The sequence below is a fragment of the Mytilus californianus genome, unplaced genomic scaffold (genome assembly GCF_021869535.1).
Source record: "Mytilus californianus isolate M0D057914Y unplaced genomic scaffold, xbMytCali1.0.p SCAF_2, whole genome shotgun sequence".
Lineage (NCBI taxonomy): Eukaryota > Metazoa > Mollusca > Bivalvia > Mytilida > Mytilidae > Mytilus > Mytilus californianus.
This window is the reverse complement of record NW_026262668.1, coordinates 124061505-124133593: the sequence shown is the minus strand read 5'-3', so window position 1 is coordinate 124133593 and position 72089 is coordinate 124061505. Positions and strand designations below refer to the sequence as shown.

Genomic DNA, 72089 nt, shown 5'->3' with positions numbered 1-72089 from the left:
GCCAAGGCTCCGTGTTGAAGGCCGTACTTTCACCTATAATTGTTTACTTTTTACACATTGTGACTTGGATGGAGAGTTGTCTAATTTGCACTCAAACCACATCTTCTTATTTCTATTGTTCAATATTTCATACTATATTGGTTTATTTTCTTCTTTTTTCCCCGCTTTATATTTAGTTTTTTTTTTTGTATTTCACGCATTCCTATTATATGTTCGTCATTTTCAAATGTAATTGGTGTTTATATCTATATAGGGAGAGGAGAATGTTATAAATGTTGTTATGCTAATTATACTGCCAAAATTGACCCAAAGGAACTTAGTTTAAATAAATAAAATTTTAACAGCAATAACTGTCCTTTCCTAGATTTAGATATTTCAGTTTTTCACAAAAAAATTCACAACAAAAGAGATGATTTTTCTTTCCCTATTGTTAATTTTCCTGTTTTGGACGGTGATGTTTCTTTGGTATCGTCTTATGGTGTTTATATATCCAAACTCGCTATGCCTGTGTCAGTAGTGACATTTTGGATTTCAATGAGCGTACTAATTTTTACGCTGATGTTGTTTACCGAGCCTGATAATTTTGATACGACCCGGGTAAGCTTATCGATCCTTTAAATAAACTTACTAAAGTATTATAAAAGGTTACCAAATCAACACTGTAATTAGATCTTTGAATATTGTTTTTATTGTTATAAATATTGATTTTGTTATCAGTAAAGTAAAGCCATGCTAGATATTATTGTTATATACATATTTTTTTCTGACTGTTAATGACGTCTTTATACTAAATCCATTGGCTGTTGGATGTGTACTGATTGATATTTTAGTCTTAGACACATGATTTCTTTTATAAGTGGTTATTGGCTTTGAACTAGCTGTCAGTAACTGCGAGTACTCTCAGATCTGTACTTTGTGTCTTTTTTGTTGTGGGGGGATGTATAAATTCCCTGCCACGTTCGGTCTGCGTTTTGTTTGTTGTTTTTCTTTTTTGTATTGATCTGATTAGATAGCCATATTAACTGATTTTTATAGTTTGTTCTTATTTTGTGCTGTTACACCACTATTTTGTATGTGCTTTTTCTAAGTCAGGGGCTTGTGGTTCAATGGTTGTCGTTAGCTCATGTCTTTCATGTTTGTTTTTCGTACATAGTTTTGTTATAAATTAAGCCGTTAGTTTTCTCAATTGAATTGTTTCATATTTTTTATGTCGAGGCCTTTTATAGCCGACTATACATTATGGGTTTTTCACTATAATTGCTTACACCTTCTTCCTGTAACTTTGGTGGATAGTTGTCTCATTGGCAATCATACAACATCTCCTTATTTTTGTATTTATAACATGTGTCTAATCTCTTTTGCTATTTTTTAAAATAAAATATGTTTTGACTAAACATGTACAAGAATAGGGAAAATAAAAAAATTACTGAAGATATTTTTATATCCAAAAAAAAATATGTCCACATACCCTGATACCAAACGAAAGAAAGAAAGAAAAAATGAAATGATCGCACTCAAACAATTTGCGATGGACGCTCATAGTTCTGACCTGGAACATGAAATTTCAATACCTCCCATTTGCATGTCTGCCATTCTAGTTCAAAATAACAAGGAATCTCTGGATCTACTTTCCGTTGCCGTTATAAATCGTCCGTGTGAGACTCTCGTGGGTAGTCAAGGTTGCTAAACACCTCCTAGCAGTAGTTATAAATCGTGTGGCTGTGTATTTATACAACCCATATCTGCAAGTAGTACAAAATCAGTCGAATTACATTTTTTCGTTAATTCCATCTTGTCCCGATATTTTTTAATTGATTATTCAAAATCTTTTCCGAGAGATTGTATCTTCACTGCCGTGTGTGTGTTTTAAATGCTTCTGACAAAAAATAAGCTGAGATCTGTATTGAGGTTATAAAAAATCTCTGCTAGGATCTGTATTAATGTTACAAGAAATCTCTGCTGAGATCTGTATTCAGGAAACACGATATCTCTGCTGAAATCTATATTAAGGTTACATGAAATCTCTTTTGAAATCTTTGTTAAGTTTAAAAGAAATCTCTGCTTAGATCTGTATTAAGGTTACAAGAAATCTCTGCTGAGATCTGTATTCAGGAAACACGATATCTCTGCTGAAATCTATATTAAGGTTACATGAAATCTCTTTTGAAATCTTTGTTAAGTTTAAAAGAAATCTCTGCTTAGATCTGTATTAAGGTTACAAGAAATCTCTGCTTAGGTCTGTATTAAGGTTACAAGAAATCTCTGCTTAGCTTTTTATTGAGATTACACGAAATCACTGTTGAAATCTGTAATAATAAAATTGAGAATGAAAATTGGGAATGTGTCAAAGAGACAACAACCCGACCAAAGAGCAGAAAACAGCCGAAGGCCACCAATGGGTCTTCAACACAGTGAGAAAATCCCGCACCCGGAGGCGGCTTCAGCCCCCAAACAAAAATGTGTACAAGTCACACTAAACTCCAAAACATATAAATGAACTAAAATTCAAAAACGTACAAGACTAACAAAGGCCAGAGGCTCCTGACTTGGGACAGGCGCAAAAATGCGGCGGGGTTAAACATGTTTTGTGAGATCTGAACCCTCCCCCTATACCTCTAGCCAATGTAGAATAAACAAACTTAAGTTTAAAAGAAATCTCTGCTGAGATCTGTCTTGAGATTACACGAAATATCTGCTGAGATCTGTATTAAGTTTAAAAGAAATCTCTACTTAGATCAGTATTAAGGTTACAAGAAATCTCTGTTGAGATCTGTATTAAGGTTACAAGAAATCGCTGCTGAGATCTTTATTAAGGTTACAAGAATACTCTGCTGAGATCTTTATCTCTGCTGAGATCTGTATAAAGTGTAAAAGAAATCTATGCTTATATCTGTGTTAAGGTTACAGGAAATATCTGCTGAGATCTTTATTGAGGTTACACGAAATCTTCTTTGCGATCTGTATAAAGTTTAAAAGAAATATGTGCTTTTATAGTTTGTTTATATGTTGTACTGTTACACCACTATCGTCCCAGGTTAGGGGAGGGTTGGGCGCTGGCTAACATGTTAAACCCCGCCACATTCTGTATGCGCCTGTCCCAAGTCAGGAGCCTGTAATTCAGTGGTTGTCGTTTGTTGCTGTATATCATATTTGTATTTCATTGTTTTTTTTTTTTGTTTTTTACATAAATCAGGCCGTTAGTTTTCTCGTTTGAATTGTTTTACATTTGTCATTTCGGGGCCTTTTTATGCTGACTTTGCGGTATGGGTTTTGCTCATTGCTGAAGGCCATACGGTGACCTATAGTTGTTAACTTCTATATCATTTGGTCTATGGTGGAGAGTTGTCTCATTGGCAATTATATCACATCTTCTTATTTTTATATTAAATCTGTATTAAGGTTACAAGAAATCTCTTCTTAAATTTGAATTACAGTTTCAAGAAATCTCTGCTTAGATTTGTATAAGGTTACATGAAATCTCAAATGACGACCGAGGGAGAGATGTGGCTAACAGGCATAGTCATTACGAAGACCATTCACGCGTTGAAATGGCTGTTATCACTTACCAATATGTCAGGTATACACTGTAGCACATTTCTTGATTTATAAAAATAATGGTATTTTCATTACATAAATATTGTAATAGCATAAAATATTCTTCTGAATAGGGCATTGCAAAACTAGATATTAAATCTCGAATTCCAAATTTTGATATTAAACCAAAGTACCCGTACTGGTTTTGCAATTTTCTATGTGAATTTTTAGATATACTGTCATCAGGAATGAATAGACCGAAGGTTGCATCAGTCAAAGTACGATAAGCACTAGAGGAGCTATAGAACAAAAAATACTTGAATACCAAAAACTATTTATGGTCATCTTTACAGAATGATTTATAGCTTTCGTTTGATCTTTATAAAATTTACAACATTTATAAGCTGACAGTCTATACAAATGCACCTAATTTGAACAATTGACTACTAGACATATGGAACTAACAATCCACATGCAAACATATCGACCAAGATGTAGGAAATAAAATATAGAATTTCTATCTCATCATTTCTATCTCATCATCAGTATAGTTCAAAGACAACATATGTTACGACCAATGCGGAATTTCTGATCTCGGATGATTCTTTTAGACTTCAGAGCAGATATATCAGAAATCATTTCAGTGATAGTTAAATTATACGTTTCATTTGGCTGAAATCTATAAAGACGAGCTCCTTTAAATGACAGTCACTGACTATACATACCAATTAAACTAAACATTATAGATCAAGATATGTTTGGTATATGTTCATCGCGTTCAGTAAAGGAGGGCGTTTCAAATCAGTGACGTCCAGAACAAAGTCTATCCCGAACTTTGAATATATCTGGATCACTAATTATTTCGCGCTTACTGACTTTTTAAGACAAGATAAAACTTCCTTCTATGACAACATATGTTCTATATACTTCCGAGGCATTGTAAAGTCATGGACTAAGAGCTTTTATAAAGCATCAGCACTGCACACAGTTACAGTATATATCAAAGAGTCTGATAATTTCAAAAATATAAATGGCCAAGTTTATCCTAAAGGTAAGAAAAAAGACAAATATAATTCTAGAGTTTAGAAAACATGCTTTTTTTTTATATCGTCTTTAAGTTTACTTTTACGGTCACGTGAAGGCAGAATGTACAGAACAAAAGTTTTCTTTGTTACAAAGCATCTACCCTCTAAACTGATAGTTTTGAGGTCAGTTCAATGTCATCAACTTTAAACGTTGTTTATTCAACGGTTATGACAAACATTTTAACTATTGACGTATCCAATAACCTCAAGGTCAACGTTTTAAAGTCAAATTACCATCACAAATAGCAGATATAATCTTTAGTTTATTAAGTAATAAAACACTAAAAACTCATCTATTAAGCGGGATACAACATATATTGTCTTGTAACATTTAATCATTGCGTATAACATTTATTCAGTGCGTTAACAACACCTAATCAGAATAAACAATTAAATGCCAGTTTGAATAGTTGGATAGTCAAGAATAATAGAAAAGTAGCTGTTCAAGCGATTAAGTCTGAAAACTTTTCTTGTCACATTTTACAAAAGGATTGGTTTAAAATTAATTGTTTGTTATAATAAGTGTGGAAACAGATCAGTGTTGATAGTATGTTTGTATATTGACCGTGTTCTCTGACGTTATGAATTTTCTATGGGTTTTTGCCATAGTGTAATGGATGTGATTTGGTTAGTACCCTTTAAAAGTTTCATATTAGTATTTTCTTAAGTAAATGTTTATTCTATGTTCAATTTGATCTAGAAAGGCTAAAATACAAAATATTTAAATATAAAAGTATTCAAATGTCATGTTACTTTATATATTTGATGATTACTCATTCATTCAAGATTTCTCCAATAACATATCTTTTAAATACGTCTTTAAAAGTTGTAAGTTTTTCTCTAAAACTTGATCAGGAGTTGCTCCGGTGGAGAGACGTTCATGTGTATATATGAGCCGGCAGTGTAACATTGCCAACCTTCTCTAATACACTTTAGATCAGTCTAAATTATACTACAGCTCGCAGGAATCCTTCATGACTGTGATTCCACTCAGTTATTTAACAGCAACTAAATTGGCATTATTTTTGATACGGTTTTCTAAATTCTAAAACACAACGCGAAGTAAATGAATACAATTACATTTTCTTTAAAGTAAATTTTTGAATTACTATTTTACTTGAATTCATTTGACTTAAAATACTTTTCCATTTCGTTTGCGAACTATTGCTATTTGATTACATTTCATTTTTGAACACTTAACTTTTGAAATACTATTCTTTTTTATTTCATTTGACTATGTTTTACTTGAATGTTGTACATTTGTAAATAAATTGTTAAGTTCGATTTGATTTATGTCTCTGTTCAGCCAAAATCTGATATCAGGTATCCCGATGATCAAATAGGGACGAAGTACTGGCCACTACACGTCGAGGGAGGTGTCGACACCGACCCCCTCCTGTTACAATAGTGTTCTAACTTCTATGTTAAACTAAGTTCTACATTGACAGCCATCCTGCATATCATACCTGTACCAAACACTCAAAATTAGCAGTGTCGTTTATTCAGTATTTTGTATTAATGTTCAAGACTGTTATTTAGGAGACACTATTTGTATGGATAATCAAATGATTCTGTTAATATATGTCCCACAACTTTGTTTAAGGAAAGCAACAAAAACTTAAAATAAGTAGAGGAACACATTAGGTGCATTTCTACATGATGTGGTTTTTTATATGCGAGATGGTTTCTGAAAACCTGTTTGTATTGACTTCTCGTGTGGTTCTATTGATGTTCCACTGTGGTGGTCATTTCTTACTTGGGTTTGTCCACAAAAACTGTAAATTAGTTTAGGGTCCTCTCAGTATCATTACTGAAAGATTTCGTTTTAATGTTCAAGCAGGAAATGCTTAATAACATCGAATACGATTTTTTAAAACTTACTTGAGTTAACCATAAAAACGCACCTGTGGACTTTCGATTCCAGAGCGTACCAGTAAACCGTGTTTCGGTACTTGCATGATTTAACTGAAACATATATTTTGTACATTTTAAGTTCATATATTATTAAATTATACTTAGACTTATTTTAACACTTGCATGCCAAATCGACCCCAGACGACTTTAGCTATTTTGTTTCGACCCTTTTTGTTATTAGACCTTATTATGCTCTGTATGGATTTAATGCATTGGCTGTATATGAAAATAAAGATATAAACAAGTCTAAATTGAAAACAACGTTCAAACCTATGATTGCGTTGGATAAAAACCACAAGTTTTATACCTGTGCATGCAAAACAAATTTCTATGTAGAGGGGTCTAAATACAGCACAAACAACATTTACCAAAAGACCAAAAAAGTGAAAAAGTATATTTTAACAAAACGCATTTGACTAGCAGGTCGAACAACGGATGTTCTTAAACACTGCTGACTGCCATGGCGATTGCCTAATAAACGGATCACCAGATGTAACAAAATAGATCTTAATTATTAAGTTAATACCAAACAGTAAACAATAAACTTGCGGAAAAGATGGTATACCGCAAACATGAGGTGCAAAAGTTGGTACACCATATCCGGATTTCGACAATTAATGTCTTTTCAGTGATGTGAGGAACCGAAACGGTATTTGGAAGGCCATATAATTTACCTCAATTTAGGATAGAATCTTGAATTTTGAAAAGTCGAAATAGGATGAACGGATTGTATAAACCCGAAGGCAAATATAATACAATCCCAAACGAAAAAATATAAACAAGTCTAAATTGAAAACAACGTTCAAACCTATGATAGGTAAAAACCGCAATTTTTATACGTGTGCATGCAAAATTTCTAGGTAGAGGGGTCTAAATACAGCACAAACAACATTTACCAAAAGACCAAAAAATTGAGAAATAAGTATATTTTAACAAAACGCATTTGACTAGCAGGTCGAACAGTGGATGTTCTTAAACACTGCTGACTGCCATGGCAAAAGAATAAAGATATATATATAAAGTTTTGGCTTTGCATTTTAGGTGTCCAGCTATGGCATGGTATTGGTTGCAAAAATTTGATATTTTTCATTTAAATGCAATATTTCTTATTTAATTAGTATATTTCTTCATTTAAATGCAATATTTTTTTATTTGAATGGTATATTTTTTCATTTCAATGCAATATTTTTTATTCAAATGGTATAATTTTTCATTCAAATGGTATAATTTTTCATTCAAATGGTATAATTTTCATTCAAATGCAATAGTTTTTATTCAATTGGTATAAAATGTCATTTGAATGCAATATTTTTTATTCAATTGGTATTGTAGTTTTTTATTTATATGCAATAATTGCATTATGGGAAATTCTTTGACGTCATAAGGTCAAATTTGCAACAACGTTTGTGATTGGTCGGAAATTGTTTGGATTTCTCCTCTTTCTTTCTAAACATGGGTGACCAAGAATTTAAAAAACGCGTCAGAATATCGCCCCTCTAACTAAATCTAACGTTCGTGCGAGTCCTGCACTGGCTGTTAAAATCTTGTGGTCATAACTAGTATTTCTATTGCAAAATTTCGATGATCAAAACGTTCGGTCCACTTTTCAAAAACCGTTTCATTGTATATGGATTTATATGCAAGTATATCGGTTTTTTTAAATAGATTAGACACCGTTGGTTTTCCCGTTTGAATGGTTTTACACTACTAATTTTTTGGGGGCCCTTTATAGCTTGCTGTTCGGTTTGAGCCAAGGCTCCGTGTTGAAGACCGTACGTTGACCTTTAATGGTTTACATTTACAAATTATGACTTGGATGGAGAGTTGTCTCATCGGCACTCATACCAGTACCACATCTTCTTATATCTATATACAACGTAAACCAGACGTTTCTCAGACTGTTTTCTTTTTTTAATAAATCCTTTGCCGCGCGTTCTGGACTGATTGTTAACTCAGTCTGAGAGAACAAGATTTATTTCTGTACCAGTTGTAATTAGGTTTGAGCAAACTTCCAGTAATTGCAAATAGTCATATGTCGGTGCTTTGTGTCTATTGTCTTAATGTTAGTTTTTGTGTGTGTCTCGTACCGATCTTTTGAGTTAATTTGCTGATTTGTGCAGGTTGTTATTTTATTGTACTGTTACACCACTGTCCCAGCTTCGGGATGGGTTGCTCACAAACATGTTGTTGTACTATTACACCGCTGTCCCAGATTAGGGGGAGGATTGGGATCCCGCTAACATGTTTAACCCCGCCACATTCTGTATGTATGTGCTTGTCCCAAGTCAGGAGCCTGTAATTCAGTGGTTGCCGTTTGTTGCTTTGTTATACATATTTGTGTTTCGTTCATTTTTTGGTACATTAATTCGGCCGTTAGTTTTCTCGATTGAATTGTTTTACATTTTTGATGTCGGGGCCTTTTATAGCTGACTATGCGGTGTAGGCTTTGCTTATTGTCGAAGGCCGTACGGTGACTTATAGCTGTTTATTTCTGTGTCATTTGATCTCTTGTGGAGAGTTGTCTCATTTGCAATCATACCACATCTTCGTTTTTATATCCACCCTGCCATATTCTTTATTTGCCTGTCCCAGGGATGGAGTCTGTAGTTTAGTGGTTGTCGTTGGTTCCTGTCTCGACTCATATTTGATATTTTGTAAATTGTTTTGTTATGTATAATTAGGCTGTTAGTGTTTTCGTTTGAATTGTTCACACTTTTCATGTCGGGCCTTTTATAGACGACTTTACAGTATCAGGTTTTTGTCATTGTTGAAGGCCTTACGATTGTCTATAATTGCTTACATCCACTTCATATTTGAACTCCGGTGGATAGTTGCCTTATTAGCAATCATATCCCATCCCATCTCTTCGTTTTTATATTATATACCTGACTTCTAAATTCGTGTTTTCCTGAACAAGCATGAGATATTTGTCACTGGGCGTTAAAAATTAGCAACAAACAATCAATCAATTTAAAATTGTGTTAAATAAGTGGAAAACCATTTGATATTTATCTATTTGTTGGGGTGGGGGACAGAAGGATTTCATATATGAATATGGTTACCTGGTAAGAGCTGAAAAATTGGCATGATTAGCGACAGATTAAAATGAATAATAATACCCTCTCTTCCCTTCCCCATCCTTCATCTATAAATTTAAACTGACCACCACGGAATAGCCCAATAGTGTTGAAAGTAGCGTTAAACACCAATCAATCAAAATCCCTTCCCTAGAATATCAAATAATCGTCCCTTAACTGTTATTGTCCGTGTAGTTCTTATATTTATCCAGCTTATCGTCCTACAGGGATGTCCTTCTAAGGCTGTCATACCATAAAAACGTTTATAAAACAGCTCACATTCTAAAAAATCTGCATTCATAAATTTATTAATTTCACTTTAGACTAAACGACGCCATGTTTGTTATGTGCCTCTGTCGTCAACCTATCAAAAAGAAGAGGTGGAAGAGAGCCAGAAGATCTTCCAAATGCCAAAAAAAACAACCAGAAATGGACTTCTTCTGGCTAACTTCCGAAGAACAAAAAAAAACGCACCCCATTGATATGTTTTAAAAACGCCTTGCCCCTACCCTTTTTTCCAAAAAAATGGCATTATTAAATATATAAACATATATATAATCATCAAAATTAAAATGCTATTGTATTTTTATAAGACCTACTTTATTACATGACCTGGGACTAATGACATCTATCTATAAGTCCTAGCATACATTAAATATTATAATATGAATATGTTTCTTGTTTTAATAACCACATATGATGCTATGCATGAGTCACCATTTATCAGGACATGAATTGGGTTTACATAGAGAGGATAAGGGACGACATCAGAAAATCAATGAAGGATAAAAAACTTAATTCAAATAGTTTGAGGGGGGGGGGGTAAAAATTGCTGCAAGTTTTGTTTAATTAACATCGATTTTATATGTATCCTTATTGAACAATCAATTTTCCCCAAATTAAGTTAAGAAGGGAAAAAGGGGGGGGGGGGGGGGGGGTAGGGGGTCAGTGAAAAAAACTTTATGAATTATGTATTTTTTATCCTACATTGAACTTTTGATGTCGTCCCTAATGTGCAAAAAAAATAGATAAGGGGCGGGACCAAACCTATAGATAACATAATAAAGAAATGATGAAATATACAGAATACGTTGTTTGACTTTTGATTGCCTTATGTCCAGTGGCAAATATGTCACGCATGTTTAGGACAAATATAATATAGATCAAAGGATAAAGAATAGAGTGAAATGGTAAAAACTAAAAGATATAGAATTAAAGAAACGATCTTTGATCTGAAACCCCTACCCTCACACACACACCATAACCATTACTGCCAATACTCGCATTTATACATCTCTATACAAATATCTAAATTTGAACCTACTCCCCCCCCCCCCCCCCCCCCCCCCCCCCCCCCCCTTCTAGACACCGAGGTTTTGGATCCGCCCCTGTTAAATGTGTCTAATTATATACATTTTGTACGGGTCTAGATAATAGCTAAACGTATAATCATATAATTTGTTGGATACCTAATTATATTATATAATGTGTCACAAAATAAACTTGTATACCCCCTTCCCAATGCAGTATTGAAAAGTAAATCATTTAAAAGTCCTGAAGATAAAATATGTTTTGAAATATGCTATTTAAGCGATTCGGAGACGAGATCAGTAAAAAAAGCTCAGCAACGAATCCTAAATGTAAAATGATTTGCAGCATAAGACATGAGAGCACATATTATAGATAGTATTAAATATGAAGTTCACGCCTCATATAGTGAAGTCCTATGTCATAGGACTATTGTTGTAACACGGGTTAGTAACTGGTTCCAATATATCCTGAATTGTCTTTATTAAAGAATTAGTTCCGGAGTATAACAGTTTATGTCTCTACTTGTGGGTTTCTGGTTCTGCTGTCGTAATTAGGGAAATGATTTCTACATGTAGTAAAAAAGAGGGGGCTTAGTCCAAATAATTGTACCGTCCTGGATGCTTTTTATTCTTTTTTCATGTGTGCCTTCCTGCAACGTCTCTGAGGATCAAGAAAAGTAAAAAATGATATAGCACTAAAGAACGTCATGATTACATGTATCTGGACTTTGAAGGGGGAGGGGGCTAGCTATGTTTTTTTTTTATTTCAATGTGTAGACTGTAGAAGAGTTTCTTCAGAAAAGGTTTTCATTGGAGGTATTTTTGCCATGCACGCAGGCATCTGTTTCTATCCATGAACAAGTTGTGTGTCAAATTAATTATTATTACTTATTACTTGTCACTCGCATTTTTTGCTCGTCCTGGCCATTATTGTCATTAACAGCCAGTGCACGAACTCGCACGAACGCCAAATTTAGTTAGAGAGGCGATATTCTGACGCGTTTTTTAATTCTTGGTCACTCAAGTTTAGAAAGAAAGGGGAGAAATCCAAACAATTACCGACCAATCACAAACGTTGTTGCAAATTTGACCTCATGACGTCAAAGAATTTCCCATGATGCAATTATTGCATGTAAATAAAAAACTACTATACCAATTGAATAAAAAATATTGCATTCAAATGACATTTTATACCAATTGAATAAAAAATATTGCATTTGAACGAAAATTATACCATTTGAATGAAAAATTATACCATTTGAATGAAAAATTATACCCTTTGAATGAAAAATTATACCATCTGAATAAAAAATATTGCATTTAAATGAAAAAAATATACCATTCAAATAAAAAAATATTGCATTTAAATGAAGAAATATACCAATTAAATAAGAAATATTGCATTTAAATGAAAAATATCAAATTTTTGCAACCAATATCATGCCATATCCAGCGTACCTGGTGAAGTTTAATACAAAAAAAAAAGAAGATCTTTGAACATTGTGAGTTTCTTTATTGGTTTAAACAATATTTTATTGAATGAAAATTCATGCTTATTGAGATCATGAATTGTATTTTCATTTTTATATAAGTTAGAAATGGTAATGTTTGTCATATGAATTTGTTATAATAAAGAAATGGTTATGTCTGTCATATGAGTTTGTTATAATAAAGAAATGGTTATGTCTGTCATATGAGTTTGTTATAATAAAGAATTATTAATGTCTGTCATATGAATTTGTTATAATATAGAATTATTAATGTCTGTCATGAATTTGTTATAATAAAGAATTGTTAATATCTGTCATATGAATTTGTAATAATAAAGGAATGTTAATGTCTGTCATATGAATTTGTTTTAATAAAAAATTGTTATTGTCTGTCATATGAATTTGTTATAATAAAGAATTGTTAATGTCTGTCATATGAATTTGTTATAATAAAGGAATGTTAATGTCTGTCATATTAATTTGTTATAATAAAGAATTGTTATTGTCTATCATATGAATTTGTTATAATAAAGAATTGTTAATGTCTGTCATATGAATTTGTAATAATAAAGGAATGTTAATGTCTGTCATATTAATTTGTTATAATAAAGAATTGTTATTGTCTATCATATGAATTTGTTATAATAAAGAATTGTTAATATCTGTCATATGAATTTGTTATAATAAAGAATTGTTAATGTCTATCATATTAATTTGTTATAATCAAGAATTATTAATGTCTATCATATGAATTTGTCATAATATAGAATTGTTAATGTCTGTCGTATGAATTTGTTGTAATAACTGAACCAGTATATGCACATTACTTTGTCAGCAAGATAACATTTTTCTACAGAAAGTTGAACATAAAGTAAAACAATGGTATCGTCAATCATTGTTTATCATCGTTATAACACTTTCAGTTTTAAAACCAGATGTAAATAACATTAAATGGTACCAATTTAACTACACCAGATGCGCAGTTAGACAATGTCGCTTCAGTAATGCTCCTAGCCAAACTATTCGTAAATTTAAACCTTACACAAATTTTGAAGAGTTGATCTACCGAAATGGTTCAAAGCCGGACAAGAAATCAGAGCTATATATATTCAATTCAATTCAATGTTTTAACGGTCTCAATAATATATGATACAGCATTACAGTAAGTGCTATTTATAGATATTAAATAAAGAGTCATTCTGTATAGAATTATAAGAGACTGTAACATTAAAACATTATAGAAAATTCGTCTATTATGAATAAAATTGACTATAAGTACATTATTTACAGTATGCAACATTTCTACGTCTCTTTAAAATAAGATAATAGGCTACAAATCTTCATTTTAACAATAATCCGTATTTTCTTGCCAGTACCGAAGTTCTGAGCTACTTGGATGGGTATATACCCAGGGACTAACAGTCAACCAGCAGTTATACCAACCTAGTGGTCGTAATAACATTTAATAGTTCCAATTTTACTGCACCAGATTTCGACAATTAATGTCCTTTCAGTGATGCTCGAAGCCAAAATTTTCAAATATCCAAAACCTTATCTAAACTTTAAAAGGACTAATATAACCGAAAAGGACCACAATTACGTATAGCCAAGCCCGGAAAAGAAAGGCGTTATATGATGGGTTGATAAACAGAAGACAAAACTTCATCAAAGTTTATCAGCATTGTAATGACACCCCTCTTTTTTCTTTCTTAATTCGTGTAGTGTGTGGCGGAATAGATTTAAAAAAATTCAGATTAAACAATATAACTATATGTATTAAAACCGAGATTTGGACATAGGACCGTACATCACTGCGCATTGATATACAATAACCTATATTTATAGCACGTTTCAGGTCACGTACTGGATTAAGGTAGATTTCATTTTTGTACCTTTGGCAGTACTACTAAAAATACTTTTATCATCCAAAATCAACAGTTAAATATACATTTTATCAGGAAAGATTTTTCTTCTTCTAAATATATATTAAGGACCTTTGTCCTACGGGTACTTTTGAAAACGAAAAGGTGACATCTGTGGTTTGTAACTAACGGACTACCATGTCTTATTTTTCCATGCATCAACATTTTTTTTTTAAATTCTGTTACCACACAGGTAGTTGGTGAAAAAAATATAAAAAGTCTATAAAACGATTGTAGACTTTCTGCTGTTCTTTAGTATACAGAGCCTTCTCTAAGCTATATATATGTTAATAACAGCTGTCGGATTTTGACTCGAGATCGAAATCAACGACTTTTTTAGGGTCTTATTTTCGCGTGCGGCAGTGCAGGAAGCATAAATACTGTGTCGCATGCAGATTTGTTGTATGAGACTTCATACTTTTGAGCGAAAATGTGCTCATTTTGCGTTACCATACAACTACAATCCTTCTTGACGAGTCGTTTGGGTTCTGTTGAAAAGGTTGATTTTTCACTTGGCCTTTATATGATTAACTATGATCATTTTACTAAAGGACCGATACTAACAAGTATTTTAACTTTTCCATTCGCTAAAGGTATATGATTGGCTTGTGTTGTATAATATCTGTACAAACCTGACAATTGATATTTGGTTTGATTCGAATGAGCATCTCTACATTTCAGCTGTAGTATGAGTCCCCTCCCTCTGAGGCATACTTCAGCTTGCTATGCAGTATGTGTGTTGTTCATTGTTGAAGGCAGTATGGTGACCTATAGTTGCTAACTTCTACGTCATTTGGTCTCTGGTAGAGAGTTGTTTCATTGGCAATCACACCACAGCTTGCTATTGTTATATATTTAGTGACTTTTAGTTTTCTGATAAGATGTGTTTGTAAAAAGGTGCTTATATAACACCATGAATATTTGCATCTCTGCATATCGGGTTTAAACATAATCTGAATTGTGTCCTTTTCGTCAGGCTTGAGTGACTTAGAAAATTCCCACTGTTCAAATAAATGTTAGATTTTCTTATAAGATTAACATTCATGCGTTAAGATTCTGGCGAATTGAAAAATGGGTTCGATGTAACACTAAAATGAAATAATGATAAACATTTTGAAGACACTAGTACACACTTCAGGTTTAGGATGATCTTCAAATAAGTATTTGCCATCAGACATTAGGGAAACGTTGAAATGAATTAGTTTCTTTTTGTGTTCATTTTAATTGTCATCGTCATCGCCATAACCCAAGACACGAAAAGAGAATATGATGCTTTTTGAGATTTGATGAAATCAGTGTAGATTAAATTCAAAAGTATGAACCATTTATTTTGCTCCCAAACTAAAAGGACAAATGATACATTTCATATATTAGATATAAAATTATTTTTACTATTTTGCAGTATCATTTGTACCTTTTTTTGCTGCGAGCAAAATCAAAGGTTCATGCTTTAGAATTTAACTTGAATCTATATATATATACATCAAGCCGGGTAATAATGATTAAAAGGGAGATATCCCTTAAGCAATATAAAGTAGGTCAAGTTAAGTTTACTAGGATATCCAGTAACATGTACAATTTCTACCTTTTGCCAATTAAATACACATTTGTTGGTTTTTTTTCAGCTTGATAACGCGACGTCTGATTTACGTAATGTAATTGTGTCTGTCCTTTTGTAGAGCTGGTGTCTGTCCTTTTGTCCAAATTTAATATACCAATCACAATGTTATAATGTGTTGTTTTATTACTGAAAACACCATTGATTAAAATCAATACCTGAAAATACTGTCTCAAAAGGTATTACAACATGTTAATTAAATTGATATGTTTTTACTCACACATTCCTTTTAAATTGTTACATCAGTCGTTGTCGCTTCATTTGATGATCGTTTTTTTTTTTGTAAGGCAAACGCAAATTGTCCTCCAAATGAACATACGCATTGTTTTGTTTGTGCGTGTATGTGTGTGTGTGTTTGTTTGTTTGTGTTTTCTTTTTTTCGTGTTATTTTTTGTTTTGTTTATTATTTGTATAGAACGGGCACATCAAATTCGGAATTGTTCTACTAGTTATATTGAAATCTCCCCCTCTCACTTAATGTTCATTGCTGCGTGATAAAGATTTGGTAACGGTTAGATTTTTGGATCCGCTCAGTTATTGTCTCCCATCTGTAGCCTACATACATATGTTATACCTTGGAGTATTATACTAATACAATATATTATGTCCCAGGTTATACACATGTAATATTTCAAAAACATAAAAAAAAAGTATACATGAAGCTTTTCGTATCCTTTTTGTATTTTATTGAACAGCCTTTTCAGCAGAAGATGTACATGTCTTGAATTAATGTTATTTGAACTCTGCAATATGTTTTTACCTTTGACATTATATATCTGCATAGAACCTTTAATTTCGGATCCTCAAAAATTACAATTACATGAAGTTATAATAATTCAATGAATATGGTAAAGGGCAAAACAAAATGAAAAACAGAAAATATCAGCCATTATGACTGAGAAACTGTTATTACGGTCGTGTTTCGTGGAATAGGTAAAACGGCATCGTTTCAGGTTTGAAATTTATTTTGCGTTCAGCATAAAATTACTTGTTTTCTTTAACTTTTTTATTGTGTGTACAATTCCCTTTTCCCCTTTTACAACCCTCGTAAAGGGTTTGTGCTTTATTACTTTATTACTTGATTAATTTTTTACCTTTTTCGACTATAATAATTGAATAATCATTTATTTTGTATGTAGTTTTTCTTAACCCGTAACAGGGCTGGACATGTCATTATTCGTATAATCTCATCTAGGTAACAGATCTTAAATTTGTTTGCTGTTTTTTTAATGGCAATATTTTGTCTGCTGCATTTCAAACGATGTATAATTAAATCATATATATATTTTACAATGATTTTGTAAAATCACCGAAATTTCCAGGATTTTGAAATAATTTAGAAGTTGTTTTATAGAATCTCTGGTTCCGGGTTTTAGAAAGAAACGTTTCTTTTATATGCACAATTTAGTATATTACATACTGGTTTCTTGTTATCTCGACTTGCTCTTCCAATATTTTAAACCGCCTCGGTTCTCCGCTAAGCACGCGGCATTAAGGAGTAAGAGCAAAGACTGGTCGGCTCGGAGTCAGAATAATGTGTCCGGGTAAGGTGATATGTCTTCCTGCAGACTGTTACCTTGTGAACTAGCACGTTAAAAATCCGGCTCAGCGCGTCGGTCTAGTACAAAGCAGGGTTAATATTCATATAACATTAACATGTTCTCGTCCGGAATATGCATATTAATTTGCCGCTGGACGTTTAGCAGCCATTCATCATCATCCAATATTTTATTCACCACCACCTCTTCGGAAATGATGAGTTACAAATATAAATGTCATTCAGTATTCTGCATAGAAAAAGGCTATTTCTACACATATTAAATATAAAAATAATAATAGGTATAGGCGTAACTGGAACAAATTGCTATGTATTAGGCATGCATTTCAATAGACAGGTCGTAACCAATTTACATCAATGAAACCATTTTTTCTTGTCTTCACTTATTTGGTTGAAGTCATATCTTGGATAGATAGGGATACATTGCTCGTTCTTTAATTTTCTGTTTTGTTTTGTGTACTGTTGTTTGTCATTTCGTCGTTTTTTGTTTTTTGCCATTACGTTTTCAGCTTGTTTTCTACTTATGAGTTTGAATGGCCGTTTGGTATCTTTCGTTTCTCTTTGAATGCTGTAATATCTATATATGTATACTAAGTTTTGAATGGAAGCACACAAGATCACCAGAAACTGTCAAATTTTCAATTAATTTTCAATGAATAGGTTTTTTTTCTGACATAAATTCGGTTATTTATTTGTGGTTGTACGGCGGGTGGGCGGGCGGTCGACTCCGTTTCCATGCTTTAACTTTTGAACCGTTCAACCGATGCTTTTCAAATTCTAATATGTTGTTACTGATGACAATTAAGGTAGATTCATGGTATACCGCCATCTTGGATTGTACAATCTCAGTACAAAATTGGTCTAGTTATTTGCCCAAATCTGCAAATTTGGAGACAGATTTGCAATTTAATGGTTAGATTGTTTATTTATATAAAGAAAACTTGGTGATATATTGTATTATTCAAAATATTTAAACAAATAACAAATTTTGTGTTTTTAGAATCATTTTTTTCAAATAAGCCATTTAAGGGGAGATAACTCTTTTAGTAAAAAATATATACTGGACTGATAGGGAAATTTATTATTTTAACTTGTAGCAAGAAAACAAGTTCGGTGACACCATTTTTTCTTTTTATTTTTTTAAAACATATTATAAAACCTATCTTCTTACACTTTATTTCAAAATTCTATCTCTTAGAATTATTTTTATGCACACAAATGTGTTTTTTCATGAACAATCTAACCAAATTTAAGCAATTTTCAATGACTCATAGCTTGGAAAATAGCACGGTGACCCATACTTTTTATTATATTTTTGAAAAAAGCATAGTAAAATCTTCCTTTTGGCAAAGTATAAGAAAATTCTATCTCAAAAAGTATATACTTATGATCTACCTTAAGGCCAACTTCGATATTTATGCTGTTCACATACGTTGTAAAGGAGTTATGGTCCTTGATTGATTGATAAATGACATTTTAAGTTATTTTCGTGCAATAAGTTGAAAACCATACAACCAACTCAAATATCAAAAATCATTAGGTCGGTTTGATATTGACACATTTCACTATGCCGTACAGGAGTTATGACCCTTAATTGCTTTAACAATGACACTTATAAAAGTAATACTACCCGGTTTGCTGTTATTTAACAGCCTATTGTCTAAACTTAGATCATTATCGAAGCACGATCAAATATATACTTGGTTAAATCGGTGCATTACATATGCGGGAATTTGCAGTACATTTGCGCGAGAAACACCATTACGTTTGCGCGAGAAACACCATTACGTTTGCGCGGATTGATAAAAAGTAATTTACATGTAAATATGACATTTACAAGCTGTACTCGTCAGATGGCGTTGCATATCAGAGGTCCCAGACATAACGGTGGTAGCAAGTTAATCAGATCTAAGTTCCTTACACGACTTCTTTCTTTCATTTGTAAGCAATAGTTCTAGTTCTGGTTTCATCATAAACGTTCAAACGTACTTTACGGTTCAAATGACTCCAATAAATCTGGGACTATTATACTGTCAATATATTATGTCCCAGAAAAAATTATATGGATATTTGCTCAGTATAGAATATATAATACGACTTAACAGTGAGTTGTATTTCCTAGCATGGTAAATATTCAGGTAGATCTACAAATTAAAGTCGCGCAAATGTAATGTCCGTTAATCTTCAAATCCGTGCAAATGTAGTACGCCCGGTTTAATGTAGGTACAAAGGTCTTCAATGTGGATATATGGAAAAAAAGATAAAAAAAGACGAATTCTTTAGATGAAGTTATCACATAGTGTGAATGTGAAGACATCTACATCATAGTACAGATTTTAATAGGTTGTGTAATTTTTTGGCATAAAGATATCTATACCATAGTATATATTTTGATAGGGTGTGGTGTAAGATATTGGCATTAGGACATGTACACCATAGTACAGATTTTAATAGGGTGTGGTGTAAGTTTTTGGCATTAAGACATCTACACCAAAGTACATATTTTAATAGGGTGTGGTGAAAGTTTTTGGCATTAAGACATCTACCCCATAGTACAGAGTTTGATAGGATGTGGTGTAAGATATTGGCATTAAGACATCTACACCATAGTACAGATTTTAATAGGGTGTGGTGTTAGTTTTTGGCATTAAGACATCTACGCCTTAGTACAGATTTTAATAGGGTGCGGTGTAAGTTTTTGGCATAAGAACCTCTACACCATAGTATACAGATTTTAAAAGGGTGTGGTGTTAGTTTTTGGCATTACGACATCTACACCATAGTACAGATTTTAATAGGTTGTGTAATTTTTTGGCATAAAGATATCTATACCATAGTATATATTTTGATAGGGTGTGGTGTAAGATATTGGCATTAGGACATGTACATCATAGTACAGATTTTAATAGGGTGTGGTGTTAGTTTTTGGCATTACGACATCTACACCATAGTACAGATTTTAATAGGGTGTGGTGTTATTTTTTGGCATTACGACATCTACACCATAGTACAGATTTTAATAGGTTGTGGTGTAAGTTTTTGGCATTAAGATATCGACATCATAGTACAGATTTTAATAGGATGTGGATCTAGATAAAATGTATATATATATATATATAGGCGAATAGAAAAGTATATAAATGTTTAATCATAAGCTTTTTAATCTCATATCCATTTTTTTTTTAAATAGCGTACATGGGTGTATTTGATTTTGAGATAATCCATCTTATATGTGCTACTTCACTTTCTTTATCAAAATTAGTATGCACCTGAATTATTCGCCCTATTTATACAGTATTTCATGTCAAGTTATCTAACACATATCTTAATGTGATCGTTACAGTTGGATGAAGTTGCGTTTTTCAGTCATGGTGATCGACATCTAGTCCGCATAAATTGGTGCTAGAGTCCGTTTTGACTGTAAATGATTTGCTTGCATTTTGCCCTAAGTTGAAGGCCTCACGTAGATTTTGATAGGAAGAACAGCAATAGAAGTGAAGAAGGGATTTTGTATCCCTTCTTTTCTATTAGAATTTTACCACACAAAATACGCTGACGTGCTAGTGAAAGCATTTTTGTTTAGCCAATAGTTTGCAAAGAAGCTTTCTGTCTTAGTTCTTGAGGGCAGATTGATTTATTTGATTTAAATCTTTTTGTCAAGCAGTTCAACTATCTTCCATATACATGATTCACAAAAAATCTAAAAATGCCTATTTTCTAGAAAAAATAATTGAATAAAGGAAGTATTGACCTACTTGTGGCAGAGTAACTAGGCCATCCAAAGCTAGCATGCAAAAATACGTAGGCTAAATTTTGATCTTTGTACTGTACTTCTGCCTTTTATTCATAGTAATTGTATCGAAAATGGTTTTATCAGGTAATGTCTACTAAAATGGTGTAGTTCAACGAAGTTTTCCTTTTCTATATTAATTTATTTAATAAAACTACATTTCTGTTTATATGGCTTAAGCATTACTCAGTGATTTCAAAAAATCCCTAGCAATATCTACGCTGTTTTAAAAAAAAACACTGAAACTACTAGAGATTTTACAAATGTTCAGGGATTTTACTAAATATCTGATTTTACAAATTCACTGTAACACATTTATACATAACAATTATTTTATAACTATACATGTACTATGTGACGGGAAATAGTAATTCCCACCGTTGTACTGCACACACACACACATACACACACACACACACACACCTACACACACACACACACAGTATAACGCACAAACTCAGGTCATAAAGAATCAATTCTGCATGGTGGAATAAAAGTTATCGTCGGAAAATCATGGTCATATGTGGACCAGCTTGATTTATGCAGGAAAACGTGTGGTTGTGTTTATGTTGTAATTAGTGAATCGTTATGGATTGTATTGTAAGTTAAATTATTCTTCAAACTAGTTTTATTAAAGTAATTTTTCATATAAATACCATGCAATAACCTGTGATTGCCATTTCTAATTGCTAAAATCGTCGTGTTGGCGAGGAACGAATTACATGGTGGAACCTTACCAGCAGAATGTGTTATTTAGTGACAATTCCCTTACATGGTGGATCCATATCAGCATGCGCAGAATGTGTTATTTAGTGACAATTTCCATACATGGTGGGACTTACCAGCAGAATGTGTTATTAAGTGGCAATTTCCATACATGGTTGGACCTTACCAGCAGAGTGTGTTATTTAGTGACAATACCCATACATGATGGAACCTTACCAACAGAATGTGTTATTTAGTGACAATTCTCTTACATGGTGGGACCTTACCAGCAGAATATGTTATTTAGTGACAATTCCCATACATGGTGGGACCTAACCAGCAGAATGAGTTATTTAGTGACAAATTCCATACATGGTGGGACCTTACCAGCAGAATGTGTTATTAAGTGACAATTCCCATACATGGTGGGACCTTACCGGCAGAATGTGTTCCCATACATGGTGGGACCTTACCAGCAGAATGTGTTATTAAGTGACAATTCCCATACATGGTGACCTTCTTTTAGTCTCGAGCGTGCCTGGTGAATGTTTCTATGGAAAACACGTGTTATTTGAACGGAAATGATAAGATCATTCTTTTTTCAAAGATTAGTTGTTCTAGAAGGCAGATTAAAATGTACCAGTTCAGAATATAAGCTGTATTGAGGAAACTTTAATACATGTAGCTTTATTTGTCAAAAAAACAAGTCCGATCCAAAGGAGCATCCCCGTTCACTGGAAATTGCCGTTAACTGCAACCTAATTAATTGATCATAACAACAGCAGAATAAAAAAACGAGGATCCAGTTTACTGTATTATATTGTTGTGATGCACGGTAAATTGTTGGTATCTGTGACTAAATGATAGATGGGAAGCAAGTTGCTCCTGGATCCCTGATATGTGGGTATCTGTGACTAGATTGGTAGGACGTTGCTCCTGGATCCCTGCTATGTTGGTATTTGTGATTAGTTGGGTAGCAAGTTGCTCCTGGATCCCTGCTATATGGGTATCTGTGACTAGATGGGTAGCAAGTTGCTCCTGGATCCCTGCTATGTTGGTATTTGTGATTAGATGGGTAGCAAGTTGCTCCTGGATCCCTGCTATGTGAGTATCTGTGACTAGATTGGTAGCAAGTTGCTCCTGGATCCCTGCTATGTTGGTATTTGTGATTAGATGGGTAACACGTTGTGTTTAAGATAGTTAAGAGGTCATGATATAACGATTATCTAACACAATATTAACTATCAACAAACACCTTTAATTTCACTAACAACCAACTTTCAGACAAAGGTTACGTGAACCTGTGTGAATCTTTAGTCAACGGGTCGTATCGAACATTTCATTAAACACTTTTCTGATCGATATCTGATCCCTAGCAGCACAATTTGGAGGACGTTTCGGTCATTTGCTTGACTAGTCAGCTGTAACTGGGGACAAGAATAAAGGGGAGGAGATATATATTCATTTAAGGGGGTATATAAAGTACATTTGTTTCAAATAAAAGCTTACTTTTTTTGGTGATGGTTCTCGTCAGTTTCAACTTTCAAATTAATTAGGATTACAAAAATAAATTTTGTAAGTATTGTTTTTATTTATTTATGTATTTACATATTTATTATAATTTCCTACTATAGATAATACAGATAAATACGTTTTGCCTGGGACCAAAAGATGTATTGTTCCCAGATTTTGCAAAAACGAATAATGTTGGTTTCACTCTTGTACTTAAATTTATCTAAGATGGAAAAAAAAATTTCAAATTAATTCCACTTTCTTTCATTTTATAAAAGCAAGGAAAAATGAAAAATGAAAAACTTAAAAAAAAATATCCTGGGATTCTCTGAATCTGCAGTATAATTAAACAAATAAACTCGATACAATTGCTGCAGGTCATTATATTCCCATTTATACTAGTATGTACAATTGTGTTAAAAGATAAATCCAAAACTCAATCCCACATTGTCAAGTTGAAATTCCATCGTTTTAAAAGTTATCTTTTCCTTTCATTTATATTTTTTTCCCTTTTTTTGGCTTCTTGGTAAATTAGCAATTTGTCTTGCTGGCATTATATGGATTATCACCAAAGGTTATTACTAGTAATTGTTAAAAGCCCCGTCTGAAGTTTTTCTATCAGTCTAACCACTATTTCAAGCGCACTTGCATGACTGTTTGAGTCTAAGCATTCACGGAAAAGGAATTGTTTAAGTGCCGCGTCAGTTATTTTATTTTGCTACTTCTATTAAAAGAGTGTTGTTGTAGAATAGATGGACCGATGAATTGGTGTTTAACTTCCTATGACAAATGTTACATGCATATCATAACGAGATAATATGAAACCTGCTTTGATCTAGACCGACATGCTGAGGCTTAATTTTAACGTGCTCGTTCACCAGGTACTAAACAGTCCGCAGGAAGACATTTCACTCTACCCGGACATGTTATTCCGACTCCGAGTCGGTTAGTCTTTGCTCTTACTCCTAAATACCACGTACTTAGCGGACAAACATAGACCAATTTTCAAGTCTAATTTGATCCGTCTGGTAATGAACTCAGGCTCTCCCGCATTCGAGACGAGCTAGCACGAGTCCTTTGTAAAATAACTCAATAACGTCATTTTTATGCTTATTTTAATATTTGAAACAACGTTGTTTAATCTGACAGATCTGGAAAAGAGTGTCGGTCCAGTCAGTTTAAATTTTTGTCATAATATGCCTATCACATCAACATGTCTCTAGAAAAAGTTGACCAAATAGGTAGATGCAGCAGCACTGTTTTCAATTAGTTTTAATATTTTTTTGTAGCAGATTGTGATTAATTTACCATAATTAACATAACGCCTCAACGGGACATTTACTTTAAAGTATATAACCTGTTTTATTGAAACATCGAACAAATCTTAAGCAGATCAAATAATTGTTTGAACCAGATCTATGTATACTAGTAATTTGCATGGTCATTCACACTTATTGGTCAGTTAACACATTACGCTATATTACAATTGTGTTGTCCCTAATCTAGACAGTTATACAATAGTTATCTAATATCTTTATTAAGACAAGTTAAGAGCTACTATAACAATATTTATTGATGGTGTTTAAAATTGACTTTTTAAATAGTTAAGAACATGAGGTAGCATAATCAGATAGGCAAAGATCAAAACCTAACTTCTGTAGATTGTGATACAGTGCAAAAAGGTTAAATAAGAAGTATCTTCCCTTTCTGAGGAAGAAATGTTATTTAAAAGACCTTCTTTGGATTCATGTAGACGTTCTGTTGTAATAGTTGGACAGTCTCATAGACAGAAAAAATTAAACAACTCCACACATTTATCTGGACTCGCGTGTATACAGCAGATGAATTTTGAATATTTTCATTTTTAAACTTACTTTTCTTTTGCTATATAATCTTTTGTTAATGAAATGACATAGTTGGTTCGGGTTACCAATATTCGGAACGTTTGCCATTGGTAGAGATACGTGGATATTTTTTTTGGGTACCGAGGGAATGGTACAGTTATTGTTCGGATGAATGCGAAAATTCCTGTTTGATTCGTGTACTAGTTTATATAATACAAACTAATGTACATTATACATATATACATATGATTTTTATATATATGCTGTTTAGGATTCTGATATTTAAGCATTTAGTTGGAAATTATGGTGTACGTGACAAATTAAACAACATGTCAATTTGATGCCCTGAGTTAAATATCTTCCTTATCTGCTTTTCACACCTGAAAAACAGACAATTTACAGATAAAAGATCATTTGATAGTGTTTCCCCTATACACGAGATCGTATAATACTTATCGGTGTGGAAATGTCCGCTTCATAGTCCTGAAGCCCTCTTGATAATTCATCGATACGGCATCGTTTAAATGGATTTGAATACTAAAGTTAGTGCTTGGTTTAAATAAACTGTCCAGGAGTGGCACTTGTGGTTGTCATAGACATATTTGTATATTTATTTGTAATTTAACGCTCAAATGCATCAAACTTATATGCACACAATTGATACATTTCACAACGCGTTTGGTTATTTATAGTAGCTTTTTATGAAGTATACTACCAAGAAAGATCAACAGCAACATACTTAGGTCGATTATATAACTAGTTCACCATAGCGTTATTGTCCTCTAAGTTTGATTTAAGGAGCAATACTGAAACCTTTATATATCTATACAAGTACGATCTAATTAAAGGCACATAATTCCAACAAATATGCATTGCTTACATTCGTTACGTAACTCTTATTTCAGCTACCAAAGATAAAAATAACTCCTATCAAAAATGTTCATACAAATATAAGTTTTTCGTGTCTTATGGGGACATTTTAAGATATACATGCACTGTTAATTAAACTTATTCAAATCTGATTTGTAAGTTGAAAGATTTTTTTTTTGTTTTAGTTTAAAAAAGAAGAAACAAAAAGGATCTGAAAAATGGATGGAGGAGGGAGCGATAATGCATGTAAGTATAAAATACTTTAAAATATAATCGCTTCCCATGTTTAGTAAAATTAAAATGTTTGATGGTTTCTAAGTTGCCAGTTTCAGCTATGACAAAAATGTGTCGCATGCGTTTTCTCTGTGTTGTTAAAGAAAGTTTCAAGGTGATTTTAATACATGAACGATCTTGGGATCATACGAAAATTGAAAAGAATAAGATAGTCTATATGTTATTGTCTATTCAATAATTTTGATCTTTACTGTTAAAAAACAAGTTATTCCGTTCAGGAAATATATACGGAAAATGTCTATTCCATCTTTGTAGGAGTATTTACAGGAGAAGCATTAAATCAAAATGTTGTTACTTTTTTTTCGTCCCTGCTAAACCCTCGGAAGACTGACATACCCGATTAAAGTTGTATACGTCAGAGATGGTTTACCCCTGGCGACAGGAAATCGAGAGGATACAGGACACATTACATTGCTTAGTTATGTCGAATCAATTGACTTGTTGTAGTTGAATTACATTTAAATCAAAGGAGATTTTGGGTATACGTTAATGCGACCACATCATCCGAACACACAGAGAGCAACATACAGTCTTCAACGGTCATCCGAACACACAGAGAGCAACATACAGTCTTCAACGGATGTCTGTTTAATGTGTCAAGCTCTAAACTGCCCCGAGTCTACTAAAGTTGTAAATACATTTAACAAAAACCTATCAAATATCGACCATCAGAGACATATAAATTATAATGTTTTATATACTCTGCTGCCATCCATACCAACAACAAATATAGATATAAAAAACCATAAAGAAGATAGGAGATAAGACAAACACAATATTTGGCGGTATTAAATAGTTTTTTTTAACCCTCCTATATTTTAATCTCCAAAAATAAGGTACCCAAAAATTGAAAATAACATACAATAAAGATCAGTTCAGGAAAAGCACTTTACTCTCAGGTAACGGAATACTCGATAACAAAAACACAAGTACAGACAAAAAATGATACACAATATTAAACTATATTAAGAAATGCTTGCATTACTGGAAACATTTTCTTTTATTATCTATACTGCGTTGTTGCGTCAGTAACGCAGTAAGTGGTACGTGTGTATACATATCTAGTGATATACTGGCTTGCAGCTGATACAAGGCGTAAGATTTTCAAAGAGTAAATTTGTTTTATGAGTTGCCAAAACTTGGCCATGTACCTTTCCCTTCAAGCGAGGTCAGATTCTTCAAAGGCGATGTCGAATTGATAATCACAAAATTAAAAGATATTGAAGTGCAAATTCAATATTTTGTTTTATATCAATTTATCAAAAATTTACAGTTTTACAATCTGAATAACGTGATTTAAAAAGAAATGATGCTTTGCCCCCATTGATTTATGAAATTATTTAGCTGTTGGGAATTGACATAATCTTAATTTTGATCTGATATATATATACTGCAAAGCTTTGAATAATTTTAATCGGTGCAATGCACAACCGGTAGATATGTCAACAACTGCACTTCGTAAACGTAACCTGCCTGAATTTGGTGAGAAAACATTTTTAATTTTGACATTTTATTATTACAATGAAAGAAATAGAAAAGCGGAATTAAGAAAAGATATTTGTAAGCTATTAATTGGATATTTCAGAATCTATTGTGAGATAGTATATTTAAGTTAGAGAAAAATATAGAATAAATCTCTTAATTATGAACTGTTTAATTTGTATAATAACGCGTAATCAATTTGATATTACACATCTCTAAATTCGCTATCAAATTAATATTTATTTAACTCAATATAATAAATTTAAACTGGAATGACGAATTTTAGAATCAGTAATTATAAATTCCCGTGAAGATTTCACAATAAAGAGTTCTGTACAATTTGTTTTTGCAGAATTAAAAATTGATTGAATACTAGTATTCCATGATGAATAGAAGAATTTTTTATAACACAGTTTGTGATCAGTTCAGAACTCTGCGATCCTTTATTGTCAATTGGGTTAAACTCTGTATTACAAATTCTGACACTGACTTAAGTGCTACGAATTCAAAGCTGGTTTATTTCAGATTTATTTCGTTATAACAAATTTGATATGTGTAATTACGAATTAACACAAATCGACATAATTTAACCCTTAATAACGAATTGGAATTGTCTTTTACAAAGTATTCATGTGTGTTTCAGGTTAAAGATAACATTCCAGTATTCTTTATTTACCAAATGAATTCTTCTTCAAACCGAATTAATATATCGTACATTTATAAGTTCTAGTCGCCATTGATAATCGATTTATTTTCAACTTTTTTTCTAAATTTTTCTTCTACACAGTACTATTTTATCAGTTATAATGATTTACTGCAATTGTCACTGGTATGATTTAAATACCCTTGTTTTTATTTTTTTATTTTCAGTGTATACCGGTAGAAGAGGTAGTGTTTATATGCAAATTCACATGCCTAATCGTCCTGACAGACCAGTTTTGAATAATGTAAACGGCAATGGTAAGCAATAATGCACAATACGTAATTTTTGTTGGTAAATATTATTGGTTAAAAATTATCAAATTTGAAATAAATGTGATGTTGAACCACGTATAAAGACATACTGTGTCGGTTTACTGTATTTTTTGTGTTCCTCAATCTTTAGTTTTCAGTGTAGTAATTTAGTTGTTCGTCTGTTGGTATTTATATGGCGATGGTGTTGTCAATCTTTCTGTCGACTAATGGTCTTGATTGCTCCCTTAGTAACCCAAGCCTACCAAGCCGATGGGTAGGAAACATACAGTGTTACTTATCAAAACGTTATGATATATCTATCTAATAATGGTATCAGACTCGCTTAAAACTTTATGTTATTGTATTTTTAAAAAGAATTTTCAATTTGAAAAATATTTTTCTTCTTTGCCTTACAAATTTATTCATACATTTTGCAAATATAGATGTGGAAGTCACCACTTGCCGATTGAGTCTGGAAGGTGGCAGGGTTTACCGAGAGAAGACAGAATCTGCCGTCTCTGTGACTCAAGCGACATTGGTGACGAGTACCATTACATTATGAATTGTGGAACATTTAAGTTGGAAAGAAAGAAATTTTTACCGAAATACTGTTTGTCAAACCCTAACATCTATAAATTTGATCAACTGTTTAACTCATCAAATATTGTAATATTAGAAAAACTATGTAAATTTATCAAAGTTATAAATGTGAAAGTCAGTCCTCCAAGTTAATTGCATTGTATTGTTCACACATGCATGTAAAAATTGTACCTTATAGTTATATTTATGTATGTTCTCTATAACTATGTAATTGTAGTTTTATGAGAACAAAATTCCTCACTTTGTTTAGATCAGATTAAAACAGCCGACAAAATAATTTTATTGTAAGAAATTTCTGATGCTCCACGAAAGGTAAAGTGAAATTTTTCATGTATGCACGTATACTTGAAAGTTGTGATTAAATGCCATATTCATTAGTGCAAAATATTACGTAAAAAGTAAATAGGCCATAAAACGCTCCAGTCTTGTGGAAAATACAAGCTCTTAAAGCTTTGAAGTACTAGTATACAGAGAAAATTGAAAGTTCCAATACCGTCCGGCAATGTTGAAAGACAAGTTCAGATCCTTTTACTCCTTTTAGTTATAGATCTACTTTTTTACTCATCATTGGCTTTCAGGCTTCATATGTCCGAGTTTTAAATGAGGTCACAAAGCATATCAATTACATTCAACTGTGTGTTAAATGCACTTGAATGGTTTTCATTTTGTAAAGAAAGACCAATTATGGGACTAAATAACATTCCTGGTTAATGACTTTCTTGGAATACTTCTTTGATTGTAGGTAGAAGGCAAGGTTCCACTGCATCGCGGCGTAGAGTTGTAATGTTATCAACTAAACCACCCTTACTAATATGAGATGTCCGAGAACTGCTTCTGTCATTGAAGAGTGGCAGGATTGTAATGTTAGCGGTCAGTTGGTTCTGACCTTTTTTATCACCTTATATATCATTGTCAAGCAAACTGATCAAGACCTTTTGGCCCATTAGCTTAACTTGTTTGGATTGATAGACTAATAACAAAATATTCGACTTCTAAAAGGTTTGTCTGTCATATTTGTTTACATTATAAATCAGTAAATAAGAAATCATTAACACATCAAAATTAAAATGGTAAGTAAATTGTCAATGTTCAAAGTGCCGATATCATAATAGTCCAAAATCAATATTGAAAAAGCGCAAATATCTCAATTTTTAATTTTGAAAAACAAACAAAAAGACACGCTGATTTTAAAGGTCTTGCTTCAGACGCATTACTTTAGTGTCGCATTCCTTACCAGTTATTTCAACGACGTTTACCACACATCACTCTCAAATGAAGTTTCCAACTCTGTCAGAAAAATTGAGCTCCGATGTATTTATGTATCCTCAGCTTTCTTAAATGTTTACTTCAGTAAATCATTATTTCATACAGTACAATTTCCATTGAATTAGAACGGAAGCCCATATAGGACCTCCAAAATTATATTTTGAATTCGAAATCACGAATTTTATTCGTATTAACGAATTACAATTCATGATAAAAAATTATACAATTTGTTCCGTGTTAACGAATTACAATTCATGATAACAAATTATGCAATTTGTTCCTTGTTAACGAATTACAATTCATGATAACAAAAATATGCAATTTGTGATTACAATTTTATTCCATGATCACGAATTGTTAAATTCGTAAAAATGAATTTAATCCGTGATCACGAATTACAACAATCTGTGATTACCAAGACCTCAAATTCGTTAACACAGTGATAACGAATCTGTCCAATTAGTTATCACTTTTACTTTTACAAATTGTGACTTGGATGAAGAGTTGTCTCATTGGCACTCATACCACTTCTTATATCTATCACATATTTTTGTAATTTATGATCACGGATTAAATCCGTCATCTGATCACGAATTCTCAAATTTGTGATAACGAATTCAATTTGTTATAACAAATTATAAAAATCTGTGATAACGAAATAAATCGGTGATCCTGAATTATAAATATATGTACTAACTAATTCCATAGATTCGCCATCACGAATTAAATTCGTGATTAGGAATTAAAATTGTTGATAATGAATTTTACATTTCACAATAATGATTTTAATCCGTGATCACGATTTTTCAAATTCATGATCTCGAAATCAAATTACATTTTTGGGAGGTCTTAAATGCGCTTCAATATAGTACCTTCGGTATCACCGATGTCATGCAATGGTTGGTACTGTCATGTTCATTGTTGTAAGCCCAGGAGCAATCGAAATTATTTTTCTTTGGAGTTTATAACTATTTAGCTATAGACGTATTTAAAAATACTAGTAAATCATAATATTACGTGTAAAAAAAAAGAAAAATAGTAAGATGACAGGATAGGAAAACCCCCAAAGAAACGGGGTTTAAATAGATTAGTTTAGTCACTGGGGTGGCATTTTTCTTAGGATATACACCTTACCGCTATTTGTCCAACATTACTGGATATCACAAAGGTTCTCAAAAAATGTGACGTCGCTTAAGAAAATGTATGATGTCACAAAGAAAAAGTGATTGTTGTATGACGTCAACAGTTCAATTGTTGCAAATGCTCAGATCAAGTGTCGCAGATTCCCAAATAGCGATAAGGTCTATTGTTGCTGCTGTTTTAGAATCGCAGTAGAAGTTTAGAAAGAACTGTAGACACCTGTCTTTATGTTTATTTGTAGATGTATTTTGTTGAAGACTGTACGTTGATTTGTATAGAGATTTCTGTTGTAAAAGTTTGTATCCCTATTAGCAGGATTATGGGTTCCAAAATTATTTACGAGATTTCAATTAATCAATGGATTATCATATGCAGAAAAGTTCAGTTCTTTTTATCCAATGTTTTGCCTTCGTATCTGGTCTTTATTTCAAAAACATATGAATTTTATTGATATCTTATGATTTCTTTACCGTTAATGTGGATTGAAGTGGGAAAAGGCATCAAAGAATTGATTTAGATCGTATTGATCACAGTCTTGTAACGAAAAATACTTTTCTGTCATCATTTCAGTCATATTTTTATAAACAATATTATCTTTTCCGCATTTAAAGCAACGTTAAGTATCGTTAAAACGTTAAGTATTCGCTTATCCGCATCAAACCATGGTAAAACGTTGCGCAACTCCATACAAATCGATTTGACGGATACATTTAAAAGATCTTAAGTCCAATATGTATTACAGTACTTGTCAATACATATAATCTATGTGGGCAATCGGCCTGCACATTATACAATATATATTTATGTGTGAGGATTTGTCGTATTAAATTGCATCATTAGGAAATAAATCATTATCACCTTTACTTACACTAATACCTGCAGAATCAGTAGTTGGAACTCATTTTAACAGTACAAATACGTATGTATTTTACACAGCCTTTGTATAAAATGTGATATTTTTGGAAAATGAACGAAGAACAGGCATCATGTGGGCCTGCAGATAGTATATCTGAAAGTGGTGAGGATAAACTAAAAGGAAAGGTTAGACATAGTGCTAAATTTGATATCTCAGAAAACGAGGAATTTAATGACATGCCGAGAGAGCGTGGCAAACGAGAAAGCAAAATTAGCGTTTCTGATATCACAGTTGAAAGGCAACGTAGGCAAAGTATAGCAGCAAACATAAAATTTCGAATCGTTAATCCAGTAAGAAGATTATCTAGAAGCGTACAAGAAACTTTGCATACGTATGCTTCAAAGCGGAGAGGTAAGAGAGCCGCTTTAAGAAACTATTAGAACTTATATTTTATTTAAAACTAGTATTTTCAAAATGGAATATTTAAATGGAATTTTAGATACAATATTTTGTATAAGCTTTACAAATATTGGTTTCCCATTTTTCGAAAACGATTCCTTCTAATTTATTTTTATTTTAAAACAGCAAGAAATTTTTTCCTTTAGGTAAAAACAGTTTCTTGTCGAATCAATTTGCAGAACCATGACAAGCACTACTTGTAACATGTCAAAATATATGAGACCAAACAAAAATTAAACGTATCAAAATCTAATTCTTTTTTGGTGTACTAGATGTTTCTAAATCCAGGATAAAACATATTTATTTTACTTAGTGTGGATCTAAAAATTGCTAATTTTTCAAACTTCAGTTGCTTAATCTAAAAACATCAGTTTTCCTTTAAAGAAAAATTGATCTTGATAAAACCTTAATGTATCACAATAATCGTTCGGTTATTTGTCACAATCACATGTTACTCAAATCAGTAAAGACTTAATAATTCATTTGAGAAAGAAGCATGACGAAAACAGCTGTAAGACCTTAAAACGGTAATTTCGATTTGCAGTTTACATAGTTAATGTATATCGAACGATCCGGCACCGTTTACCTCAGGAACACTCTTATCTTACAAGTTTTTTTGTAGATTTCATAATTAATTTCCCCACTGTTAGTGTGCGCACACATTTTTTGCTCCGTGTCATATTTGTATAAAAAAATTAGTAAAATTCTTTATGAAGTAAACCATTTTATACGTCTTTTTTGCACTAAAATGCATGTTTGGAACTGTTGGATCCAATAAAATATATAAAAATAAAGAGATGTGGTATGATTGCCAATGAGACAACTATTCATTAAGACCTAAGGACAAAGATATCTGATCATGTATAGTTCCGCAGTCACCGTTGCTTTGATAACCCCTGTACGCTGCAGTGTGGTACCACGCCAGTCGGTCTGTGCTTAAACGATCTGTGAGGTGTCTGTTTTGCTGTGAGAGATGTAGCAATCCACAGTCATTTCCGGTCTGAACTGCAATACACGTTACAAGTTCTCCATTTATATATAATCCGGCTGGCCACTTTATTACTGGTGACCTTAACATTGTCAATAACACTTCTCTGCGAAATGTGTTATCCAAAGGCCCGAAATATTGTGAGCTTAAATCCATCAATTGGAAACACAACTTCAAAATACTGATAGATTCAGTCGAGGATTATGCCAGGTAATGAGCGAAACGCGAGAAAGAAGTCGTAGATACTCTTTCCGAATGAATTAAGGCTGTGAATATAAAAAAGAAGATGTGGTATGATTGCCAATGAGACAACTCTCCACAAGAGACCAAATGACACAGAAATTAACAAGCTATAGGTCACCGTACGGCCTTCAACAATGAGCAAAGCCCATATGAGGTCGTTAATACAAATCAGAATTAAGAAACTGAATGGGTCTATTAATACCAATACTACATCAATCTTTAAAGACCCAAATATTGCTAAACACTTGTCTTACCTCCATGACAAATATGTTGTTGTCCCCGCAGATAAAGCCCCAAACAACATCGTTTTTGTTTGTAAATCACATTACATAAACTGTTTGATAAATGTATTAGGCATTGACAATTCACTTGGAAACTCAACATATACCCCCACGACACTTACTAAAGAAGAAATCCTGGATAATCATAGGTCTGTTCTATGTTCCTTTGGAATTTCAACCAAAGATGAAGAACTGGATCTTCCATCACTATATTGGATACATAAACTACATAAATGTCCTTACAAACAACGGTATATTGCTGGGTCTTCCAAGTGCTCCACGAAACCTTTTTCTAAATTATAACATCAATTTATCAGCAATCAAAGCCGGGCTTCAAAGTTATTGTGAAACTACCTATTCTAGAGGTGGCGTGAATCCGATGTGGATACTAAAAAATTCCAAAGATCTTTTAGAGTACATACAATCTAAGACTCTTTCATTTTGCAATAGTATCAACAAATTTGACTGTTCTACACTTTACACAAGTATTCCCCATTCCAAACTAAAAGACAAATTGAAAGAGTTGGTCCTACTTTGTTTCATAAAAAAAGAATGGCCAACGTAGATACAAGTATCTTGTCTTAGGGAGGGATAAATCCTACTTTGCAAAAAATCACTCTGATTCTAACAATCAATTCTCTGAAACTGACATTATCAAGATGCTTGATTTCTTGATTGACAACATATTTGTTACGTTTGGAGGACGTGTTTTTCAACAAACAATTGGCATTACCATGGGAACCAACTGTGCCCCTCTTCTTGCCGACTTGTTCCTTTATTCATATGAGGCTGACTTCATACATGAATTTCTTAGGAAGAAAGAAAAGAAGTTAGCAGTATCCTTTAACTTTACTTTCCGCTACATAGATGATGTTCTCTCACTAAATAATTCAAATTTGGTGACTATATTGAACGCATCTATCCCATCGAACTTGAGATAAAGAATACAACAGATACACTTAAGTCTGCCTCATATCTTGACTTTTATCTAGAAATTGACAATGAGGGTCGGTTGAAAAAAAAAGCTTTATGACAAAAGAGATGATTTCAGCTTCCTAATTATGAACTTTCCATTTTTATGTAGCAACATTCCAGCAGCGCCTGCATACGGAGTATATATCTCCCAGTTGATACGATACTCCAGGGCTTGTATTTCCTATCATGATTTCCTTGATAGAGTGTTGCTGCTCTCAAGGAAGCTATTAAACCAAGAGTTCCAAGTGGTGAATTTGAAATCGTCCCTCCGTAAATTTTACGGACGCCATCACGAGTTGGTTGACCGTTACGGAATATCCGTTTCACAGATGATAGCGGATATGTTCCTAATGTCGTAACTACAATCCCGTCTCCTTTTCCCGAATGTGACCTACCGAATTAGACTTTTTACCGGGTTTGTACTAACATGAGCAACACGACGGGTACCACATGTAGAGCAGGATCTGCTTACCCTTCCGGAGCACCCGAGATCACCCCCAGTTTTTGGTGTTGCTCAGTCTTTAGTTTTCTATGTTGTGTTTTGTGTACTATTGTTTGTTTGTTGGTCTTTTTCTTTAGCCCTGGCATTGTCAGTTTGCTTTCGACTTATGAAGTTGAATGTCCCTTCGGTATCATTCGCCTCTCTTTTACAAGAATGTCAACCTTTTCACACGTGATAATTCTAAAATGATAACGGAAACATGAAGTGGCACTTGAATAGGGGCGAGATACCCGTTTCCATCAACGTTCATCTGTTTCTAGGCTTCCTCGCGTTTCCGTCTAAGTTTTTCTTAAAGCTGCAATGAAATTTTCCGTAACTATTTATTACTGTTCTTTTTCTTTTTTCTTTTAGTTTTTCCCTGTCGAGATCCCTCACGCCCTTCTGGTCATTCACCCACAATTATTTTCCGCTTCAAATAAAATATTTAACATTATATTAAATAATATTTAAATGAAGGGCTTAACAGAAGTACATAAACCAAGAACAGCAAACCGTAATGCAAAAACAAAAAAACAGTCCAAGGTGCATGTAGTGGTGTTTTCTTGAGGCCATTGTATTATCTTTTTTACTGTTGCACACAACAAATAATTACATAAAAAAAGTGGGGAACGCAGGAGACATTTTGAATAAATATTCACGGGCTTTTCTATGCAAGCTTCTCATAGGATATAAATGGTTAACGTTCAATGCAGCTGTTTGTTATGACGGAAATATAAAGATTATTGGGGTTATTTGGTATATTGAAAGTCTGCTGGATTAACACTTAGTAATACATATTATTTTTGTAAACAAATATTACTGCTGAGACATTGTGAAGCTTATGATTTGTTTTGAACTGTAAGATTAATAAAATGAACTATAATCAAACTTTCATGTCTTGTTATGCTCCAAAAAGGGTACTAAAATATGTAAATGGTACATGTGATAGGCTATGAAAAGAAATTAATCGAGAGTAGAATTTTTAATGAATTCAAATTCGACAGAGCGGGCTTCATTGAAGCAACAAGCACGTAGACAATCTGCAATTTTGATTTGATTCAGGTGCATTGGAGAATTAAATGAGAATTCATGGTTAAAACATAAGAAGGAAACGAGGGACAAACACAAAACTATTCTGGTATTTCATTAAAGTTGTCAGTTTAGCTGAGCACAAATTGGAAGTTTTGAATCCAATCAATAACGTATTACTTGAAATCATAAATATGCTTTAATGTAAAAAAAAAAAAAAAAATTAAACTTAGTCTCTGCCGGTGCCGGTCGAAAAAAAAATAGTAATGAAGTAAATGTGTCAAACGGAAAATTAAAATTTCAAAAATCCCAAACAATACAAGATCGGGACTATCTCCCGAAATATGACGACTTCCACTCACATCATGTATAAACTAGAGTGTGCATACATAGATAATGTAAAGAAATGACGATTGAAATCAAAGTAATGTATATACATGATGTTTTCATGTGAGCCTTTTCTTAAGAAACATGTCAATTGTTTTATAAGACATTGTTTGGTACCCTTCCAATACTAGCATTTCGTAGAAGGAAAGTTTTCATCAACATTTATCACCAGACAATGTAAATGTATTATAGACATGTAGATACAGCAATATTAATCAGAGAATCGTTCTAAATCCTATATATCGTTATTACGTCCAGTCAGTACAATATTAATCAGGGAATCGTTCTAAGTCCTTATGTATCGTTATAACGTCAAGTCAGTACAATATTAATCAGAGAATCGTTCTAAATCCTTACATATCGTTATTACGTCAAGTCAGTACAGTATTGATCAGAGAATCGTTCTTAATCCTTATATATCGTTAAATATTACGTCAAGTCAGTACAATATTAATCAGAGAATCGTTCTAAATCCTTATATATCGTTATTACGCAAGTCAGTACAATGTTAATCAGAGAATCGTTCTAAATCCTTATATATCGTTATTACGTCAAGTCAGTACAATATTAATCAGAGAATCGATTTGAAAATCCTTATATATCGTTATTTCGTCAAGTCAGTACAATATTAATCAGAGAATCGTTCTAAATCCTTATGTATCGTTATTTCGTAAAGTCAGTACAATATTAATCAGAGAATCGTTCTAAATCCTTATATATCGTTATTACGTCAAGTCAGTACAGTATTGATCAGAGAATCGTTCTAAATCCTTATATATCGTTATTTCGTCAAGTCAGTACAATGTTAATCAGAGAATCGTTCTAAATCCTTATATATCGTTATTACGTCAAGTCAGTACACTATTAATCAGAGAATCGTTCTAAATCCTTATATATCGTTATTTCGTCAAGTCAGTACCATGATAATCAGAGAATCGTTCTAAATCCTTATATATCGTTATTACGTCAAGTCAGTACAATATTAATCAGAGAATCGTTCTAAATCCTTATATATCGTTATTTCGTCAAGTCAGTACAATGTTAATCAGAGAATCGTTCTAAATCCTTATATATCGTTATTACGTCAAGTCAGTACAATATTAATCAGAGAATCGTTCTAAATCCTTATATATCGTTATTACGTCAAGTCAGTACACTAGTATTGTCTTTGTACTGCAACTTAACAATTTTACCATTCGGGTCAAAGTGTGCTGCCGATTTAAAAATAGAAAGGAATAACAACAATATGCTAAATTTTGGAAGAAATAATTTTATGTCGATGACCACCTCGTGGAAGTGGGTACACTCTACAAAAGTATATGTTTAAAACACAATAATTACCAAAAATGTTGTGATGATACAGCTTCTCCTTTACCTTATTTTCTGTTGTAAGAGTAATTTAACCTCAAGTCCATAAAAATGTTTAATATTTGTAAATTTTGATACCACATTTCATACATAATGTTATATGACTTCTTATCTATTTTACTGTGCGTCGTGGTTTCGTTTACATACAAATAAATTTGGTTTTTAAGTATGTGGTAAAATATAGGATACCAAATACAGTTTGAAATTGTTCAAATTTTACTTATATATCAACGTTTGATGTTAAATATACAAATTCAAATTCCAACATGAACACAAATGGAACGAAACTTACGATTGTATTTATTTGTTTATCTAATTCATGTATCCTGTCACTTTTAACTGTAGCAATTATAACGCTATAAAACTATAGTAAATGTTGCCTTATTGGAAATATTTGTACGCCTCTTTTCTGCAACACTGGAAACCTGTTATTAACATTGACGATTATAGAATACAAATTGCTAAGTTTTTTAACGAAATGTATATTTCAAAGCGTTATTCGTGTACAAAGGTTTCTAATCTAATGCATTTATACTACACTCGCCTAGTAAAACTTTACCTTGAATATATAATCAGCCTTTTTATAAATGAAATCAGCAAAGAAAAAGTTGCATAATGTTTTTATCATTACGATTTTAAACCATCCGAAGGATTATCTTGAAAAAGTTCATTTTTAGCTTTCAGACATCACGACTATCCCGGAGTAAGCAATTATAATTTGTTTTGCCAAAGGTTTATTATAAATAGGTTACATTTGTGTTTTTATAATATAAACGTTTTTATCTGTAGAAATCGATGTGGTTTCAAATTAACTCTTAAGTACGTATGATAATCGGATATGATATACAAACATGCTTAATTTAACCCTACACAAGTAATTCTAATGTCATGAATTTCTATTACCAGTCGGCATAGCCTATATCTTCAGATTTCTATTTTCAGTCGACAAAGCCTATGTCTTCAGATTTCTATTTTCAGTCGACATAGCCTATGTCTTCGGATTTCTATTTTCAGTCGACATAGCCTATGTCTTCAGATTTCTATTTTCAGTCGGCATAGCCTATGTCTTCAGATTTCTATTTTCAGTCGACATAGCCTATATCTTCAGAATTTCATTTTCCTTGATGATATTCTTTACCCAATTGATTTAGTTTTTTTTCGTGGAAAAACTGTCTCCACTATTTCATTTGCTATAAGAAAAGTTTTTTGTCAAAATTTTCATATTCGGTAACACTTTTTTCATCCCAATTGCTACCAACTGTTACAATAGCTTTTGTCGGATTACATAAGTCATTGTCTCGACAGTACATCCTTTGTCACACAGATTTCCCTTTTCCGTCGCGTTAGCATTGTCTTCTATACTTCCATGTCCTGTCAGAATAGCCTTAATCCTCCAATATTTCCAAGTTCTTGAAACACATTTGCACATTTCTGATTTTGATCTCCAGCCTTTATAGCCATCGACCTCTAGATTTCCTGATTCTGTCAGGAAAGCCATTGTCTTCAATTTTTCTACCAATGAAGCTTTTTGGTCCGGATTTTATAGCCTTTGTTTTCCAAATGAGTATGATCTATCGGAATCTTGTCTTCTAAGTTTTGATGTTCTGTCAATGTAGTATTTTTTTATATACTATCTACACTCTGTCGGTACTAACATATTATGCCATACAATGAGACAACTTGTTAGCTTTTAATTATTTAAATTGATTCATTTTTTAGGAAGCACCTTACACGACCAACCTTTTGAATATAATCCTACGGACTGGGTCCAGAGAATAATCAACAATAATAAAAGAGGTGTTTCGCATAAAGCTCACAGCGTCTTCTGTGAATTAGACGTCCTCCGGAAACATAATGAAAACTTTGAATGGAAGGAATCTGCAAGGTAAAAACAAAACTTTAAGACCAATTTGAATGGAAGGAGTTTTAGCAAGGTAAAACTAATATTTATACCAATTTGAATAGAAGGAATCGGCAAGTTCAAACTAAAAGTTTTAGACCAATTTGAAGGGAAGGAATCAGCAAGGTAAAACTAAACGTTTTAGACCAATTTGAATGGAAGGAGTTTTAGCAAGGTAAAACTAATATTTAGACCAATTTGAATAGAAGGAATCGGCAAGTTCAAACTAAAAGTTTTAGACCAATTTGAAGGGAAGGAATTAGTAAGGTAAAACTAAACGTTTTAGACCAATTTGAATTGAAGGAGTTTTAGCAAGGTAAAACTAAAATTTAGACCAATTTGAATAAAAAGAATCGGCATGTTCAAACCAAAAGTTTTAGACCAATCTGAAGGAAAGGAATAGTTAATAGGTAAACATTAATTTTTAGAACAATTTGAATGAGAGGAATCGACATGGTAAAACTAAAAGTTTAACTCCAATTTGAATGGAAGGAATCTACAAGGTAAGACTACTATGTTTAGAATGGAATGATTAGAATGTAAGACCAATTTGAAAGAAAGGGATCGGCAAGGTTAAATAAAGATTCCACCACTGTATCGAGTGTGATACGATATTTCTTCACTCATAACAGTTAAATTTTCAATTTTAAAACTCGAGGCTTGCCGAGCATCTTAAATATTTAAAATGTAACTATTGAGATTGGAGAAATATCGTATTGCAAAATTTGTTAGTAGAATCTTTCTCTAATGATTTTTAGACGATATGCAGAAAACAATCTTTCTTTTCCAAGATGTGTTCTTTGTATGTAACGTCATTACTCATCAGGCAAGGTCGCCTTTCAAGTTGTACGACATCACAATAAGAAATTCAAGGAAAGCAAGAAAATCTTGCGTTATAATTGAATTTTAACCAATGAAGAACTGAGATCAAACGTTGATTGATGCATTCCATTGCAAACCTCAACTTTACATGTTATTTAAAGCGTCATTTAAATGTTTGTCATGTTCATTCAACATTTTATCAATTAATTGCATTGTTATTATATTTTAGATTGATGATTGACTGATTGTTGATTTGATTAAAAAAAGTGAATGAACGGTTACATGTGTAACTATCTACATATATTTTAATAGATAAAGATTGCTGATTCTTAATTTCTAATAAGTTACCGTCACTGAGATGATTAGATGTAAAACTATTACCATATCTTTTCATTTGAAGCACTGTCTTGGCAGTTAAATGCATTTTGCATGTATTTACTGTTAATAAACACAATATTACCGTATAAAGGAATCTTTTTATCCATACACCATCATTTTGTTACCAAGTTTTACGTCTGTTTTATTTTGAAACAGATGGGTTAAATATGAAGAAAATTTGGAAGAAGGAGGAAAGCGCTGGTCCAAGCCTCATGTTGCCTCTTTGTCTATGCACTCGCTGTTTGAACTGCGATGTGCTTTCGTGGAAGGCGTTGTTTCACTAGACCATGATGCCCATTCGCTATCTAATGTCATAGGTAAGGTACTATTTACGCCAAGTAAAACTTACTCGTATTAAACGTTTTCCTACGTATCCTGTTTTGAAATCTCCCTAAAAATGCAGAACATAATTGTTTTTAAGATTTAATAAGCACTTTTGTAGTGAATCGAGACAAAATTGAAGGTCTTCTGAAGGGGAAAAAATAGCAAAATAAAAAAGAATTCCTACCTGCCTTTACTATTCCTCATAAGGAGGAAACTCGAATCCAGTTATGGTTAAAATATGCATTTTATTTGAATGAATTTATCTAACAGTTTAATCTCAAGTGCTAGTCATTGATGTCTTTGTACTATTCATGAAAGAAATATAATCATAGATGTGTGTCAGTCTAAACGAAAAGATTCAGTCACTTTGTACGTATTTAAAACAAAAATCCTATCTTCATATAAAGTAACTTTGTTTTCTTTTTATTTGAACTACAGACAAGCTCCTTGAAGAATGGCAGGATCAGAATGATATGGACACAAGGTTACGCCCACATCTTAGGGATATAATGTTGGCAGGACATAAACACAGCCATGTAAAGCGTTCTAAGGCGTCTAAAGGAAGCAGAACTCTGTCCGATATTTCTGATGAGAGATGTACGAAAAAAATTCATCTTATCTTTCAGTTTAATAATCTTTTTGAAAAACTTATTATTTATTAATATTTTCATGGAAACTAACGTCCGAATCATTAATAATTTACAGGGGCTATTTATATAGTTACACAGTTTGATGTGGAATGAACAACATGAAAATGCTAAATACACATACACAATTGAATCAATAGCTATGATTAATACATTTACTTTCTTACCATTCTATACAAGAAAGGATATTTGGATAAAGTTCAATTAGGCAGGAGGTCCAAAAAACAGACGTCCACAAAAAAGAAAAGACCTTATTATTTGAACAAATGAACGCTTACATTTGTTCCATAGCGTTCTGTGATTTGTATCTTAATCTATTAATCATATTTGCAGTGGAAGCAGAAAAAGGAGGTAATGGTTTCCACCTTTCATCTAGTGCAAGTCTTGCAAGTATGGATAGCTCTGGATTGCAGAGTGTTCCAAGTACACAAGATCTCTCAAGTGACCCAACTAGTCCCAGTTATAAGGTTAGATAAATTCTCTACTAGTACATCTATTCAAAACTATAAGTTGAAAACAGGAAATTTTCACATAGTATAGACAGTCATATAATGCTCTTGGAAAAACACAAATAATTATTTTCTTTATTCTTGCAATCCTTTCTATTGCACATTTATTTTTTCTCAGTGCAATCCTTACTATTGCACAATTATTTTTCTCTTGCAATCCTTACTATTGCACATTTATTTTTTCTCTTGCAAACCTTACTATTGCACATTTAATTTTTCTCTTGCAAACCTTTCTATTGCACATTTATTTTTTCTCTTGCAAACCTTACTATTGCACATTTATTTTTTCTCTTGCAAACCTTACTATTGCACATTTATTTTTTCTCTTGCAATCCTTACTATTGCACATTTATTTTTTCTCTTGCAATCCTTACTATTGCACAATTATTTTTCTCTTGCAATCCTTACTATTGCACATTTATTTTTCTCTTGCAATCCTTACTATTGCACAATTATTTTTCTCTTGCAATCCTTACTATTGCACATTTATTTTACTCTTGCAATCCTTACTATTGCACAATTATTTTTCTCTTGCAATCCTTACTATTGCACATTTATTTTACTCTTGCAATCCTTACTATTGCACATTTATTTTTCTCTTGCAATCCTTACTATTGCACATTTATTTTTTCTCTTACAATCCTTACTATTGCACATTTATTTTTTCTCTTACAATCCTTACTATTGCACATTTATTTTCTCATAACTCAAAGAACCAATACATCTACATTGCTTTAGAGACTTGAGAATATGTTGACACACTTGAATAAAGTTTAATTCTGCAAAATATTTTTAGCCCAATCTGAACTTTATGAGGAAGATTCCAAAAGATGCCGAGGCTGCTAATGTCATGGTTGGAGAAGTTGATGAGCTTGAGCAGAGATTGGTTGGGTTTATGAGGCTAAAAGAGCCACGTCTTCTTGGTGATGTAACAGAAGTAGCATTGCCGTCACGCTTCGTTTGTTTCATGTTCGGACCGAAAGGAAGCATGACCCAGCTAATGGAACTTGGAAGATGCATATCAACTATGATGGTTGACGAGGTGGGAATCCCTTTCTTATATTTCTTTTATTATGAATGATTTCAGTATTAAGTTCATGATTTTATTTTTCATAATCATGCCTCGTTTAAATGGTTTACTCCTTACAATTTGAACGAATCAGAAGCCAGTACAATGATACAGATAAAGAATTCGAAAACGATGGTTGCTTTTCATTTGAAAATTCCATTTGTGTAAATTGTATTTTAGACATTCCGTGAAAATAACATTAGTGAATATTGTATTTTAGACATTCCGTGAAAATAACATTAGTGAATATTGTATTTTAGACATTCCGTGAAATTCCATTTTGTATTCTAGATACTCCATCTGTGGATATAGAAATTCAGATATATTCCGTGAAAATTCCATCTCTGTACTATTGTATTGTAGATATTCCGAGAATTGGCTTACAAATGTCTAGAAAAAGAAGAGTTCTTGGCTGGTGTTGACGAGTTCATGGAACAAGTAACAGTTCTACCGCCTGGCGAATGGGATCCAAAAATTCGTCTGGAACCACCTTCAAAAGTTCCATCTCAGGTATAGTATACCCTTTTTTCATCTAGTTTTGTCATCACGTCTATTGGTATATGATTTCAGTTCTATTATATGATTAAACCCAAAAAGTTTTTTTTGTGTAATAATTATAAGTCTAAAGTTAAGATATATTTTCCGAATGTTTCTTATTGTTTTAAAAAATCGATTCATATTATTATGTAACGTATCAAATGAAAACATTACTTTGGATGAAACATGATTTTCAGTACTATATTTTTTCTTTTATAGAATTTTAGAAAGAATTCAATTAATCCGTACCTTGGGAAACTTTTACCAGCAGAAGATGAGGGAGGCCACAGTATAGATGATCCGGCACTCACGTGGTCAAAAATGTAAGGTGCACTTATTTTAAAAACAATTTAAAAATATACTGTATATTAATTGACGTTGAGCACATTAATACAGCATTCATTAAATGAATCTTATACAATTGTCTAACATTTTTTCTTTAATAAATGTAAATCAAATTAAAGCTGATCTATCTTCTAAAAATTCATTGACAGCAAAATATTTCTGTGTAAATAATGGAACATGCCAGTGACAGATTTTGTTCTATTTGCAGACCATTCAAGGGTTTGGTAGACGATATTAAACGAAAGGTTCCACATTATCTCACTGACTTTAAGGATGCCTTACATATCCAATGCTTTGCTTCATTTGTCTATGTGTTCCTTGGAACCCTGACACCGAACGTAACATTTGGTGGATTGCTTGGTCAAGCTACTGATCAGTATATGGTGAGTATTTATTTCATATCTTCCAAGAAATAGTTTGTATTCTATTACCTACTGACACTATATTCATACAAGATCATACAACTCTACAATACCATATGATTTGTTATAAATAAACATCATAGATACCAGGATTAAAACTATGTACGCCAGACGTCTACATAAGACTCATTAGTGATGCTCGAATCAAAACAGTTAAAAAAGCTAAATAAGGTACGAAGTTGAAGAGTATTGAGGACCCAAATTACGAAATGTTTCATACTCTTTTACCGTTTTAGATCTGTTTCAAATGTAATTTTCAAATTCAGCAGTATTCCTTTCATTCAGAACTGACTTAACGAACGTCTGCTCTGTGTGAAACGGACACGGTGTAACTATCAACGTAATTTTGATGTTAAAATAATATTGCTCATTTTAAGAAAAGACCATATCATTAGTCAGTCAACTTTTGTAATATAATTAAATACGACATGACACTATTTATTTCTTGACTGAAATAAACCAATGACAACACAAGAATGAATTATACAGATTAGACCAGTACAAAACGAAAATATTATTTTTTTTTGTTAGGGAGTGATGGAGTGTATATTTGCAGCAGCAGTTACTGGTGTCTTGTTTGCCTTATTTGGCGGTCAACCACTGAATATTCTAGGAAGCACAGGTCCCATGTTAGTGTTAGAAACAATCATCTATAATTTATGCAAGTAAGTTATATCATTATTTAATGAAAATGTGATTTTTATGTAATAGACAAAAAAATGTATGTTAGTTTTTTTATAAAGCATGATTTAACAAATGTCTTTACTTGCAGAGATAACAGTTGTGATTTAAGCATGACTTAACATGTCTTTACTAGCGGAAACACCGGTTGGGATTTTAGCATGATTTACCATGTCTTTACTTGCGGAAATACCGGTTGGGATTTTAGCATTACTTAACATATGTCTTTACTTATGAAAACACCCGTTGGGATTTTAGCATGATTTAACATATGTCTTTACTTGCGGAAATACCGGTTAGAATTTTAGCATAATTTAACACATATCTTTACTTGCAGAGATAATGATTGGGATTTTATGCCGGCGCGATTCTGGGTAGGAATGTGGACTGTGCTATTCATTCTAATTATAGTCATATTCAACCTGAGCTCCTGCGTCAAGTATATCACTCGATTCACAGAAGACAGTTTTGCTACACTGATTGCAGTGATATTTATTGTGGAGGCCTTCAAGAAGTTATTTGAGATAGAAACGAATTATCCTGTTAACTTTAATCCTGATGATCCCATCCCTTTCAACTGTTCATGCAGTAGTACATGTAATGAAAACGTCACAACAGCGCTCGCGGGCCTCGGGTATGGTGCTTTTACCAACTATACGTGCACAGGAACTGATAATTTTACGACCAGCAATATAAGTATCAATTGGGAAGGATTGACACCAGCCGGATGTAGTGAATTTGGGGGAAGCTGGGTTTGCGATCCTAAACAATATTATGGCGATGTGTTTTTCCTGTCCGTTATTCTATTTGCTGGAACTTTTGGAATAACAGTCTTATTGATTTCATTCAAAACTAGCTCACTGTTTCCAAATGTGGTAAGTACATCCAGTTGTTGTGTTTGACTTTTAAAGTAAACTTCTATTATACACCACTCTCTCCATCTAAACTAAAAGTATATAGAATGCCTCTTTTCTCTCTCTCTCTCTCCCTCTCTTACCAAAATCTTTTCAACTCTAGTGATTTCCTGAAATTTTGTCTCAACTCTTCTTACTTGAATTGATATAAATGGAGGTGATGCATAATACACGGAAAATTAAACATAACTCTCATTGAGATCTGATGTTCAATTGCTTGATATGTCCTTGTTAATATTATTTATTGTAGTGGTTTCGGACCAAGCTTCAGGGGTTCAGTTCATTTTTTATTTCCTTCAACATTTACATCATACACTTATCTGAATGTGTATATCAATAAATACGTGAACAATAAAAGAATAATAATGCTATGAACATTAGTTGAATACAAACGAAGCGAACCCGTAATAACTTTAATTGACATGTTTTTCTCAGAAAATTAGAAACAAGTTAACCAGAACTGAATTATAATCCATATTAATATTTTATCAAGTTGAGTAAAAGTTTTACATAGGTGACATTTCATTGTAGATTCGTCAAAGAGTTAGTGACTTCAGTGTGTTGATTGCCATTGTTTCCATGGTGTTGCTCGATTATTTCCTGGGTCTCCCGACACCAAAACTAACTGTACCAAGCGAATTCAAGGTATGTTTATGTGTTTAAATAAAATCGTTGCAAAACAAATGAACAATCTTTTTCTGTAATGCACCCTGAAGATTAAATGGTATAAAAGAGGAGAAAGATACAAAAGTGATAACCAAAATTCATAAGTCGAAGAGAAGCGAGAAACGACGAAAAGACATACAGCAGCCTACAATACACTACATTAATAAATTTAAGAATTAGAAACACGAACCCAACAAAAAAACCTGGGGAGAATCTCGAGTGTTCGGAAAGAAACTAAGATCCTTTGCTTCATGTGTCATCCGTCGTGTTGTAGGTGGCAAGTACAGATTCTGTGATAAGTGTTATTGGGTGATGTCACAATCAACATAGTCGATCCGTGTACAATCTTCCTCGTGGCAGGTCAATTTGTACCTTATGAGCTAAATTCAATAAAAGGCAAGTCGAACGGAAGTATATATAAATACAAAAACACACAAAACCCAATAAGCAGCACAACAATAACTTTGTAGGCACTAGACTATTATGAAAAGACAGTCCTCTTTACTCTTACAAAATCAGTTAAATGTTGCATCGATTGACAAGTCTAAGAGCTAAATAGTTTATCTCATGGCAAACAATACAAACAAACCAAAAGCTCCAAACAGAGCCTTTTCTACATCATTAAGACCAACTGATATTATTACAGAAAATTGGAAACATCTAGAAAGTTAAATGTGGTCTTCGTTTAACAATCTAAAATTATAAAATGCACAAACTGCAAAAGTACAAAAATGTATAATAATGAATGAAAAATGCTCGCAAATACATTAGTAAATGTCGTTTTACATATATTATTTGTATAGCCAACAAGACCAGGTCGTGGATGGATCGTTAGTCCCTTTAGTGATAAGAACCCGTGGTGGTTGTATTTGGCTGCTAGCGTTCCTGCCGCACTTTCAACAATCTTGGTCTTTTTAGATCAACAAATTACTGCTGTGATTGTCAATAGAAAAGAACATAAATTACAGGTGAGCTCCTGTGTTCAAGATGAATTGAACCGCATTACAAATAACAGGAATTGTTAAAATTTGATTGATGTATACTCAATTACACATAAGTTAACAAATAAATTTAACCTTGGATTTTTGTTGATCTGCTGAATTGGTCCTGAAGGATGCACAAAAAAAAATTGATAAAAGTAATGTTTATGAATTCAATTCAAGCTTATCTGCTCCAATGAAATCGAACTAATATTAATTTATGATAAGATGCACATTTTGTTGTAAATTAAGTTATTTTGTATTTTTTTTTCAGAAAGGGGTTGGTTACCATTTAGATATGTTTATAGTTGCAATTACTGTGGCTATTCATTCATTGCTTGGTCTTCCATGGTATGTAGCTGCCACTGTGTCTGCACTTGCTCATGTCAGAAGTTTACAGAAAGAATCTGAATGTACAGCTCCCGGCGAAAAACCAGTGTTTTTGGGAGTCAGGTAAGAAATCATAACCACATTTTAATTCAACAAGTTCAGTGCTCTCATTGCTTAATGTATTCTTATTTTTACGTTTGAATTTGTACGCAACCACAATAGTTTGATTTTGTATGGAATAACATGTTCAATACAGTACTGTTATATGTCTCAGTTGTATGCCCCAGTGATAGAGAACTGTTATATGTCTCAGTTGTATGCCCCAGTGATAGAGAACTGTTATATGTCTCAGTTCTATGCTCCAGTGATAGAGTACTGTTATATGTCTCAGTTGTATGCCCCAGTGATAGAGAACTGTTATATGTCTCAGTTGTGTGTCCCAGTGATAGAGTAACGTTTTATGTCTCTGTTGTATGCCCCAGTGATAGAGTTATGTTATATGTCTCAGTTGTATGCCTCAGTGATAGAGTAATGTTATATGTCTCTGTTGTATGCCCCAGTGATAGAGTAACGTTTTATGTCTCTGTTGTATGCCCTAGTGATAGAGTAATGCTATATGTCTCTGTTGTATGCCCCAGTGATAGAGTTATGTTATATGTCTCAGTTGTATGCCACAGTGATAGAGTAATGTTATATGTCTCTGTTGTATGCCCCAGTGATAGAGTTATGTTATATGTCTCAGTTGTATGCCACAGTGATAGAGTTATGTTATATGTCTCTGTTGTATGCCCCAGTGATAGAGTTATGTTATATGTCTCAGTTGTATGCCACAGTGATAGAGTAATGTTATATGTCTCTGTTGTATGCCCCAGTGATAGAGTAACGTTTAATGTCTCTGTTGTATGCCCCAGTGATAGAGTTATGTTATATGTCTCTGTTGTATGCCCCAGTGATAGAGTTATGTTATATGTCTCAGTTGTATGCCACAGTGATAGAGTAATGTTATATGTCTCTGTTGTATGCCCCAGTGATAGAGTAACGTTTTATGTCTCTGTTGTATGCCCCAGTGATAGAGTTATGTTATATGTCTCAGTTGTATGCCCCAGTGATAGAGTAACGTTTTATGTCTCTGTTGTATGCCCCAGTGATAGAGTTATGTTATATGTCTCAGTTGTATGCCCCAGTGATAGAGTAATGTTAAATGACTCAGTTGTGTGCCCCAGTGATAGAGTAATGTTATATGTCTCAGTTCTATGCCCCAGTGATAGAGTAATGCTATATGTCTGAGTTGTATGTCCCAGTGATAGAGTAATGCTATATGTCTCAGTTGTATGCCCCAGTGATAGAGTAATGTTAAATGACTCAGTTGTTTGCCCCAGTGATAGAGTAACGTTATATGTCTCAGTTGTATGCCCCAGTGATAGAGTAATGCTATATGTCTCAGTTGTATGCCCCAGTGATAAAGTATTGTTATATGTCTCAGTTGTATGCCCCAGTGATAGAGTTATGTTATATGTCTCAGTTGTATGCCCCAGTGATAGAGTTATGTTATATGTCTCAGTTGTATGCCACAGTGATAGAGTAATGTTATATGTCTCAGTTGTATGTCCCAGTGATAGAGTTATGGTATATGTCTCAGTTGTATGCCCCAGTGATAGAGTAATGTTATATGTCTCAGTTGTATGCTCAAGTGATAGAGTAATGCTATATGTCTCAGTTGTATGCCCCAGTGATAGAGTAATGCTATATGTCTGAGTTGTATGTCCCAGTGATAGAGTTATGGTATATGTCTCAGTTGTATGCCCCAGTGATAGAGTTATGTTATATGTCTCAGTTGTGTGCCCAAGTTATAGAGTAACGTTATATGTCTCAGTTGTATGCCCCAGCGATAGAGTTATGTTATATGTCTCAGTTGTGTGCCCAAGTTATAGAGTAAGTTATATTTCTCAGTTGTGTGTCCCAGTGATAGAGTTATGTTATATGTCTCAGTTGTATGCCCCAGTGATAGAGTAATGTTATATGTCTCAGTTGTGTGTCCCAGTGATAGAGTTATGTTATATGTCTCAGTTGTGTGCCCAAGTTATAGAGTAACGTTATACGTCTCAGTTGTGTGTCCCAGTGATAGAGTAATGTTATATGTCTCAGTTGTATGCCCCAGTGATAGAGTAATGTTATATGTCTCAGTTGTATGCCCCAGCGATAGAGTTATGTTATATGTCTCAGTTGTATGTCCCAGTGATAGAGTAATGTTATATGTCTCAGTTGTATGCCCCAGTGATTGAGTTATGTTATATGTCTCAGTTGTGTGCCAAAGTTATAGAGTAACGTTATATGTCTCAGTTGTGTGTCCCAGTGATAGAGTAATGTTATATGTCTCAGTTGTATGCCACAGTGATAGAGTAATGTTATATGTCTCAGTTGTATGCCCCAGTGATAGAGTTATGTTATATGTCTCAGTTGTATGCCCCAGTGATAGAGTTATGTTATATGTCTCAGTTGTATGCCCAAGTGATAGAGTAATGCTATATGTCTCAGTTGTATGCCCCAGTGATAGAGTAACGTTATATGTCTCAGTTGTATGCCCCAGTGATAGAGTTATGTTATATGTCTCAGTTGTATGCCCCAGTGATAGAGTTATGTTATATGTCTCAGTTGTATGCCCCAGTGATAGAGTAATGCTATATGTCTCAGTTGTATGACCCAGTGATAGAGTAATGCTATATGTCTCAGTTGTATGCCCCAGTGATAGAGTTATGTTATATGTCTCAGTTGTATGTCCCAGTGATAGAGTAATGTTATATGTCTCAGTTGTATGCCACAGTGATAGAGTAATGTTATATATCTCAGTTGTATGCCCCAGTGATAGAGTAATGTTATATGTCTCAGTTGTATGCCCCAGTGATAGAGTTATGTTATATGTCTCAGTTGTGTGTCCCAGTGATAGAGTTATGTTATATGTCTCAGTTGTATGCCCCAGTGATAGAGTTATGTATATATGTCTCAGTTGTATGTCCCAGTGATAGAGTAATGTTATATGTCTCAGTTGTATGCCACAGTGATAGAGTAATGTTATATGTCTCAGTTGTATGCCCCATTGATAGAGTAATTTTATATGTCTCAGTTGTATGCCCCAGTGACAGAGCATTGTTACGAGTCACAATGACATATAATTCAGTTATTCCTGTTTTCTCTTTTTTTATTAACATTTATGTTTTTGCTTTAATAATGTATGACCTCTCCTCTAGACAAATTTCAAAATTCATAACTGCTTCTCCTAATGTCATACATTGACTGTCTTCGTGTTTCCTTTCTATTCATTAAATTATACTCTGAAGATTGTTCATTTGTTTTGAGTCGCTACTAATCAGTTCCATGTATGAGGTACAAAGGTCCTGGGATACACAAAACTATTATGGAACCTATGGTACTACACCATGTACAATATGGAATATGGGATTAGTATGGTTCAGTATCGTATTCTATAAAAATCAAATATGTCCAACAAATGTGAATAAAAAATTTATCAACAGCATAACACCATTCAGTTCAATTCTAACAAAAACACTTCCTGTTTTCTCGATAACTTTTCATTGCACGTTTCATTTTAAAAAATGAGAACAATCATCTCGCATTGTATTGACTCCTTTTTTTATGCCCACCCCCACAGCCAAATGTGTATTACCACAAAAGGCGGATCAAGTTTGAATTTGGGTGGCGTCACTTTTACCGTTCTACAGTTATGCCCCTTTACAAATGGAAAAATTGTTGAATTTTTCGTTTCCGTTCTCTAACTTTAGTTTGCCTCAACCAAATGTTATAAAATTTACATACAATGTTTTTTACCATACAACTCAGATCAAGTTCGAATTTTTGTGGCGTCACTATTACCACACCATTATGTCCTTTTATAACGTTATATGCAAGCGGGGGCATCATCTGTGTCTCATGGACACATTCTCCATTTTTTTTAAAATTTATGTATCGACATCATTATCCTAATATTTGTTTACATTTTTATACAGAGAACAGAGAGTAACAGCTTTATTTATTGGTATACTAAGTGGTTTGGCCGTACTCATCACCAGTGTTCTTAGGGTATGTTTTTGAAAGCCTTTTTCTATCTTTTGGATTTTCTAGAAATATTGTTTTTTTTTTATATAAAATTAGTTTGTTAGGTACAGAAATATGAAATGTTAATCAGTACAACCTTGTTCTAATATAACAAAGAGTGAAAACAACTTATTGATCTAGTTTGATTCTTGAGTTTTACAGTCGAGTGGAGCAAACATTAACTGAAATGATTTTAAGTACTGTTTTACATCAAATTATGAAAATGATTATCGGTAACATTTTGCAATATGGGACTATAGGTTTGTATGCATATAAATATTATTTATTATTATATAACATAAAATATTTCTAAGACTTTTCCTAAATAAATTCGGAACATCCCGTCTAAGAGACTTCAAGAAAGCATCTTTTAATAATGTTTTTTTATTTCGATGTAATTTTGTTGTAGATTATACCAATGCCTGTGTTATATGGGGTCTTCTTTTTCATGGGATTTTCAGCATTGCGCGGACAACAAGTAAGTCTTAATTATATATAAATAAAAACGTATCACACTGATTTCAGTGAATCATAGGTCATTCAGATTTTTTTTCTAAAAGAATAAAAAAACAAGAAACGATTGTAACAGGATGCGGTTACGAAGTCTCCCAAACGAAGCTCCCATAAGTCGTAATTCCCAGTGTCGCCTGACATTGGACAAAGTCCAGTGAAAATTGGTTTGGTCCAGTAAAGTTATATGCATTAGTGATGCATGGGGACTAACCCTGTATATCATTCAAATCATCTTGGCATGACAAACCAGAATATATATGGTTTAGGGGTGGGGATCTCGACCATTTAAAAGATACTAGAACATTGGGGTGGGGGGAACCCCTGGGGACTGATCCTATACATCATTCAAATGCTCGAGACACGACGAACAGGAATATATATGGTTTAGGGTTGGGGATCTCGACCATTTACAAGATATTAGAACATTGTGGGTGGGGGGAACTCCTGGGGACTGACCATATACTTCATTCAATGTTCGAGACAAACCAGAATATATATGGTTAAGGGGTGGGGATCTTGACCACTTAAAAGATATTAGAACTTTCTTAAATGGCAGGGGGTGGGGGTGACCCCTGGGGACTAACCCTGTATTTCATTTGATGTGCTTTATCATGACAATCCAGAATATATATGGTTTAGGGGTGGGGATCTCGACCATTTACAAGATATTAGAATTTTCTCAAATGGCAGGGGGTCGGGATGACCCCTGGGGACTAACCCTGTATATCATTCAAACCAGCTTCGCATGACAAACCAGAATATATATTGTTTAGGGGTGGGGATCTCGACCATTTACAAGATATTAGAACATTGGGGGTGGGGGAACCCCTGGGGACTGACTGTATACGTCATTCAAATGTTCGAGACATGATAAACAGGAATATATATGGTTTAGGGGAGGGGATCTCGACCATTTACAAGATATTAGAACTTTCTCAACTGGCAGGGGGTCGGGATGACCCCTGGGGACTAACCCTGTATATCATTCAAACCATCTTGGTATGACAAACCAGAATATATATGGTTTAGGGGTGGGGATCTTGACCACTTACAAGATATTAGAACTTTCTTAAATGGCAGGGGGTGGGGGTGACCCCTGGGGACTAACCCTGATTATCTTTCAAACCATCTTCGCATGACAAACCAGAATATATATGGTTTAGGGGTGGGGATCTTGACCACTTACAAGATATTAGAACTTTCTTAAATGGCAGGGGTAGGGGCTGACCCCTGGGGACTAACCCTGATTATCATTCAAACCAGAAAATATATGGTTCAGGGGTGGGGATCTCGACCATTTACAAGATATTAGAACTTTCTCAAATGGCAGGGATTCGGGATGACCCCTGGGGACTAACCCTGTATATCATTCAAACCATCTTCGCATGACAAACCAGAATATATATGGTTTAGGGGTGGGGATCTTGGCCACTTGCAAGATATAAGAACTTTCTTAAATGGCAGGGGGTAGGGGTGACCCCTGGGGACTAACCCTGTATTTCATTTGATGTGCTTTATCATGACAAACCAGAATATATATGGTTTAGGGGTGGGGATCTCGACCATTTACAAGATATTAGAACCTTCTCAAATGGCAGGGGGTCGGGATGACCCCTGGGGACTAACCCTGATTGTCATTCAAACCATCTTCGCATGACAAACCAGAAAATATATGGTTTAGGGGTGGGGATCTCGACCATTTACAAGATATTATAACTTTCTCAAATGGCAGGGGGTCGGGATGACCCCTGGGGACTAACCCTGTATATCATTCAAACCAGCTTCGCGTGACAAACCAGAATATATATGGTTTAGGGGTGGGGATCTCGACCATTTACAAGATATTAGAACTTTCTTAAATGGCAGGGGGTGGGGGTGACCCCTGGGGACTAACCCTGTATTTCATTAAATGTGCTTTATCATTTAGAACATTTTCAATTAAAAAGAATGTGTCTATCACAAACGGTTATCAATTTATAATCATTTGAAAATTTTATAGGGTTCTATAGTAAAACCCTCCTTTCTTTTTGCCCCTCAAAGTACCCCTTTATAAACCCCAATGCACAAACAAAACCCTGATTGCACCACTAGACATGTTAGTCCAGCATATTGTGAAACCCTAAGTTAATCTGACAAGCGGTTTTGGAGAACGAGTGCGGACAAGTTCAAATTTAAAAGCGGCGGAAGAGGAAGAAGAAGAAGAAGAAAAAGAAGAATAATAATAAGAAGAACTGAGCAAAACCAATAAGTCTTTCCAAACTTCGTTTGGGAGACTTAATAAAGAGATGTGGTATGATTGCCAATGAGACAACTATCCACCAAAGTTCAAATGATGTGGATGTAAGCAATTATAGGCAACCGTACGGCCTTCAACAATGAGAAAAACCCGTACCGTATGGTCGGCTATAAAAGGCCCCGACATGAAAAATATGAAACATTCAATTGAGAAAACCAACGGCCTTAATTATAACAAACCAATTTACGAAAAACAAAAATGACAGACATGAACCAACGACAACCACTGAACTACTGGCTCCTGACAGGCACATAAAGAATGTGGCGGGGTTAAACATGTTTGTGAGCGCTCAACCCTCCTTCTAACCTGGGACAGTGGTGTAACAGTACAACATAAGAACAAACTATTAAAATCAGTCGAAAGGCTTAACTCATCAGTTGGATACAAATAGAAATACATCTAACAAAAACACAGAGTGGACGTGGACGGGTACTTGTACATCCCAAAAACGAAAAGACACTAAGTACTGATCTGAGAGTACTCGCAGTTACTAACAGCTAGTTCAAAGCCAATGACAACTAATGAAAAAAATCATGTATCTAAGACTAAAATATCAATCAGTACACTTCCAATGGATTTAGTGTAAAGACGTCATTAACAGTCAGAGAAAAACATGACCTTGTGCAATGCCAAACTTAAGTATCGACAGGTTGTAGTACCGTGTTTGTACATATGTGTAATATATAGTATGGTTTTAATTTACTGATAACAAAATCAATATTTATGCCAATAAAAACAATATTCAAAGATTTAATTACAGTGTTGAATAGGTAACCTTTTAGAATAAGTATATTTAAAGGATTGATCAGTTTACCCAGATCGATTCTATATTTCCAGGAAAAGACTGTTTTCTAAATATTCGACTTATAATTGGCCTGTACGCTTTTCTAAATAAATGGCGGGGGGAGTAAATACTCTTATTTCAAGTTCTTTATGACTTTTCGATAAATGGTAAGTGTCAGGAAATTGTTTAGTGTTTAAAGTCTCTGTATTGTATCTTCTTGCAAAATTATAAGGTTATAAATGTGCAGTTTATGTGTGTACCACTACTTAAACTAGGGTGACAACTACCGCACCGCAGGTAAAGTTGTTCTCAGACGGCTTTGGCAATTCTCGTTTTACTCTTTTAATTGATTAGATGTTGATACAAAATACAAACGGTATCATCCTTTTATATTACTACCATAGGGACAGTGCCGTGGCTGATAAATTGTTCAGTACTTTTATATTACTACCATAGGGACAGTGCCGTGGCTGATAAATTGTTCAGTACTTTTCTATTACTACCATAGGGACGGTGCCGCGGCTGGTAAATTGTTCAGTACTTTTATATTACTACCATAGGGAGGGTGCCGTGGCTGATAAATTGTTCAGTACTTTTATATTACTACCATAGTGACAGTGCCGTGGCTGGTAAATTGTTCAGTACTTTCATAATACTACCATAGGGACAGTGCCGTGGCTGGTAAATTGTTCAGTAGTTTTATATTACTACCATAGGGACAGTGCCGCGGCTGGTAAATTGTTCAGTACTTTTATATTACTACCATAGGGACAGTGCCATGGCTGATAAATTGTTCAGTACTTTTATATTACATGTACTACCATAGGGACGGCGCCGCGGCTGGTAAATTGTTCAGTACTTTTATATTACTACCAAAGGGACGGTGCCGTGGCTGGTAAATTGTTCAGTACTTTTATATTACTATCATAGGGACGGTGCCGCGGCTGGTAAATTTTTCAGTACTTTTATATAAGTACCACTGTGACTGTGCCGTGGCTGGTAAATTGTTCAGTACTTTTATATCACTACCTTAGGGACGGTGACGTGGCTGGTAAATTGTTTGAAGTACTTTTATATTACTATCATAGGGACGGTGACGTGGCTGGTAAATTGTTCACTACTTTTATATTACTATCATAGGGACGATGCCATGGCTGGTAAATTGTTCAGTACTTTTATATTACTACTAAAGGGACAGTACCGTGGCTGGTAAATTGTTCAGTACTTTTATATTACTACCATATAGGGACAGTGTCGCGGCTGATAAATTGTTCAGTATATTTATATCACTACCATAGGGTTGTGCCTAGGCTGCTGGTAAATAGTTTAGTACTTTTATATTACTACCATAGGAACGGCGCCGCGGCTGGTAAATTGTTCAGTACTTTTATATTACTACCATAGGGACAGTGCCGCGGCTGGTAAATTATCCAGTCATTTTATATTGCTACAATAGGGACGGCGTCGCGGCTGGATAATTGTTCAGTACTTTTATATTGCTACCATAGGGAACGGTGTCGCTGCTGGTAAATTGTTCAGTACTTTTATATTACTACCATAATGACAGTGCCGCGGTTGGTAAATTATTCAGTCCTTTTATATCGCACGAGTAATTTGAGGTCGGAGCTCCTTGTCTACAAATTCTTTACATGTTGTCATATGTACCGATGTGACGAGCTTAGTTCATGCCAACTGATTTGACAGGTTTACTGCATGGTTTTGCGGAGATTATTCTTATTCCAGATTAGGGGGATTGAGTGGTTCTTCTTCTATTTCAGCTTTCTGTTATTCTTAAATTTATCTACAGATTATTTAGAACCCTATTTTCGCCTCATACTTGTTAGGCTTGTCCCACGCCAGGACGGTACATCTGTAGTCGTGGTTATTTTTGGTTGAATGATAATGCCTTAAATACGATTGTTGATCGTCATTTTAATTTTTACATATGTAAAGTCATAGGTATAAGTCCCAATGGTAGATAGATAAATATCAACATTTTTCATCAGTTTGCTTTTTGAAGGATAGTTGTCTCGCTAGCATTCATACAACATTTCCTTATCTTAAAACTGGTCATTACTATTTGTCATGAAAAGCATTAAATAGACTTATCTTTTTAATGTTAAGTAAGTTGTGTTACAGTTCAGTTGTTTGATAATAGTATAATAGTTAAACTGGTTCTCTTTATCTTGGGGGTCTCATTTGGGGGGGGGTCTGATTTGTCAAATTCCCGCATCGCGCTTATCATTGTAATGTTAAGGCTTGTAATTTCACGTGTCCCGTCCGACTTTTTTTCCCGTTTTCACGCTTAATAATTCGACTTTCACGTTTTCCCGTTTTCACGCTTAATAATTCGACTTTCACGTGTCACGCTTACAAAAAATCGGCCAATTCTGCATCACGCTTAGACCCCAATGAGATCCACTATCTTGTTTTTTGAGTGATGCAACCTATTTGTACCGACTCAAACCTGTCGCATCAATCTGATATTGAAAATAAACAGCATGCATAATAATTTATACTGAAGACATCAAAAGTACAAAATTTGAAAAGAAACAATATTAAATGCAGACAACTGCAGATGAAAGTATTTAAACTATATCATACCATCATAGACGAAGTTGATGTTAATGATCCGTTACTCTTGTAACAGTTAAGTTATCAGTTCATTAATCTTAACTTAATATATGTTTTTAGATCTAGTGTCATCCCTTTCACATCATTTGTTCAATGCCATTAATTTCACATTTAAATCCAATAACGAAATGTACAGTAAAAAGTAAAAAAGAATCATGCAATCTAAAATTTTAATATTCAATACAACCGTTTTTTGTTTCTTTTTAGTTTGTGGATCGTCTGATCTTGTTCCTGCAACCACGTAAATATCAACCAGATGTCCCATACATTCGTCACGTACAATTATGGAGAATTCACATGTTTACCATTATCCAGATAATCTGTTTGGTGCTATTGTGGGTCGTGAAGAGTATAAAAGCTATATCCATTGCATTTCCCCTTCTGGTGAGTTTTATTCAATAAAGTGGGTGAAAATTAAATTTAATATAACTTACCAAGAATAAGTGTTATATTATGTAAACAGATACCAAAGTCTGTATTTTGTCGTTTTGAATGTTCTACAAATCTATGCTGTTTACATGTATAAAAAGAGCCCTCACGTAAATCTATTAAAATATTGTTTACACGCAATCCCGTGTTGTCCAATTTTAGTATTGTGTAATTCCATCGGCATGCTTTACATTCACAGACAAGAAATAATAAGTACTATAATAAATTTTAATAATTACATATTTCATACTTTTTGTAGGTGTTAGCTACTGGAATAGTACGAAAAATGCTGGAGTGTGTTTACACAAATCACGAGCTGAAATATATCGATGATGTTCTTCCTGGAAGTGAAAAGAAGTCTCACAACGAGGTACATATATAGAAACACAATAATGTCCATGGTTAAACTATACACGTGTTGTAAAACATCTTCCATTATTATTTGTATATATATATATATATAATAAGTCTAAATTGATAACAACGTTCAAACCTATGATTTCGTTGGATAACAACCGCAATTTTTATACGTGTGCATGCAAAACAAATTTCTTGTTAGAGGGGTCTAAATACAGCACAAACAACATTTTCCAAAAGACCAAAAGAGTGAAAAAGTATATTTTAACAAAACGCATTTGACTATATATATATATATATATATATATATATATATATATATATATGTTAGATCAGAAGCAGCATTGAAGATTAGACAAGACACAACTATTATAAAACAATATATGGAAAGATAAGATACGCATGACAGTTCACAAAACAATGACCAGAAACGTCATTAAACAATGAGACTGTAAATTTACCAGAAACACCATTTAATACTGGCCAATGTAAAATAAGCAGTAATTAAGGTTCTTAAATAATGACGAGTCTTGTGTAAGAGGGGCATCTGCCATTCTAAGTAATATGCCTCATATCTTTGATGAAGACTATTACAGAATGGTTACAGTTACTGTAAGCTAGTTGAAAGATGTATTGATTTGTAATACAGAAACCATAGCTTTAATAAATCTGCTGTTATTATTTAAATACTGTATTATTTCTTGTACTTTTTTAAAGGACAACGAGAAAATAGATGTTCCATATAAAACCTTTAGCAGCATCGATTCCGTCAGCACAATAGTAGAGGGCAAAGAAAACGGTATTAAACCGAGCTTTTATGTTGATGAGGAATGTGACCTGAAACAGAGGACAAAAGCTCAAGGAAACACAAAACTTTGAAATATGACATTCTAACTTAGAATATCAAAGAAATGCCAAACTTTTAAATGTGACATTCCATGTTGAAATATTAGAAAAGTTTGATATTTATAATTACAGAGTCTCTGAGAAAACTGAAACTTTTCTTTTTCATAAACCTGAAATGAATTCCTTATACCAACTGTTCTCATACTTTTAGATCTAAATGTGAAACATTGTATCGTGGATAAAATGTAACCTAAAACGTACAATACGTCATGTGGATTTGTAAGTTTTTATGTCAATGAATTAAAGTAAATGTACTTTTTTTTTAAATGATGATAAAAGCAATGTGATAAACATATATGCAATTTATATATGATTTACAAATATTTAGTATTTTCATTTCTTTATTCATATTTGTCTTCCTTAAAAACTAGTTAGTGCAATTTTTTAACGTCTTTCTTTATAGAATAATTGTATATTGAAGTGGCTATAGAATCTTCTCTTCTATGTACATATTCCGTTTAGTCACACGGTTCATATCAACCTTTTTTTAATATCAGCATATCATCTTAAGATTGTCTAATATTCATACTAGTAGTTTATTATTTTACGGAAATATTTTTTATGTTTAATTAGCTAGTGTTGTTAAACATTTCAGGAAATCCATATATTTTTTTATACATTTTATTATTATGAAATCTCTATTTTTCTTTGTTTTTCTTCATTTTGCTACTTTGGTTATACTTTTAATATATGCTTCTCTAATGTTTGCTGATATTTTGCATATTTTGTGGGTTTATTTAGATTAAATAAAATTCCAAAGTTGCATTATAAAAAAATAAAATTTAAACTAAATAAAAAACAACTTTGATGCATTCATTCAATTGGATAGTGGCATGTGTTTTTTTAAATAGCTTATAGTAAAACTACTTAGCTATGCATGGAAATAATTATAATAAATATGTATGTTCAAATTAAGTAATTGTTCTTGTTCAATGATAGATGGTGCTACTTTAAGGAACGAACTTCGTCTGACAGCAAGTTATGATTTATACCATAGAAATTATGAATGCTAAATTGAAATGTTTTAAAATAATAATAAAAAAATGATAATAAATGGTGTCTGATTTATTATTTTTTATTTTATTGCATTGTTTTACTGCCTCTAATACAAATATCCATCAATAGAAGCAATCAAGATCAAAGATGGCAAACATTGTCATGATCAAAGAGATACACTAGGCACAATTAGAAACCATCACTCAAAATAAGATAAACAGTGGTTTGATTAAACGGCAAACAATCAAAAAATCAATTATATGACATACAAGGACAAATGGAACTTGGAAATTTTAAGATGGTCAACAAACATTTTGACTTTAAAGTTTTGATTTAAGATATATCAATAGGTCAATCAAAAAGACAAACACTGCAATCAACAAAGGGAAATCAAGACACCGACAAACAACGAAAACAGACGAACACATGATTCTGAAAGCAAGGCGCAGAAAACTTAACCTGAATGCAGTAAATCTGACTAATCCCGTTATAAACTCTGGTAAATAGAAAGAGTGACATTCTTTTAATCATGATACTCCTTTACAATTCTAGTAAAATGACATGAATTGAGATAGAATGACGGGGTTGTGACTATAAGCAATCCTCTATACTCTATGGCATGAATACAGGTGTCTTTTAGTTATCTAACATACTGTGTCTTTTTTGTTTCTCTTTAGATAAAAGCTACCTTGGAGCCTTTATCATATGCCATTTGAGAAATAATGTATGATATCTCTGGATAATTGAAGATTTCAACATGTGTAATATAAGTCATATTAACCTGAAAAAAATCGAAATTGAATTTTTTAATGTTTAGCAGTAGACGGATGTTTCCACAGTTTTCATAGACAACGTTTCAATTTCTACTCGTAGGAATTCGGCAGTCCAAGGCCCATATCAGAAATATCGTCATAACAAATAAAATGAGGTTCATTGGTTGTTGTGTAGGAATATATAAAATGAGATGTGATAGGAATGTCAATGAGACAACTATATACCAGAAACCATAGGACGAGGATGTAAACAACTATAGGACAATGTACGTCCTTCAACAATGTGCCAAATCCATACCGTATAGGAAGCTATAAAATGATATACCGTCACAAAATGTGAAACAATTCAAATTAAAAAAAAAAACAATATCAAAAACACTAAACGAAAAACAAATATAGCAGGTGGAAAACAACTACTGAATTACATGCCTCTGACTTGGAACAGGCATATACAAATAATAAGTAAGGCTGAAGTACACCCTGGAATGAGTGACCCATCAAAAGAAGCACAGGCTTAAAAGCACCTCTTTAAAAAAGGAGATTAGGATGGACACAAAGAAGACATTAGAGACAATTTTGCAGACAGAATAAACAACATGGAAGAAAACTCAGTAGAAGAAAACTGGTCTTACCTCAAAACTATCATATTACAACTAACTAAAAGATTGATTCCACAGAAAACTATAGGAAGTAAACAACATGAACCATGGATCTCAACAGATATAGAAAGTAAACATTATGAACCATGGATATCTACACATATAGGAAGTAGACAACATGAACCATGGATCTCTACACATATAGGAAGTAAACAACATGAACCATGGGTCTCTACAGATATAGAAAGTAAACATTATGAACCATGGATCTCTACACATATAGGAAGTAAACACGAACCATGGATCTCTAACATATAGGAAGTAAACAACATGAACCATGGATCTCTACACATACTAGTATAGGAAGTAAACAACATGAACCATGAATGCACCCACCTAACACACGGCTAAATTATATATCATTCGAAAGCTAAACGTCTGTACTATCTGTTTTGCCCGGTCGTAAAAAATTCGTACGGTGCAATTTCCGTAAAATCAAGATCAAAGGTCAAGGTCGAATAAGTGCATATTTCCCAAGATGTCAGCTTGATTGCATATTCTGACTTCTATATAATAAGTTCATGTATGCAAACAATTTAAACTTTTAGCAGAGAGATTAACAGTCATTTATCAAACGCATTTTTAAATATTTAAAGCGTGTTTTTGATAGACAGCACATGTTTCCTGAAATTCGAGTAAAAGTTAACAAAATGAATGAAAACCATTTTTTTTGTTTCTGATGCAATTGCTAATTACTCAGAACTAAGTGAAATCCTGTAATAAGTATTAAAGAAGTTTTTGACATCATCAATTTCCTATAATTATGCTTACTTCTAATCAAACAGCAAATCATAACAACTCATACAGTTGCCAAAAATACCGCCATCTGCGGAAACACAGCTTTTAAGCACTTCTTCCTTTTTAAACATTGTATGTGGTCAATGTAAGATTGGAGAAACAAATTCTTAAGAATGTCAAAAATTTAAAGTAAAAAAATATATGCGAGCATCATACTATTGCTTGAAATTAAGGGGACGAAACTGCGACATTGCAATGTGCATTGTAACTGCCAGACTGAAATAAACATCTTTCGACTTTTCTGATTGTTTGATTTGTAATTTCATTAATAAATATTGATGTAGTGAAAAGACCTTTTATTTATATAATGTCAACCACAAAAAAGAAATAGAAAATATATAAAATAATAAATAAAAAATAAATTAATGAAAATTGATAATTGAAATTTCAAAGAATTCAAATACCAGAGTACACATTAGCAAAGTTGTCTTCTTGGTCGCTTAAATTGCATTGTTCGTTGTTTAAATGCATAAATTCATCGAAAAATAATAACTTTAATGAAAAAATTCCATTACAAATAGACTTCCTGAATAGCTTGAATAACTTGTTCCTTTATTCACACGAGGCTAACTTAATGCAAGAGCTTCTTATGACGAATGAAAAGAAGCAACCATTATCTTTAAACTTCACTTTCTACTATATAGATGATGTCCTCTCACTGAATAATGAGTTTGAATGTCCCTTTGATATCTTTCGCTCTCTTTTAGTAATGAAAAGTTTAAAAAATTGTGGTAAAATGTATCATGATAACGAATTGGTTATATATATCACCGTCTTCAAATTAACTTATTTTCGCGGGTATTTGTCTTATTGCGTTTAATCTCCTGTATTTTACTGTAAGGCGATTTTCATTACTGCAACCAATGAATTGTACTATTTAAATATACAATTCCTTGCTGCAACTTAATGTCTTTAAAGTAAAATGATACCAAAGGGACAATCTCAAACCATGAATCAAAGAAACTTAGATAAAACCATGAACAAAATAAAATAAAAGTCCAACAGACGAATAACAGTCCACAAAACACAGCACAGCATGAAAACGAACACTACCTAAAACAGCGAATGATATGAGGCCAGGAAGAGTATTCAATCTTTCATTTATTTGATAACACAACTACTGATAATGTTTTACATACACAATTACTTGCATTTGTGTTTTAAAAGCTTTTGTTGAAAACACTCAAAACAGCTTTCATTCGAATATTGAACCTATTCATTCGAATAATTAACGTGATTAAACTTCTTAACACATTTAACATGTCTAATACGTTTTTAAACAAAACAAAAAGCAGCAGCATTATATCTAGTTCGTTTATATTACGCGAGAAAGACAACCAAGTGTTTCCAAACGATGGTTACTTATTTCAATGTCGAAAATCAAAATATTTTTACCTCAATTAGCTCGTACATTTCTTTTCGAACTTTAAATACCTCTTCGTTTATTATGGAAAATTATTCTCCTCCCTGATATTGACAATTAGCGATGTGCTATCTAAACATAGAAAAACAAAATGATCGCTATTCGCAGATGGCAGATGTTTGGGCAACTGCAAACACTTAAATAGAAGGCTGTTTCATGAACAATAGTTAATAAATACATCTTAATATTATAACAAAAATAATCCTTGAACTAAAAACCATTATGATACATTTATTTAATGTTTGAGCATACAAATATCGATCCCCCAAGATAAATTTTGCTTTTAGAGCATTTTTTTCATTTTTGTAGGATTTGTTAAGAATTTCAATTTTTGGAAAATATTGCGCAACTTACCTATTAATTTTTGTTTGATTTGGAATTAATGTATCATGTTATATAAGGTTCATATGATCTGCTGGAAAATATTACCGTACAAATACTTGAAAATGGCGAAAGTTTTTGTTTAATTATCGCAAAAATTTATCTTGACCTTTGACCTTGATCTAACAAAAAAAAATCAACAGTACGATTTGTTTACGACCGGGCAAAGCAGAAAGTACGGATAATAAGCTTTCGAATGATATATAATACAGCCGTGTGTTAGGTAGGTGCATTAAAGTCCTTAACTAAGAGGCTTTTTGAAAATGTCACTCGCCTATAAAATGCATTTGAATTTTATTTATCTAGGGCATGCTATGCCTTAATATGTTTCAAGATGCACAGGTTAGTCTGTACTCAGCCTGAGTAAATTTTGAGGTGAAAACGCAGCTATTTTTGCAAAAAGGTCCACATGAACCTTAATTAATGCGTCTATTTAGTTGAATGACATCGTAATGCAACCACCTAACACGCGGCTATATGATATACTAGTAGCATTATAAAGCATATCGCATGGACTGTATTTTTTGTTTGGTCTTCAAACTGATATGCAGACGGTGTAATTGCTGTCAATCTAGAGTCAAAGTTCAAGGATTAACAGTTTTTAATAGTTTCTTTTGTTTGCAAAATTTCGGTAGAATTATATGTTCTCTCAAACCTGAACAATAAAAAGGTAAGTGAAAAACATGGGAAACTGGAACCAATCCCTAAACGTTTAAAAACATAAAGGATGTATATCTTTGGAATAAATAATGCCCTTTACATAAATTTAGGCAAAAATGGTCAGATTGATTGAAAGCCAGAATATGGCTTTATGGAACAATAATATTGTTAATCACTTCAAACATTGTTTTACAATAAATGGTATATTTTTTTATCACCATTAAATGTCTTTTTTTGTCATTTTTTTTTACTGCATGGAGTTACATCGACTTTGAGCCTTTGTTTTATATATTCAAGTAGCAATGATTTCACTATGTTTACGATGCATGTTAGTCAATAAAAAATACAAATCTTTATATAAATATTATTATTTTATCATCTGTAAAGCTTACATGCTGATATATAAAAATAAGAAGATGACGTAGAAGTTAAAAACTATAGGTCACCGTACAGTCTTCAACAATGAACAAAACCCATATCGCATAGTAAGCTATAAGAGGCCCGAAATAACAAATGTAATACAATTCAAACTGGAAAACTAGCGGCCTGATTTGTACAAAACAATAAACGAAAATGCATCTATTGAAAATAAATTATTGCATGCGTTTCATTAGTTCTGCTTTGGACATAACTGAATAACACTGCCGAATATAAAGGAAGCATACCGGTAAGTCAAATTTCTTTATTTTTCACATAGCATCAGCATAGAATGATACGATATGAATCAGCAGATGTATCGTTGTTTTAGAAGTTCAATGAGAAGTTATAAAATAACATTTATCTTGTCATTATACGCTCAGCTTTCATCATGAAAACGATCACATTGATTTCAAATCATTTTAGGAAAGCACTGTGTAAGCAGACACTTCAGGAGGCAACACGTCTGTAGGCAGACTGTAAATTATCTGAACAAGCTCATTTCTTGTCGACTTCATAATTATTTCAAACATCTTAATAGATGTCACCCAAATTTGGTCTATTTCTTTTAGCTTAAAATTCTTGCTTTTTTCAAAGTCATATTCATTTATTTTTCAACCCGGCCCAGAAATATGAAACTTTGAAGGCCCTGCAGTTACTTTTAATTTCAGAATTGGATTTAGGGGAAGGCGACTCGGGTCACCCCTTATAAAGGCTACATTTATTGTTAATGTAGACTTTTTACCTGTTCCACACCAAACGTTGTCTAGTTTGGGGCCCCCGGGCACCCATTTTTTCATAATTCATCCTTCTGTTATGCGGGGAAGAGAGGGAAGGGCAGTCATGGGCAGTCCGCTTAAAGACTTTTTTTAACAACGACAATTTGGGGGACTGTCATTCGCGTTCTTTCGAGGCCTCCTGATGAATAAAACAAAGATGTCTATATATGTTCATTTCGAGTCCAACCATAAGAGTTATCATATAAAATACATTGATATGAAATAAGAGTTTGATTCTTAAAATGAACTTATATTAACAATTATCAAAATACTTTATTAATTAATTGAAATAGTTTATCATGATATTTATGGTAACTTTAATAAAGAAAATTTTCTGTTATAAAATTGTTACATTAAAAGATTAGTAAGGTTACGTTTTATTATTCATTAAACAAAAATTATAAGTTTACGAACCTGGTGAATAAAACATAGATGTCTTTATATGTTTATTTCGAGTCCAATCATAAGAGTAATGCTTGGTCCCTTAGGGTTTCATATTTTAAACCCTAAGAACACGTGCTGATTGGACTCGTTTTATTCACCAATCAAAATGCCTTTTAGAATAATTAATTTTATGAGAACAGTTTCTATTGGTTAGATCTCTCTTATCTGATTCACATTTTTACATAATTTGGGGTTAATATTATAACTTACTTAATACATTGTTTTTACGACCATTAGAGGAAATCCGATTAATTGGTAAGATAGAATTAATAAAATATTGAATCTAGAATTCTAGGTGAACAATAGAAAGAAATTTGATATATTTGCTAAAGGAAATACTTCTAAGAATTTAAGCTGTCAAACCTTATTGATATTCTAAGTGTCAAGATTAATCAAATAGGAAGAATTTCACATCAAATACTTATATATTAAAAGTTACATTACATTATAGACACTCTAATTATATCTTTTTATACAAAAACCTTTATACAAGAATTATTTATTTTCTACAATTACACGGAAGATTCACCTAGTTTTATATGAAATATTAAAATTTATTTCCGTTTAAATATTTTTTCTAGCTTCTCTCATGCGATAGCGGTACCATTACGTCTAAATATGAATTGTAACACTTTATAGTGACTGAACAGGTTAAACAAATACTGCTCAAGAAACAGAAAAATAAGACTACTTGGAACAACACCAGACTATGTATGAATAAAAACTCAGATCGGAATAGCATGGATGCTATGTTTATATGTCCTTGTGAATAAGCAAGGAAAGCTATCAATAATAGTGCATTTTTTTTTAAGTTTATCAGGTTTTTCATTCATTTTCTGTTCAAATTTTCACACAATCGGTCAAATAGGCTAAACTAACTCTACTGAAACTTTCAAACAATATGACAATTGTTTCATTCACCAAAAAACTTGTGCGTTTCTGCAAAAAAAATCACGCGCGATTTTGTGAATGAAAGGGGAAAGAAGATCCTTACGCGGTGCACCCGCGCATGTCAATTGCGAACTGACCATATAATTTTTTATCACGTCCAGTCAACTGATACTGACATTATCAGAGAGTACACATCAAAGGAAAAATGCACAAAATACCAATAATTTGTTATATATGATATTATAGAATTAAATATGTTTTATTACAAAAAAATGTGTTCTCAATCTTGTAGATAGATATAACAGGATGTCAAATCAGTACCAAAGACAACTCTCCATCCAAGTCACAATTTGTAAAAGTTAACCGTCATAGGTCGAAGTACGGTCTTCAACACGAAGCCTTGGCTCACATCAAACAGCAAGCTATATAGTCCATATCAATCATGACAATAAACATAAACAAATAAAACTAACAACTATCGCTCACTAATAATCCTGACTATATGTATTACATGAACTGGTTGCCATCAGAAATGAAAATCTAAATATTCCAACTAACAAATGTTACAACAACTGCGTGGAAATATATTCCTAATAAACAGCACTAACCGATCTAAGCTTGTATAATATCGCAGTTGTTGTAACATCTTAACTGTCGTCACCTTTGGAATTTTAAAGTTGTGCCAGCTCATATCGCAAATTATTACTATTTTAATTTTAGGGATGTCGTTGCGCCGTGTTTGGAAATTTTAGAATTGTACTATAGCGTCTCTATGATGTTCTGGTAAAACTGTTTTTTGTATAGAATTCAAGATTGCTATAGTTTTATATTCAGAATAGGTTGATAAGATTCATTTTACATCGTGATCATACTGATGAAGGATATCTGTTATCCGAAATTTTTATAGTTACATTTATTCATTTTATTGTTATTTTTTGGTTATGTTGTACCCTTTTAGACTGGTTATATATTATATTTTGTGGTGTACTATATCATAATTATATGATCCATCGTCCCGTAAGATTTATCGTTGGCTATTATTCAGTCATTTTATATATATATATATATTTGGCAATCGCCAATGGCAGTCAGCAGAGTTTAAGAACATCAGTTGTTCGACCTGTTAGTCAAATGCGTTTTGTTAAAATAGACTTTTTCACTTTTTTTGGTCTTTTGGGAATTGTTGTTTGTGCTGTATTTAGACCCCTCTACCAAGAAATTTGTTTTACATGCACACGTATAAAAATTGCGGTTTTTATCCAACGCAATCATAGGTTTGAACGTTGTTTTCAATTTAGACTTTTATATATTTTTTCGTTTGGGCTTGTATTATATTTTCCTTCGGGTTTATATGATCCGTTCATCCTATTTCGACTCTTTAAAATTCAAGAGTCTATCCTAATTTGAGTTAAATTATATGGCCTTCCAAATACCGTTTCGATCCCTAACATCACCGAAGAGACATTAATTGTCGAAATCCGGATATGGTGTACAAATTTTTGCACCTCATGTTTGTGGTTTACCATCTTTCCCACAAGTTTATTGTTTTCTGTCTGGTATTAAATTAATATTAAGATCCATTTCGTTAGATCTGGTGATCAATTTATTTGGCAATCGTCAATGGCAGTCAGCAGAGTTTAAGAACATCAAGTGTTCGACCTGTTAGTCAAATGCGTTTTGTTAAAATAGACTTTTTCACTTTTTTTGGTCTTTTGGGAATTGTTGTTTGTGCTGTATTTAGACCCCTCTACCAAGAAATTTGTTTTACATGCACACGTATAAAAATTGCGGTTTTTATCCAACGCAATCATAGGTTTGAACGTTGTTTTCAATTTAGACTTTTATATATTTTTTCGTTTGGGCTTGTATTATATTTTCCTTCGGGTTTATATGATCCGTTCATCCTATTTCGACTCTTTAAAATTCAAGAGTCTATCCTAAATTGAGGTAAATTATATGGCCTTCCAAATACCGTTTCGATCCCTAACATCACTGAAGAGACATTAATTGTCGAAATCCGGATATGGTGTACAAATTTTTGCACCTCATGTTTGTGGTTTACCATCTTTCCCACAAGTTTATTGTTTTCTGTCTGGTATTAAATTAATATTAAGATCCATTTCGTTAGATCTGGTGATCAATTTATTTGGCAATCGCCAATGGCAGTCAGCAGAGTTTAAGAACATCAGTTGTTCGACCTGTTAGTCAAATGCGTTTTGATAAAATTTACTTTTTCACTTTTTTGGTCTTTTTGAAAATGCTGTGTGTGCTGTAGTTAGACCC

General features: G+C 33.0%; 1 protein-coding gene across 2 annotated transcripts; it reads left to right on the top strand.

The window, feature by feature from the left end:
* Window positions 1–26357: 26357 nt before the first annotated feature.
* Window positions 26358–62663, top strand: LOC127730894 (electrogenic sodium bicarbonate cotransporter 1-like). Of its 2 annotated transcripts, XM_052239496.1 has the most exons (20): window positions 26358–26475; window positions 28876–28965; window positions 40752–40917; window positions 42289–42449; window positions 42895–43053; window positions 43437–43570; window positions 44409–44654; window positions 45045–45191; window positions 45438–45541; window positions 45772–45946; window positions 46517–46650; window positions 47004–47541; window positions 48112–48225; window positions 49050–49214; window positions 49501–49679; window positions 53579–53651; window positions 54076–54144; window positions 60101–60277; window positions 60582–60692; window positions 61397–62663. In XM_052239496.1, exons 1-20 carry the CDS (start codon window positions 26448–26450, stop codon window positions 61556–61558), a joined length of 3132 nt encoding a protein of 1043 aa, XP_052095456.1. In that variant the 5' UTR covers window positions 26358–26447; the 3' UTR covers window positions 61559–62663. The 2 variants fall into 2 exon arrangements, with proteins under 2 accessions (XP_052095456.1, XP_052095455.1); XM_052239495.1 differs by lacking the exons at window positions 26358–26475; window positions 28876–28965 and adding an exon at window positions 32824–33232.
* Window positions 62664–72089: the final 9426 nt, after the last annotated feature.

Bases quoted from the DNA above. Each gene is read 5' to 3' on its own strand.
- LOC127730894 (XM_052239495.1), top strand. From the start codon at position 32,932: ATGAACGAAGAACAGGCATCATGTGGGCCTGCAGATAGTATATCTGAA. The intron at 40,918-42,288 runs GTAAAAACAAAA...ATTTTGAAACAG, and splicing joins GAATGGAAGGAATCTGCAAG to ATGGGTTAAATATGAAGAAA. The intron at 48,226-49,049 runs GTATGTTTATGT...TTATTTGTATAG, and splicing joins CTGTACCAAGCGAATTCAAG to CCAACAAGACCAGGTCGTGG.